The sequence below is a fragment of the Sesamum indicum genome, linkage group LG6 (assembly GCF_026168435.1).
Source record: "Sesamum indicum cultivar Baizhima isolate 11 linkage group LG6, ASM2616843v1, whole genome shotgun sequence".
Taxonomy (NCBI): Eukaryota; Viridiplantae; Streptophyta; class Magnoliopsida; order Lamiales; family Pedaliaceae; genus Sesamum; species Sesamum indicum.
This window is the reverse complement of record NC_142662.1, coordinates 22,069,302-22,130,249: the sequence shown is the minus strand read 5'-3', so window position 1 is coordinate 22,130,249 and position 60,948 is coordinate 22,069,302. Positions and strand designations below refer to the sequence as shown.

The following is a 60,948-nucleotide window of genomic DNA, read 5'->3' as shown; positions in this document are numbered from 1 at the left end:
TTATTTTTTATTAGAATCAACAAATTTGATAGTCATAGCACATTTTCGCATTAATTATAAAAGTCAATCATTCACTAGTAGTTGAAGCACATTCAACGCTTGTTCGTAATTTAAATTTTTATTGTATTTATTTAATTGAATGAAAGGGAATAAAGATAAAATTAACAAATGATCAAAATCAATAATTAAATGTGTATGAATAAAATATAACTAAGACCATTTTAGATACTTTATTTTTTCTAATTTTAATAATTATTATAAAATTCCCCATTAATACATAGTATGTATTGATATGGGAAAGTTCAATCTGATTATTCCAAGGAAATTTCTCTTCAGAAAAACAAACTAACTACGGAAAAGTAGGGAAGAATTAATAATCGGACAGCGGGGCTGCGGTGATTGTTTGTTTCCCGCCAAAAAGAAAAGTTGGTTCTAACTTCTACTTAGCCGCAGAGTGTAAGGCCCACACTCTTTTTTCCCTCTCTTTTCTTGGAGACACCCAGCACGCCCTGACCCCCCACCTCGCTCTCGCTACGTATATGTATACGCACGCTGCACGCATACTTCTTTTTCCTTACACTGAAACAAAACATACGGAGAGTAATATACGTATTCGTGTACGTATACCTATATCTTGATACCTTCCTATATTGCCCACAAACAAGTCAACAAAGTCTTTTGCTTTAATGCTTCTCAGTCACTGTTTCACCCATTCAAGAACCCTCCTGCTCTTCTGTATGCCACTCCCCCACTCCTTTTTAAATCTCCATCGCTCTTTCTCACACATCACACACACACACTACTTCACCTTCTAATTCTCTCTACTTCCTCTCCATCATTCACCTTCTACTGCGTGTTTTTCAGTATCTGGGCTGGATTGAAATCAAGAAGACTACGTCCTCTTCAGTTTGATTTCTGCAAATTAACCCTAAATTCCAGAATTTATAGATACCCCACTGCTTATTACAGAGTGATTTTTTTTTTTCTCTGGTGAGCTTCAGTAAAGTAGTAGCTCTCTACTCTTTACTGATTCTCACTCACTTCTCACTTCCATGGAAGAACTGCAACCCATGGTGAAGTTCACGGAACGCGTGGTCACAACTAATAAGCCCATCAGCCACCGGAGAACCGCCGCTGCCCCTGGACTCAGATGGAAAGTTGTCAGACTAGTTCTGACCGACGCCGACGCCACCGACTCCTCCGACGATGAATCGGACTGCGCGGGTCTTTTCGTTCACAGAGTCAGGAGACATGTGGAGGAGATCAAGTTCAAGGATTGTTCGGGGGAGCTGCCGAGACGAGACGGCCATGATGACAAGAAGAGGAGATGGAATTCGCCGTCGAACGACGTGTCCCGTCGGAAGAAGTTCCGGGGCGTTAGACAGCGGCCGTGGGGGAGATGGGCCGCCGAGATCCGAGACCCGACCCGGGGAAAACGGGTCTGGCTCGGGACGTACGACACCCCAGAAGAAGCTGCCGCAGTATACGATAGAGCCGCCGTTAAACTGAAAGGCCCCTCGGCCGTTATCAACTTCCCAGAAGTGGCCGCCGTGACGGAATCCACGACTGAGAGTGATGCTGTTTCTTCCGGAAACGACGCCGCCTTGTCCCCCACTTCAGTGCTCCGTTACGAGGAGTTTACGCCGTTCGATGCGCTGGGCTGCGACTTCGGTTTCGACGTTGACTGGCCGTTAAGTTTCCCGGATATCGGAGTGTCGGGTAACAACTATGGCGACGAATTCGGCGAGTTTGACTTTGATGACTTCATCAATGATCTCAGATGACGTGCGGCTGTCGGGAATGGACGCTTGTGATTGGTCCACATATGGAAATGACGTGGCAAGTTGGCGGAAATGCGCGCGGACTTGTTAATAGTGTTGCGAGTGTGCTACTGTATACAGCGATTTTGTGGGAGAACAGTTTTGTTTTAGTTTATTATAAGTAGATTTTATTGTTGATTGAGAAGCGTCAAAGTATAATGTAATCTGTTGTAACTAAAATTGTTATTAAAATCTGATGAAAGAACTAAAGTCGTTATTTATAAATAATGGAAAACTCAATAAAAATCAGAAAAAAAAAGAATTCTTATTTATATTTATCTTAAAATAGAAATTAAAATTTTTACCTCCATTAAATATTTAAACTCTTCAGTGAGATTGTCAACTTATGTGATTGTAACGTGGCTGATTTATAATATTTGATTTAACGTATATTTATTTTATATTCTAATGTTTTAATGTTTAAAAAATATTATTTTTCCTTAATTGGAATTAATATAATTAAGTTAACCAGTACTTTAAATCCAAATTATACGCATACCACGTTAAAATTATGTTATATCTTTTATTAAATTTAATATATACACTATATACATAACTTAGTTTTATATATTGAATCTAGGTTAAATACACGCTATTATTTTTTTTATACATAACGTATATATATTAAATTTAAATTAAATCTAAATTGCTCTTGTGAAAATTAAAATAAACACAAAACTCTCTAAACTATTATATATATATATCTATATATATATTAAGAAGATAATTATCTTAACATTTCGAAAAAGAAAGATTTAACTCCCCCAGCTTTATGATGTTCTTCAACTGTATAGTTATACAATCGATTTTCATATTTTAGCTCCGATAATATCCATTTTGCACTCATTTACGGTTCAAATATTCAATTAACACTTAATTTATTTACTCTTTAGACCAAACACGTCAAAGAATGAGGACTATATTCAGAGACTGGGGAAGAAACAAAACTAAATATTAGTTTTGTTCCTATTTCAAGTTTCATGACATGAAAAAATATGGAGTTTAATGCAATTTACTCTCTCTAATATTGTAAATGAGCAAATTATCCTTTATAAAAAAAAATAACAATTTACCCTTTGTGTTTTTTAAAATAAAATAATTTATCTCTCTGAAATAAAACAATTTACACAAGAGGTAAATTATTATTATTTTTTTTATAAAAAATAATATTACAGGAAATTGCTTGTATTTTTTACAATGTAAAAGAGAGGTGAGGAGAGATGGGGACGTGTGGGTGGGGAGATTTGTTTGGATGCGGAGGCCAATATGCATATGAAGAAAAGTTGGTGATATTTTAATTATAAAATAGAAGTAGTGATGTAGAAAGAAAATGAGTAAGTCCATTTGATATATATGAATGTGTGTAAGGTAGTTGCTTGTGAGCTTCGGTTGAGGGTGGGACGAATCTTGGTCCCCATGAATATATATTTGTATCTATATAATGGGGCTGCTCCACGATTTCATTGACTTTTACACCACCCATGGTGAACACGTGTTTGGAAAACTGCAATTCCAATCATGCCATAAAATAATTTATTTAATTTGCACTTCCACCCCCCTTAAGATATGGAAATTGCACTTTGCACCCTTGACGTCTTGTTTATGCAATATAATTTTAGTAATGAGTTTGGGATAGGAAAAATTTTAGTTGAGATTGAGATATGTGCGAGGGGTTTAATGATTGAAATTGTTGTCTGATTTAGTGTGAAGTTGGACAAGTTAATTGAATAGACGAAAATGATCATTATCGTTGAAGTATTTATATGTATATATTGAAGTTGTGATAGAAGCAAAATATGTATCATAAGGAACGCGATAGAAAAATCATAAATATATCTTGTGCTATGAAAGTTCAATAAGCATGCGTGAGATGTTGTTTTACTACACAGTAAGTGTAGTCTAGTATAACAATAGGTATTATTTAGATTCTGTTTATCTCATATTATTGATTAGGGTATGATTGTTGTAATTGTCTTTATTGGGTATTGATATTTGAGAACAATGATTTATAATCATGTTATTTCAATTAATAAAAAAAAAAGGAAAAGATGGCAAGAAAATAATTTTGAATTCTTGATTTTGGGGGGGGGGGGGGGAGGGTGGCTCGATTATGTTCTTAATAATGAAAACTCCGACCAGACTAAATTTTGTTTCTCTACGCTTTCCCATACAAAAATGCCCCATCTTTACATTCAATGATAGTTGACTATATGTAGAAAATTGTCATGTAGAGATAAATTGTGGTTATAATTTATGTCATGGGCACTTATAGTGAAAGACAAAAACATAAATGATTAAATCCCACTCAATACCTATGGGTCTCAAGATTCGATCAGACTCAGTGCTTGGGTCCTATCAATCTTAGATTTGATTTACGTTAAGTATTGTTATGATGTTTTTAAGTTTTATAAATTTGTTCACTTGAAATTAGATAAATTGATAAATAATAATTCTATTGAACAACGAATAAAAAATAAATATATTTTTTGGGTACATAGACCCATTGGTAGAGATCCAACCCAAACCCAATCTATACTTTTTTAATAAGTCTGGTTCTGCATCTAATAATATTTATTAGATTCGGGTAGGGTCTTATCCTATCCATCGACATCCCTACTTCGATACAATTTCTAATTGTACTTCGATATCTATTTGGCAGGTTGAATATATATAATGGTTTCAATCAATTTTATAGATTAATTTTTGCAAGTTTTGCAAGTCATGTTCATCCTCAAATTTTTAATAATAACGGATTGAAAGACTCGATCATTATACATATTTTGGGATTCGAGAAGGTCAAGGTCTCATGAACAAGTTTAAAAATTATAAATTTGAGTCTCACCGAGCATGTAAATATTTGTTGCATTTTATGTATGTTAAATTAAATCCGACCATCATGATTAATATGACCCACATTCCCAAGATATTTATCCGTAACTAATATAATATATATATATATATATGTTGTTTTTCTCCATGATGCCTTACCCAATAATAATAAATTGAGATAGCCCACATCGATTGCTGTTGGGACTATTTTCACGTGCGATGATGATTCATAATATGATAATCTTGAAAAACTTGAAAATTCATTATTGAATAAATTCTTATCGCGTAATAATTTTTAGTTATCCTGTTTTCGTCCATCTTTTTTCCGATTTGATGCTGAATCTTTAGTCGGAGGTGTGAAATAAAAGTATTATGTCTATTTATAACATTATCGTGTAATGATTTAAAATTAGTCGAGTCGTGTTACTATTTTACATTGAAATATAAAAAAAATGATAATATATATATAAATTTTTGCATATTGCACCAACCTTTTCTTTTCCTTTCTTTTTTTAGTAATAATTGGACAAACATTTTCACCAAAGATCCTTTGTATCTACTACTTTTTCCTTTCTTTTATTTTTTTTTTGTTTTTGTTTTTATGGGTCCCTTTATATATATATATATATGTATATAGATATGCTCTCTCTTCTTTTCCTTTTGGCTGAATGGGCCCTACGTGTATACTCAATTCTGTATAAATACTAATGATTTTAAATTGAGAAAATTGCATGGATAGTCCTTCAATATAGACTATTAATAAGAACCTCCCTTTTATCGTTTCTTTCATTATCAAAAGAAGACCTCAAATCTATCTCATTCTTAAACATTCCATCAACTATTAGTTTAAAGATCCTTAATACCCCTTACGAATGGCTGAAATTAGGAACCACGATCGGAAAAAAGTTCTCTTTTTTACACTCACGTATTCAGTACACCCACACATTTTAAATTCGAACATGAAACCTTCAATAAAGAAGTCTTATGCCCGAACTATTGGACTGTCCCTTAAAAAAAATGGAGCGTGGTAAGTTTGCTGAACTCGATATCCATTTCCATTGGACCCATAACACGTCCGACATCATTTTGGACCTGCCTCATCCGGACTAGAACTCAAGATATGTTATAAGTTAATATGTTATTTTTTTTTGTTAAAAAATAATTTATTTTGCAAATACATGTACTAACAAAAGTTAAAATTTTTAATGAATTAAGTATATTTATAAATACTATTGGGGGCCTATTCGAGCCGAGGCTGCTCTACTCACTCTATATGTCGTACCGTATTAAAATACAAAATACCTAATTAACTCTGCATGTAATTTATTTTTTTGAAAAATATTATTGCGAGACGAAATTAGAAAAAATCACGTAATCATTAACGATACATAATAATATTTAAAATGATAACAAAATGTAAAACTATAAAATCTTTAGTTATTCTTAATCTAATAATAGACATTTGTAACATAAAACCCATTTTATTGAATTGTTTAATTAAGACATGCAAATTAAATGGGAACAGGCTTAAGGGCCAAGACTAGATAAAATAACACATACTTCAAAGTTTGAGCCATTTCTAACCCTTTTCTCTTGATAAATTTATAGAATATCTCAAACCCCCCAAAATCTTAATAAATTTTATTAATATCTAAATTTTACCCACCATATAGTATGACAATTTAAATAATTCAATAAAATCAGTACCACATATCTATTTTGCTAAATACAAATTATAATTTGAAATAAAAGTATATTGTTTCTAACTAATTTAAAAAAAAAAAGCTTTTAACTCGGATAAAATAAGATTACAAAACTTATAAGATGTTAATAATAACAACATTGTATAAATATAATCTAAATTAAAAAATTTGTTAAATCTTAAAAATTAAATTAGAAACTCAATTTTTTTAATTTTAAATTGAAAGTGTATAACCTCCTAACATCTTATTTATGGTCTTATAAGCCCATTTTTTGAAAGTTTTAACAATACTTTTCAATATGCTATAACCTTTCAAATATTTTTACAGGGTAAATTGCAACAACCTCCCATGAGGTTTGGCATAATTACGAATACCCTCTTGTTGTTTGAAAAATTGTCAATATCCCCCTGATTTAATGGCCGTTTAAAAATGAGCTCAATCCATTAGGCTTTCATTCAATTTTCATGGTGAACTAACAAAAATGCTCTTGTGGATTAAAAATTATAATTTTATTTATTTATTTAAATTTTTTTTTGGACTAAGTGGATAATTTTTTTATAATTTTTAAAATTTTTTCATTCACCCAGTAAGGTTTTTTTATAAGTTTTATTTTTTTTTTTTGAAAAAAAAAGTTATATAAGGGCAAAATTAAGAATTTCATACATCCATCCAAAGATAGATTACATAATTTTATCAAATATCAGGGAATATTTAAAATTTCTCAAACAATAAGGGATATTCATAATTATGCTAAATCTCAGGGGAGGTCGTTGTAATTTATCTTATTTTATAAGATATGAAATAATTGAGCTGGAGGGACCTGTTGATATTTGTTTGAGATGTCACACCAATTCCAATAGATCTTTAGTTTTGAAACTCTTTTGGTTTGTCAGAACTTCCAACATAACTACATCTAAACCCTTTCAAATTCACTGTCAACTAATTCATTTGAAAACCAATGACAGGGACTCTTTTGATAATTTTTCAAACATTAGGGGCAGCCAGCTAATAACTAATAATACAGGGGACATTGATGACATTGTTGGCGCTGCAAAACAAAGAAGTAAATCACATCATGAAGAGTATTATTTGCAGTATGATCACATCAAGGGGAGTGGGGGACTGCAGTCCAAAATTATTGGGTGAGAAGACACCACAGAGGATTCCTTGTGTTGTTCGTGATCACGAAAGAAAAATGGAATTGCATGGAGTTGGATAAGCACAAGGGTTTTGATTTGATGGGTCCTATGGTTGGTGAACCAGGAAATCTGAAAGCAACCACACCCTGGATATCATCATCATTAAAATATTCACCATAGCCGCCTCCCACTAATCCCACAAATTGCTCCTACATAAACTTTTATTGCTTGCCAAGAAAAAGTCAGTTTGAATATTTCAATGTATAGTATAATTGTATATGGTGTTGATCCGAGTGGGAGTTTGATGTGATCTCAAGGGTAGTTGGATTCAGAAATGTTTGGGATTTGAGCAAAAAAAAAAAAAAAAATAGATTGTTGGGATCGTTCGGATATTTACAATCAAGATGACTTGATAAGTTAGTCGGACGTGGGATCCAGGGGAAAGTTGAATGATATCCTCACAACTGAAAATGACGTACATTGACCTAAAATAGTTGTGGGGTGTTTATAGAATTATTTGTATACAGATTCACGTAGCGTGATTTTAATTTTTTTTGGGTGCATGATTGGACGGCTACGGATCCAGGGTTAATAGGTTTGATCCGTCTGACTGCGCCCTGCTAAAAAATGCACGGATCCTTACCATGTAAGAAAATTATGTTAAAATTTATATATTAAAAAAGTATTTTGTATATGTAATATATATATATATATAGATACACACGAATATGTAATATGAGATGCAACGGAATTTATAATAAAAGATAAAACCATATATATTTTAACTAATTAGAATAAATATGACGTTTTGTTATGAATAATTATCATAGTTAAAAGTAACAAATCTTAATAAATACTAATTATTTACAATTATTTAACGGTTATTGCCTCATGTTTCAGTAGGTGAAGCCAAAATATTAATATAAATAGTTTATACTTTGAGCACAGTTTAAAGAAGTAATGAATATCGCCATATCTAAAATCAAGACACATTTGATTAATTGTGATAAAAATTTAAAATTTTGAATTAATTTGTTTAATCGTAGTTGATAGTATTACTTTATTAGAATTTTTAAAAATCGTACTCATCTGTGGTGTTGGAAATTATTGTTTTTTATGGTCCCTCCCAATATTAAAAGTCACATCTGATAACATACGAACTTAATTTTAGATAAAATTTAAAAGAAAATAGAAACTTTGTATAAAATATTATAATTAATAAATAAGAATGAAAGCTATTGATATCAAATTATTATTCAAAACTGAAAATGACAAAAACTTCATTCTACAATGAAATGAATTTTATTGACGACTTTAGAAGGGTCATCAAATTTAATAATTTGCAGGTGCAAATGTGCATTAGAAAACGGGCCAACCTCATAAGCACGTTTTTAGCTTTAAGATGAAGATGGTCCGTTTTTTTATTGTTTTGGTTTAAAGTAATAATATATACACAAAGTGTCCCAACTTATGATTAATAAGGATTATGCACCTCAATATACTTTGGCCTACAAAATCAATTTTTGCAAAAAAAAAAAAAAAAAAAGCAAATCTCAATTATTTTATCTAAAGTTAGCAATAATTCATGTTTCTAATGTCCCGTCAACAGTTATACACGACTAATATATCACAGCAAAAAAATTAATTTTTGCTATATTATAAATGACCATGTTTTAAAAACTATAGTAAAAAATATTATTAATCGTCGTCAAATAAAATCAATATGAAAATTTAAGTTTTTATCACGATTAATCAATACTTACTATGAAAATATTTGTCATGGTTTTAACTATGGCTAATGTTTTGACCCCACTTACTGAAACAATAATTAATGACGGTCGCGGAACTGTGATTAATTTTATTCACCATAATTTTTTTTATTATAAATAATTTAATATAATAAAAGATCATATTTGTTGCAGTGTATGTGGCACATACAAATATATGTGAACAATTAATTAGATAATTGAACGAAGAGAAAGAGACGTGTTAGTTGGAGAGAGTAGATTAGAAGTGGGCGTGGTGTAGGAAAATAAACAAAAAGGAAAAACAAAAGAGAAATTAGAGCAAAAACGCCACATTTGGTGTTCTTATATTATATAAAAGTACACGCTTGTATTTATCAAATAGTTATTAATATTTTAATTTTTAAATAATTTAAGATTGTAACTTTTATTCCCAAAATTTTAAATTTTTTTTGGTATTTTTTGGTCCTACCATAAACTTCTTCGTTATACTCGAGAAATTTCATTTAAAGTGGAAAAAAATTGCTATTTTTTTCATATTTTGTAGTGTTTTTCAAGTTATAATCCAATGCACCCATTTTTTTTATTTTTTTTCAAACTTCAAAAGAGAATAAATAGAAAAAAGATAAATTTAAGCAATAATTTTTTTAAATAATCTAAACAAAAAATTATCAAAAATAGAAAAATTATCAATAAATTTTTAAAAAAATTGCTTTTTTTTTTTGTTTATTCTCTTGTAAAGTTTAAAGAGAAATCGAAAAAAATGGGTGCATTGGGTACAACTTGAAAAACACTACAAAATGAAAAAAAATAGCAATTTTTTCCACTTTAAATGAAATTTTCGTTAAGTTTAACGAAAAAGTTAATGGAAGGACCAAAAATGCCAAAAAATTTAAATATGAGAACCAAAATCGCATTAATAACTATATTTAAGAACCAAACATAAATTTATTCCCGAAAAATTTCTTCAAATCGACATAGATGAAGAAAATCAGATTATTCAGAAACATGAAAAGCATATGGATTTAGTTGGTTCAATGCGTAAAAATGTGGTAGATTAAAATTTGCTCTAGTAATTTGTGATCATTAGCAATCTTTCCTGATTGAGAGTTTAAAAAAAAAAAAATGTAACTAGTTATGATCAAAGAAAAGAAGAGCACTTTAGCTAATATTTGACTAATTTGAGGCCATGATATTGTGTTAGGCAGCCCAAATAGAAGTTGATGATAACAAAGTTTCTTTGATTAGAGACATAATAATACTGAATTATCATCATTTACATGAACAAAGAAAGAAAGACAAGTGTCCATTTTATAGAGAGGATATTAAGCAATGAGAATTTAAGCTCAAATGATAAAGAAAACTTCATTATAAGTTCAACTTCAAGAGATGAAGACATAATCCAAACTAGGAGTCAAGATTGGCCTAAAGCATTGTGACTTAAATCCAAGGGAAAATTAAAAGTTGTGTGTACGAAGCTTCATATAATTATGAATATCTATTGTTGTTTGAGAAATTACAAATACCCCTTACATAGAAAATAATTATGTAGTCTCTGAACGGTGATGTGAAAATTACTACTTTATCCTTATTAATGTTTTTTCTATTTTTTAATATATATTTAAAAAATATTAAAAAAATCTGAAGGTGGATAAAATAAATACCATAGGTTATATTAGTCAATAAAAGTATTTTAAGATATTTTAAAAAGTATATAAAATTATAATTCATAATCCAAAAAGACATTTTGGTTAGTTTACAAAAAATTGGATGGAAACCTAACCAAGGCTAATGGAATGGGTTCATTGCTAGACGGACGTTAAAATTAAGGGGTATTTATAATTTTTCAAACAATGAGGAGTTATTTGTAATTACGCCAAATCTGAAGAGAGATGGTTGTAACTTATCTTAAATCTAATTATTGTTTGAGTTCTTCTACAAAGCCTCATTTACTTTTTATCATTAGATTGTAATTAAGCAGCTTAATACAGTCGAGTAAGGTATTAATTTTGCATTATGAAAGCTCGTTTCTAATCCAAGAGTCAGTATTAATCACTGTTTGGATTGAATGACTCTAAACAACTTAAAGTAAAAGTAGGATAACTATACATGGTCTTTTGCTTATCCTCTCTTCCAAATAACTTATATCGCAAAATAAATGGACCTAAAGTGATTTTTGTTACAGGGGCTTTCATAGCAGAGAATTGCTGTGGGACTGACTTTCACATGCTAACAAGCCTTTCCATCCCTGTGACAGTAGTCCAGTTAGGGCTCGTTTGCTTTGAGTATTATATTGATAAGATAACTCTGTATTATATGTGTAATAAAAAATTTGGGATTAATTATTGGGTGTTTACTTGGGTGTAATATTAATGTTGGCAATAAAAGTATTCATCGTTTATTTTAGTTAATTAACAATTTTTGTGGTGATACGACGAGTCTGCCCTTGGTAGACTTTTAGTCAATTTTTTCTCCCAATTTTATCGTTTAACAACATACCAATTCCCCCAAATCGTTGGAGCCCTAAAATTGAAAGTCATACTTCACGCTGAGTCTGCATAGAGGAAACCTTTACAAGATGATCTAAGGTTTGTAAACTTATTCCCCCCATTACTGAGTTTAATATTTTTCAATCCATTATTGTGTAGTTGTGTGTTTATCAAATTCAGCGATTAAGTTAAGAACGCTTGTCGCTGTTCAATCTATATGGTTAAGAATCTATTTGGAAATTACAAGTATCTGTTGCTTTTGTAGCTTAGAAATTGTATGCAAATAACAATGGTTTTGTATTTAGTTAGCCTGATTAATGGGTCAAAATTGCCTAGGCCCAAACCTAAAATTTTAAATTAGGGCTAGACCCATTATGTTAAAAAAAAAAAATAGATCTGGATCACATAATATACTCGACCTTACCCTGCCGTAAGCGTACCCAACACCTCACAATTATTCTCTCCCTTTTAATTAGATGTCAAATGTAAGATTTGAGAGCCACCATCGCTTCTTTCAAAAATAAACAATTGCTTCGTCTCCTTCCCGGAATTCATTGCTACAGCACAGTCATACATGTTTTCCTTTTCGCCTTCGATGATTTTGTCATGGACAAAGACAACTTCGACAAGACCAATGCTGCCGGGTTCGAATCCAAATTTTGTTTCCCCATCGAGTCCCCATACAATTTTGAAACTTAGAGTGATGAAGGTCTTGAAATATCCACTATTTCACTTTACATTTTGCTTTTTTATTTTTTTTTATTTTTCCTACTATTCCTAATAATTTTTGTTTTTGTGTTTTCTTGTAGAAGCACTAGGTGACGACGACTTCGCCTTAGTCGATATTTGCCATGTCTTAGGTTAGCTTACAACAATGTTCCTTAATTTGCTCAATCGAATCATATTCTAGGTAATCTCAAGTTGTACCGAGGTAAATCTTTGGTTAGTTTTTTATAACTATTTGTATTTTTCTAGCAATGGGATAGTATTTCAAGCATCTATACTTTATTGAATAATCTTGGTCTAAGAAAAGTATGTGGAAGACGACTTTTCCACAATGTTTGATGTGGCTTGTAATAAGTAATGATAGTGAATCTTTAGCTAATACACTACAAAAAAAATGTCATAGCAACAGACTTTTGCCACGAAGATTTGCAACAAGAACATTTGCGTCGCTATAGGTAGTGATGCTATAGTTACTTCGGCTTTTTTGTTGCAAATTACGTTGCCAAAACGTGACTTTCAACAAATTTTGCAATGAACTTTGCAATGGACGTTATGATATTTTTGCAACAACTTTGTGATAATATGCCCATGGAAAAATTGCAATGCATTGTTTGTAACTAAAAATTCGTGGCAAAATTGCAATAAATTGTTTACATCAACAATCCTTTGCAAATTTTGCAACGAAATTATTTTCCAAATATGTTGCAAATTTTTATTATAAAATTTTGCAAGAAAATTTTATAATTTTTGTTTTACAATAATTTTTATTTTAAATTTATTTTTATTTTAAAATTTGATATTTAATTTTTAAAATTAAAATTATATTTACTTTGCCACTAAAATTCAAATAAAACATAACAAAATATTTAATTAAAAATAAAATGTAGAAAAGAAGATTCAATGCATGTTCACTAAATACAAATATAAAGTTTCAAATATTCAAATTTAATAAGGGGATCATGCGGAAAAATTATTAAAAAATGCAAGAAAAAAAATTACAAAAGATGAGTGATTTTGAAACTTTTGAAAAATTAAACAAAACTGATATCTTAGATACCAATTTTGACATATTAAGAAAAAATTTAAAACAAACCAACCGCCTATGAATTGCAGACGGTTGACGTGTACTATGGGTCTGACCCTTTTGTAATCATGCATGCATCCATGACTAGGTGCGTGCACATATGCAACTCTTAGACATCATTTGCTCCAAAATGCCCAAGTACCCTGTTTGGAATCTATTGTCACATTCCAACCCATACAGATAGTTTTTCCTCAGATACTCTAGTAGTGCATCTTTTTTCACAATAAACCAAATATACCGTGACACTCTATCATCATTTTTTCCACCTCAGCGATGAAGTTCTTTGCATCCATCTTTGTCCATTCTGAACTAACAAACACATTACATGACGGACATAACGTAGGTGTCTCAAAAATTATTCGAACATAACTCAATATTAAACCAAACAAATATCATTCAAGTATACATCAAATCCTCAAATGATGTTTAGAAAGTAATAGATATTCAAAGTATTAATTGGTCTCAATGATGCAAATAGAACTAAAGTTGGAACACCAAGATTCTTCACGCCACTCTTTGTACATCGTGTTTGCAATATCATCTCTCCATATGTTTTGGACTAGATTTTAATCTACAGTTCCCAAGTAATCGGTGTTTTTATCTTCTCCGTTTATGATTGACTCATGCACCATTGTTTCAAGTGCATCAACAAATATTTCTTGTTGAATATAACTATTCAAAAGACAACAAACGAGGTATTATTTGATTATGGTATTTAATTGAATAGAATGCAAGATTTCTCAAGGCCGTCCAACAACTTTTGAGTAAACAAAACGTGCATTTGATCACATTACAAGTGAAGCATGCTTCATATAAAAAAACTTTGTGGTTCTGTGGAGTATTCCTTCCTGTTTCTCATTCTTTCAAATGAAATGAATACCCCATGTAAGGTGTTAAAAACCTTTCATCGTTGTTGTAACAATTGTCATTCAAATAGTAATTGTCTACAAAAGCACACGATTAACATCAGCGAAAAAAAAATATAGCATACTATAAAATAAAGTTAAATAACTACTAAGATATATCAATATCGCAAGCTATTTTGATACCAGTCGGTCGATTAATTGCATCCCTCAAAACTCTGCTATCAGCAACATTACCTTCCCATCTAGCTAAAATGTAAATGAACTGCATCTCTATCACAAACATCAAGTAAATTCACGATAATTGATCATTTACATGTTCTGTATTTAGCTTTATTTTCAGTTGGTGCATGTACATCAATATACGTTCCATCCAAAGTTCTCAAACCCCCTAACAAACTAACAAATACGATGCAATATAAGTGTTTAATCTATAATATTTTTGCACAAATAACAAATTTTAATTCAAAATTACCTCAAACCATTTTTATCTGGAGCAGTTACTCTTAGAAGGTATATAGTTTGGTGAGCAATAAGGTACAGAGTCTCAAAACAACGTTCAGATCATGATGAAAGTGCAGTTCGACCCGATAGTATGAAGTCGTATTTAACTAAATGCATTTTCCTCTGATGGGCTAAAATACTAAGAAATATAGCAACTTGTGAATAGATGAAAACATGTTTAGAGTCTCATAATCCTCCTTTGTTTTGCCATATTACATACAATCTCCCAAATGCATTTCTATTCATTCTTAAATTATCAATGCATGCTGGTGTCACTAAATTAAACTTGCCTCCTCATAACTTGGACTTCAAGACGGTAACCTGTTTTGTAGGCTATACGTTAATATTCGTCTTGGACGATGACTTTTTAATTGCGACCTCCAAAACCGATATAATCAATAGAACAACATTAACATCCTCATTGCATCAGCCATAAAGTCTTGAAAACATAAACCTCTAATATCTCTTTAAACTGCATCCTAACATACAATGTATTCAAAAATTATGAAAATCTAAATTTCAACAAAATCTGCAAACAAAGAGCGGCATTAAAATTGATATATAAATACATAATGCAACATGTAAAAGAAAAATAAACTAATGGAATTAATTCAGACCAAATAAAAAATCTCGAACCCAACATAAATAATCTAAACAAAAACAAAAAATATAATCAATTAGACAAATCAACTTAGTTATAAAAAAAAAATATTTTCCAGGCAGTATTAGTTTCATAACTACACACATTCTTCAACATTAATTGAAAAAATAACATACAAAATTGAAAAAACTAAAACAATCTTGACGTAACTCTGATTGGCCTCTCATTTTCAGATTTCTTTACAACAAAAATAAAAACAAAAATTTAAACATCTTAATCTAGCTCAACAAAGTAGGCGAATGATTATGATAAATACCAATTTTGCTCCACAAGTGGATTCTTTTTTAGCATTAAAAAAATAATAATAACTCAGTAATTTTTTACCTTCGCAGCAACCAGGTGGAATGATGATCTTACACTGGACAAATATCTGAAGCTCGAGCATTAAGATTTTTTTTTTGGGGGGGGTGGGGGGTGAATCAGGATAAGTGGTGTGAGGGGGTAGTTGAGATTAATACCATAATTTCTATTGCCAAAACAAAGACAATTATGACTTTTCCCATATCTAGGGTTTTTTCACTAGAGTGGATTGAATTATGGAAGTGCAACAGTGAAATTGCCGAACTTGGGGTGTAACCACGAGCTCCCATCTACCAAAGTAAACAGGTCACTAGATTTCATAACAAAATTATTTCAAATGTTTCCATATCAACAACCACTGGAATCAATTAGTATTCTAGTTCAGAACAAAAGTTGAAAATTCTGAAATTTTTATATTATGAAATCATCTAAATATATCTAAAGAATCTGTTATTGAAAATTTGATATTCCTAATCAATAAAGAGACTAAACTCTTTCATATTTAAGATATTTGTAGAAATTTTTAATAAATATTAAAAAAGCGTAATTAATAAAATTCAAGTTATAAAAGATAAATTAAATTTGTAGTCCCAATATAAATCCACTTATTCACTTCGGTTCCTTGTAATCACGTGCCACAATTTTGATCCTAATATTTAAATACTTTTACATGTTTGATCCTATCATAAAAAAAAAAATGTATTAAAAAAAATGAAGTTGGAGCAGATTACCACTTTCATGGATAACACGATCATTTCTCTTACATGGCCTAGTCATGTATACTATGTTTCTTTTCACATACAGTGCTAGGCCACATAATCGTAGTTTCTAGTTCCGTTAATTTTAATACTTATTTTTTTTAATACTTATTTTGATAGTAGGGCCAAATATATAAATAGTTATAAATACTAGGGATCAAAATTATGGCATGTGAATATTAGAGACCAATAACGAATAAATGACTATACATAGGGAACAAAAATAAAATTTTACCCAAGTTTAAAACATTGAAGAATTTAGACCATATGACATGAAAGCTCAATTTGGCAAATTTGCTGGACTACTTCTAATTTCAGATATTTAGGTTTGGGCTTTTGTAGCTGAGCCCATCATCTCTTGAAGCCCAATTCAAAGGTCGTCTTGTTACTTATGAGGAGTATCTGTTATAAACCCTTTCTCCCCAAAGCTTCAGCCGCAAATCAGCATTTCTAGTCAGAGAGAAGTCACCTCGCTCTGTTGCAGCATCCAGGTCTCGTCTCTTCTCTTCATTTTCTTCAGGAAATCTATGGTTGGGGATTACCGCGTGTGTTTTCTATATGAATCTGAGCTGATATTTGGATTTATTCAAACAATTATGCTTCTTAGGGTTTTGAGTTGCTTCTTAAAGTTTATTATTTTGTCTTGGATTTAAAAGTTTTAGTACTCTCGTAACAATGGTTGATAGTCTTTATGTGTATATAGGGTTGTTATTTTTGAGAAAATTTTTGGGTTATAATTTCTATTATAACTTGATAATTCTTAGTCTTGCACCAAGACGTGTATTATTCAATGAAAGGAATAGCTTTCAACTATGGAAGTGATTTCTATGGCGTTTATTGGGGTATAGGGTTTGGATTTGCTCCTTAGAGTTTATATTTTAACGGGGATTTGGAACTTAAAGTACACTGGAAAACCATGTCTTTTAGTTTTATCTTTGTTTGAAGGGTATTATTTTGTTCTTAATGTCAACTTGCATTTTGGATTTGTGCTGCAGATCTGAATACAATCATGGCAGAGGAAGAAAATCAGAATGAGATGAAAGAGGAAGTTAAGGATGATGTTGGAGATGTAAGTCTTTAAGAGAAGAGGAAGAAAGAAAATGATATTTTTTGTTAGTGATTTGAATAGGAGGCTGAACTGTTAGTTGCTTGTGTGGATTTTGGTTTTGTGGCAGTGGCGGTTTAGATTTTCTGGTGCTTTTAGGTTTATTTCTGTGGCTTTGCTTGTTCATAAATGTCTATCTGAGATTTATTGCAAGTAAGTGTGAAGGGTTTCATTTTAATAGTCGAAACACGGAGATCTAGTCGTTTTAGTTAAAAGCTTGTTCAATTGAACATCCTGGAAAGAAACTGATCCTGTTAAAACTTTGGAAGAGGACAATTGGAAGACATGAGTCTGTTTGGTGCTTTTGGAGCAAAAATTTGATTCTTTGGTCAGTTCTAAATGTATGAAACAGAAGTGATGAGATTTTGAATGGCTGTGATGATGTATTCCATTTTAATGTAACTGGTTTGCTGTACTCTTGCTGAAATGTACCATTTTGGAAATGTATGTTTTTTATGTGTTATTGCCAGAAGAATCAATGTTCCTTTTACTCCCATGATTCGGTACACTGTCTTGAAGTAAATATATAATTTAACCAACTATAGTATTGCTTATGCGAATGTCATCTATATAATCATTGTATATTTGTTTGTTCAATGATATGGCATTCCATTGCAGATAGCTCCTTTTGACCCAACAAAAAAGAAGAAAAAGAAGAAGCCAGTGGCTCAAGATCTAATTGAAGAGGAGTCTGTTGATTCTCTAGCTGAGAAAACTGAGAGCTTATCTGGTGTATATCTAAGCCAGTTCTCCTATGTGCATTTTTATTTTTCATACTTTTCATGACTTGATTCTGGAGTTAGTTTTATGTTATCAATCTCATATACATATGACTTTTATATGCAGTTTCTGATGGTCTGGAAACTTCATTTACTGGTCTCAAAAAGAAAAAGAAGAAACCGGTTAGTGATATTTTCTTTCTTTTGTTATTTATGCTGTGGACATTTTCTGTGTGGTTCTGGTACTAACATTATGCACAACCGTTGCAGGCACATGCAGATCTCCTGACTGAAGAAAAAGAAAATATTGGGGAGGACTTGGATGGTGAGGAGTGTTCTTGTTAGGGACTGCATCGAGTTTTTGCTCTTTCTTAACATTTCTCTTTATTTTCAATAATTTGTCGAGTAATATGCTTTTTCCAAAATTTTAGATATCATTGGTGAGGATGAGGAAGGAGAAGGAATTGTGTTGCAACAATTTCCATGGGAAGGGAGTGATCGGGATTATGAATATGAGGAGGTAAGATCGAAGGTCTGTTCTTGATTATTGTGATTTATCTGGTTGCTTTTAAACCTGTCAATGGTGGGGCATCAATGATGGTTTTTCTTCAAGCGTCAATGTTATTAAGTTACAGCTTTAATGTGGTACCATGTGGATACAAAGGAGTTATCATGGCTCCTCCAAGAATACAGATAAGTTGGGGATTAAACAATATAGGAGGAAAAAGGAGGGTTTACAGTACTAAAGTCATGTAACTGTCTCTTATACTTACAGAAGTAACCTTGCAAGGCATTTCAATGGGACAGGGGAGTTGGAAATGTAGGGTGTACAATTGTACATTACCAAAGTCATGCACAAATGTATTACCTTTCCGTATATGTGTGCCCTTCTGTCTCTATACTCATGAGGCATTTGAGTGGGTTCCACTAATTGAGTGATTATGTGGTTTGAGTAGGTCTTTGTTTTTGCATTGGTTACCGTTCTATTCTAAAAGAACCTTGTAGCTGAAAGTGGTTGAACCTATACATCATGGTGTGTTGGGCAGCACATTGTTCTTGCAGCTTTGTTGGTGTCAGTACACACTGTTTCCTTGCTTTTGAGATGATGAGAACCTTCTAAAATATGTGAGAAATCATACGCAGTTTGAAGAAGATTGGAGAGGGGTAACTTCTACTTGTTTGCTCAGTGATTGTTTGAGTTGGATAACGTTTCTGTTTATTTTTCTTTGCAGATATCAGTGTTGGTATAGTTAGTACTTTCTATTAGTGCAACCCTTTTGGGGTCTGGTAATATTAGACAAGAGTACAAAAAGTGAAAACAGCTGGGGAAATAACCATCATGGTATATATCCACCCTCTAATGACATCATATGTAGCTCTGTCCTGCTTGGTGTTAGCAAGTCGATCCAAATGCTATACGTCTAGAACACTGTGGTTAAAAGCATGCTGTTGTTCCTCTTCAGCATGCAGATCTGTTCTGTAGGAGATGGAAAGTGTACTCTTGAGTCTTGGCAGGTCGCTTTCTAATCCTATGGATGACTTCAAGACATTCCTTGTATTGTTAGTGCTAGAAAAGACCAGGCTTGCCCTGTGTGACAAAAATTTAAAAGAAAATACAGTGGCAGGAGTGTGATCATCCCTTACCATGTTTTCAATTGATGCTTGCCCCCATTAATTCTCTACTTGTCGTAAACATCAAGCTCTTGCAGTGACTTCCCTCCTTTTATGTTAATTTTATTCTAGTCATGTTGACCTTTAGTCTGCAATTTACAGCTTCTTGGGCGTGTCTTTAACATTCTCCGTGAGAATAATCCCGAGCTTGCTGGAGATCGGCGCAGGACAGTTATGAGGCCACCTCAAGTTCTTCGTGAAGGCACCAAGAAAACTGTATTTGTCAATTTCATGGATCTTTGCAAGACGTATGGTGTTCCTTCTTTCAGTTAAAATGTCTTTCATAGAAATTGAATAGTTGTGGATTTCAAAGATTTCAGCTTTGTGGTTGATCCTTGAAATTACATCTTGAATCTTCTGGTGCCAGCAAAAAGAACACCTGGCTACCCTTTTTACAGGATATTGATATGTGTTTGTGTTCAGCTGTTTACTACTTTACTGTTTGTGATTCAGATATACATTGATATATTAACTTGTCACTGGGTACCCATTTTACAGGATGCATAGACAACCTGAGCATGTCATGACCTTCTTGCTGGCGGAAATGGGAACAAGTGGGTCTCTGGATGGACAACAAAGATTAGTAGTCAAAGGAAGGTTTGCTCCCAAGAATTTTGAGGGAATTCTGCGACGCTATATTAGTAAGTATTATTTTAGGTTACCTTTCACTGGTCTTTTATAAATGAAATAATCGCATTTGCTCTGTATATCTATGTCTCCTTTGTTCTACTGTATTAGTCTCTCTGACCTTTTATTACCTGATTACTCAAAATGTGAAAACTATCATTGAAGCAATGGTGCTTGTAGATTATATTTTATTTTGTATGTTGTGTCAATTCTTATGTATCGACAATAATCTTTAACCCTTATATTTGCCTGTGTCTTATACTTTTTTGTTTCTGAATGTTGTGTGCAGATGAATATGTTATATGCAATGGCTGCAAAAGTCCGGATACCATCCTCTCAAAGGAGAATCGTCTCTTCTTTCTCAGATGTGAAAAGGTAGTCTTCTTTCTGTTCATGATTTTCTGTGTGTAAAAGTCATGTTAAATTAAACTCAAGTAACTTAAAAACTCGTGTTTTTAAAGATATCATTCCTCCTTTTGATAAATTATCAACTGATTCTAAAGCAAAACATTACTTGGTTTTACTTGGGCCTGTGATGATCGAACAATTTGCCTACATTGTCTGACTGCTTCTTGAAGGAGATTTTTCAGTAATTCTGAGGCCTTAGACGTAATCAAGTACGGAGTCATATTTTAGCTCTCTTTTGTTCCCTCTTCTCCACGTTCCCCGCCTCCTTCCTCCATGCTGTCTGGAAATTTTTATTCCCTAGCCCTATATCCGTCTGCCTTATGCTTGGGTGTATGTTAATGATATTTATGCATGTTAATTGGTACTCATCCATACTAATCCGGAAAGCTCTTATCATCCTTTTCTCTTTGGGCCTGTGATGATCAAACATTTTGCCTACATTGTCTGATAGCTAGTTGAAGAATGTATCTGAAGTAAGTCTGAGGCCTTTGGAGAAGATGATAATTCTGGAACGCAATAGCAATTTTACAGTTTTCCCTTGATGTTTATGTTCATACTTGATATTTATCCTATTTAGTCCGAAGTTGGAAAGAAGTTTCCCTTCCCAAAAGTAGAAAGTGTGACTTTAATAAATTGTCGCTACTTGGAGTCTTGAAACTGCTCCAGGTCCTTGTGTTTGTTGATTTTCTGAATCCTCAACGTTGGAATTTTCTGTTTGCGGTCATGCATTGTCGAACTCTTTTGTTTGGAAGACACATGAATATTGCTTCATGAATGTGGAGCCTTGGATTTTTGCTTCCTAACTGGGAATATATATGTATTTTATGCTTTGACAACTGAGGCTGCTTGGTCTGGTATGAAGATGGACGCAGGCTACCTGCTTCTCTTCCTCTCAGTCATTAATTCAATAGAATGTAGTAACAACATTTGATAAATATTCTTGTTTTTCCTTTTAGAATACATTAGGACTCTGGCTGCTCTTCAGGACATTATCATGCATATGAGAAATAAAATTAGCAACAGTTTGAAAATAAGCATTCGTCCTACATTTGTTGCTAAAACATTTTTGTGCTAAATTTCTTGTAGTGTGGTTCTGGAAGATCAGTTGCTCCTATCAAGGCTGGATTTGTTGCTCGTGTTGGTCGCCGGAAAGCTGGAACGTAATGAAAGCTGTTCTTCGGGAACAATGTGTTCTATACTGTGAATTGATCTAGATCTCTGTTGTTAGTAAACAAACCAACAGCACTGCCTGTCTTTATTTTGCTCTTGATAATAAGGACATATTGAAATTTTCTGTGAAGAGGTACCAAAGGTTTGGTGGAATTTTGAGTGCGGTATATCTGTTTCCTTGCAGCATTTTATTTCACCTCAATTTCCCTGCCTTTCTCTGCGCAGCGATCCTTCATGGAATAGGTGTTGGTTTTAGCTTACAGTGGCAAGGGTCCTCTTTTCCACTTTGATTTCGAAGATTGAGTTTGTTCTGTGTCTTTATATGCAAATTCAAGTCATTGTAGCATATGAATTTGGCCTTTGGTTCAATCATAACTTAGAAATTATGATGGGTGATGTGTAAGTAATGTCCAAGTAAAGTATTAAGCAAAAAGTGGTCTTGTATTTTTTTGTAGTTACTTATCTAGAGCTGATTGCTTGATACCCTTTGCAATACGCCTTGAGGAGTATCATCGTCCGGAGAAATTAATAAAATTGTACACTTGAAATAATGGGTGTAAAATCGGTAAATTAACACTTTGTGCAAATGATGTTAGTGTGGTAAATGGTAATTACCATATTTCTGTCGCTTGATGTGTATCTTTTTGTACTCATTACTATATATTTCGTAAGTGTTAGTTTTTGTTGTAGTGCTACCATGGGATTGTAAGACTGGAGACCTACTAGTGTAGGTTTTACGTTTAAGGTCTATGTTTAGGTTGTGGGATGAGATTAATGAGATAAGTAAATGTGTTGATAAATGTTGGGGGTAGTTGGTGATACCATAAATTTAAGTTTCGCGTACTTATGATGGCAAAACTTAATTGATTTGTTTATGGGTTACTTTAATGGGTAAATTAAGATGATTTTTTTAAAATTTAACATAATTACGAATACATCCTCATTATTTGGAAAATTATTAATACTCTACTGATATTAACGATATGAAGTTAATTCGTAAGGTTTTCATCTATTTTTTTGTGGTCAACTGATCAAAATGCATTTGTGGATTGAGAATATAATTTTATTTATTTTTTAGATTTTTTTAATATTATTTTATGGATTAAGATAATTTTTTTTTAATTTTTAAAATTTTTCCATCCATCTCATTCATTTTTTTTTTTATAGTGTCAGTCACATGGAAGCAAACTTGCACTACAAAGTTGAGGTCTTATCTGCATTAGGCAATGAGATTTTTGGGTTTGCCCAAGGCTTTATTGGAGTTAATTTGAAAAAGTTTGACTGCATATTGTGTATTGAGTATTATGTGGATATAGAAAGTTAGTGGTTTATCCTTATTAAATGTATTTTTTTCCCTCTATTTATACAGGTAAAATGTGAATCCAGTAGGAAGCAAATATAATTATAAATTGGATTGATTTGAAAATAAAGATTTAATTTTTGAAAAAAAATTATTTTAGTTCAGTAGAACTATATCGTCTTTAATACCAGATGGATTTTTTTATGAGACCAACTATTTAATTGAAATTGTTTTTTTTTTTCTTTAAGTTGTTGTCGATGTGTATTGAATTTATGATTAATTTAAAAAAATATGAATAATTCTCACATCAAATTAAATAAAATTATGTGTACGGGAACAACATATCATCATTTCTAGTATATATATATACCAATAAGGGAAAAAATATAATTTAATCTCATGTGATATTGTAAATGTGCAAATTATTCCATATAGAAAAAAATAGCAATTTACTCCCTTATTTTTTAAAATGCAATAATTTATCCTCTGTGTTTTTTAAAATAAAATAATTATTTTTTTATTTTAAACGATATAGAAGATAAATTACTATTTTTTTTTATAGAGAGATAATTTACTCGTTTACAATATTAGAGGATAAATTATATTCAATCCTTACAATAAGTGTACACAACAAATAAATAAAAGTATAAAAGCATGTTACTCGGAGATTGGAGAAATAAATGGAAAGTCAAAAATTGTTGAACAAGAACGTGGAAGATGGCGTTGTCTATTTAGCCCACACGTAAACATGTGTTGGTCTCATGACATATATGAATATTATACAGTTAGAAAAATATATTTTAAAAGAATTGCACGTATCTTCATCTTCCCATTTATTTATTCTTCTCCATAAATATTTTATTGAATTTGATCTACTTATAATCTGATTTTGTGATTGATTGATGAACAATTCAATATTTTCAAAATTCAACGACGAAATCAATTCGATAAATGACTCAAATTATATAATGGGATCCGGCTAATATTCAAAATCGGAAACATGAGTAATTTCTCTATATTTATATGATTAATGGCATGCATGAATTATGATGAGATATGGATTGTGCAAATTTATTGATAGATTTTTCAAGCAGCTACTTTACGTTAATAGAAAGGATGATAATTGGTGGATCATAAAAATTATGATATGATCGGGTTGGGTGCATTTCTCCCCGTTTCAACCAACTCCAATGTTCGTATCTAGGAAGACCTATGGATCCCATCTATTTAGAATTTCACCCCCACCCTAGGGAGGTAACCGCATGCCCTCGGCCAACCTATATTCGGGAACTCATTGTGCAGTTTTAAACTGTGGAACTTTGAAATCCTTCACCAACTCTTTCCAAATGATGTTGTCTGTGAGATCAGAAAAATTCAAATTCCAACTACATTGGAACCCTTCCCCCCCCAAGCCGTTTTAGGCGCCCTCCACGTTAGGAAATTTCACTACCAAAGCGGCCTTCCATGCAATCTAGAGATCATCCAACCACCTCACACGTCGATGATGAAATTGTTGGGAAGAGAATTTGCAGCCTTGACTTGCACAACAGACTCAAACTCTTAATCTGGAGAACACTTTTTGATGTGTTTCCAACCCGAGGTAAGATTGCAATTTATTTCAAATCTAATGCTCTGATTGGCTCGCTGTGACTTTTAGGTCGAAGATGCTCATCATTTGTTTCTGAAATGCCTATTTACAGAGAGGATTTGGCTACTCTCTAAGTGGCAAGTGAGACTCCACCCCTTGTCACACTTGCAACTCAAGAGTGGTTCCTTTTCATCTCGGACCCAAAATAAAATTTCTTCCCCCCGGGCTATGACCAACACGAATTCTTGACCACATGGACTATCACATTGGAGCTCATATAGAAGGCACAAAATGATCAAGTGCACACGGGAAGGAACCACCACCTGCTGAGGCTCTTGCACAGATCATCCTCAACTTCTCGACTAACCATTCTTGTGCCCGAGCAACCAGAAAACAAGACCACTCGAGAATTGCAAATGGACTGCGCCTCCCTCGGAATGGCTCAAAGTGAACACGGAAATTGCACTCATAAAAGCTAAGTGTTTTGCGGCATTCGTTGTTCGAAATCATGACAGCTTTGTTGTCAGCTCACAAACGACAGAAGTTTTCACATATAATGCATCTCTTGTGGAGCTCCGAGCAATTCAACTTGTGGCCGAAAAGATGAATAATCTTGCTCTTGAGAAAGTTATTTTTGAAATAGATTCGGCAGATTATGTTACGTGGATTAAAGGATCACCCGAAGACATCGATCGTGCAGCTCACTTAAATGTGTTAGAAATTTAAAGACTTTAGGAAATTAGACTGAAGTGGAATTTTCGAAAAATTCTTAGATAGTGTAATGGCTTGGCCCATGGCTTGTCTAAATGGACACGTGAAGCCAATTGGGATGGTCCTATCCTCCTCCCCCCCCCCCCCCATCATTTTCCCAATTGATGTTTCTTGGTATAAGGGACCTAAATCCCTTGAACTCTTGAACTCTTGATTAATGAAAGTCACTAGATAAAAAATAAAAGAAGAAGAAGGAAGATAAAGAAGTTATTAATATGTAATTGATATAAATTGTTTGGGTTTGAAAACTATTATGAGTTATGATTTGTTTGAATTGCTTTGAACAATTTTATTTGTACTTGAAAATATATTTTTTCGAACTTGAATATTTGAGTTAGATGATGAAATAATTTTATTGCTAATTGATATATTGAATTTTTTTATATATATTTGTGGAAAAATTCAATTTTTGGAAAAAAAATCCTGACGGATTTTGTAGTGGAGCATAAAATTTATCAGGATGGAGTAGGTCTCGAGTCCTTCTCATAATTGATAGGTTGGGTCTTGGGTCCACCCTAACCTACCCGATTGCCACCTCTAATAAAAAGTCAAGATAAAAGGTATTTCGTGTGAAATATTAAGATTATATCTAAATTTTTATCTTAGGAATTAGTAAACTAAATGAATAAATTTAATTTCATTCCATTAGTATGGTATGTGATGGCATAACCAATTTTAAAATTTCCAAAAAATTAAAAAAGAAAGATAATAATAATTTAAATTGAAATGATCAAAGACGTGTACAATCATGGTAGTAAGTCTAACATTGCAACGATAGATATGCTCAAATAAATTCAAAGCCCCCATACGTGTGCCCCAAATGGTATATCATTTTGCATTAACATAAAAAATAATTTTGCAAAATTCACATTTTAATTTTGAAGATTAATCACACTTAGATCCCCTCTAAAAATATAAAATTATACTTGCTTTTAAAAAAAATTAAAATTACATTTATATTTCCTCTGAGAATTCTTCGATTATACCCAACCCTTAGGATTTGAATAAAAAATGCAGCGCTTTAGCAAAAAAATGTAATATAAAATTTTAATTTTATCCCTTATTTAATACTATTATGTAATAATTTTGTACTTATAAGGAGAAAAATATAATGATATTAATCTTAATATATATATATTATATTTATTTCTTTATAAGTACAAAAATACACATGAGAATGTTAAATGAGGGGCAAAACTGCTAGGTAATATTTTTTGCTAAAGTCAATAATTTTTATCCAAATCCTAGTGGAAAGGGATTAGGTGTAAAAGAAGAATTTTCAGGGGAGGCGTAAGTATAATTTCAAATCCTTTTAGAAAAAAATATAATTTCACATTTTTAAAAGGAATGTAAGTGTAATTAAGTCTTTATCTTGGATGGATCTATCTATTCAAAATTATTATATTTTACTAATTAAAAATAAAAATTTTATTTTGCGTAAAAAATTCATCCATAGCAACATATATTATAAAAAATATGTTTAATTTAAAAAAAGAAATATAATTATGCATAGCACGAAATTTAGGTCAGTTTATATAAATATTGCTAATGTATGAACTGTAGTTTTATCACTTGAGAAGCGGTCCAACAGATTGAACAATTCCTAAATACAAACTGTTTGAATAATTCCCCACCCCATCCCACCTTCTAATGGAGCTAAACCGGTATTTATATTACTACTTAGGTGTATTTATTATAGATAATGTAAAATTAGGGAAAATGACAATTTTCCTTCCATAAATTAGGATTTTTTTACTTTTGATTTCATTGATAACGGAACTTCTCATTTTTTGTCCTATAACTTTAGAAAAACAGCATTTTGGTCCCGTGATACATTTTTGTTAGATATTTAATAGAAAAGACCACGTGGTAGTTAAGTAGATGGGACTAAAAATATTACTTTTTGAAAGTTATGGGATCGAAAGTGAGTATCCTATAAAAAGTGGGATCAAAAGTGTAAAAGCGCACGTTCTGTTAAAATATATAACGAAAATGTGTCATGGGATCAAATATATTACTTTTTAGAACTTACAAGACCAAAAGTGAAAAAGCCCTAAGTTATGTTACAAAAAATGATGTTTTCCTGTAAAATTATAATATTGTTTCTCAATATTACTTGTCAGACTGTGTTTGATATTTAGTGGGCATGGATAACACGATAATTTGCTTGATAAGTTGATAACATATGGTTGTCCTTGGATCTTCTTCACCAATTAAAAAAGCACATTTTGTCCTTGGATCTTCTTTTTATACACACACACACGCTCCCAATGAATTTGCATCCAATATCTTTACAATGAAATATTGAGTCCCAAATCATTGAGATGTCCCTTAAAAATACCCATTTTGTCTTTCGATAGCTTTATTCGTCCATCACATATTATACTATCTTGTAAAAAATTTATATAATATATAAGTTGGGCTTGAATGTAAAAAATATATTCTTTTTCTTGTAAGTTTTGACACAATTTAACATATACATACAAATTTAGGGAAATAAGTTGAAATTGAGATTTAGTAAAATTGGTAGCCCTTATCCAAACAGAAAAAGGGCGAAAAGGGACAAAAATCAACACAAGTCCAAACTCGTACTAATCTACAAAACACCCCGATTTATTTTATCCCAAAGAGAAGAAAATATAATAATAATAAAAAAAAAAAAAAGAAAGAAAATTGAGGTAGGCATGTGAACAAAATAGAGATACTGGTTTCCCACCACCTTCTCTCTTGGTAAGTGCAGTGCTTCCCATCAAAACAGAAGAATCTGCAGTGTACAAAATTGTGGGTCTAGTTTCAGAATGTTTTGTTTGTTTCTTTCACAAACTATCTTCCCTCTCTTTCTACTTTTACATTTCCCACAGTTTGAGAAGCATATACATTGATTCTGCATTTTGGGTGCAACATCATCATAAAAATCCCATCTTTTCTCACCAGGTATGTACATATATGTAAATATACACAGAACCTCTCTCTCTCTCTCTCTCTATATATATATATATATATATATATCTATCTATTGTGTGTATGTGAGAGAGAGAGAGAGAGAGAGAGAGAGAGAGAGAGAGAAATCTTGAAAATTAAAGGGAAGGGTTGAGTTGTTTTTAAGGATGAGCAAAGGTAGAGACCAAACCACATTAATTTGTTCTTGAATTCCATGTTCAATTGATTGATTGATTGATTGTTGTTGTGGTGGTGGTAATTTGGTTGGTGTTACCATCTTTGTTTTCAATGTTTGAGGGTTCATTTCATTAATTTCTTATTCCTCTTTCATTCATTAATTTCTTGCACATCTTAAGTATTGATTTTCGTGGTGCGGTGGAGGTGGAGGTGGAGGTGGTGGCATGGAAAATTTTTGTCCCGACCTATATCAATAAATTAATTATATGATAAGTATAATACATTAATGTACTCTTTAATAGAAAGAGTGATTAATCACATCAAATGTGTTATATTTATTTTGTGATCGAATTAGTTGGTATAAATCAAGTTCAATCAAGAATTTTTCGTGGTGGCAATTTTGAATTCAAGACTTTCCTCTCTCTTTTTCTTCTTGAAGACACCAAAAACAATTCTTTTTTCTTTCTCAGCTTATATGTATCTTTGTATGGTAATTTCTTTTAGAATTTATTTTCATTGTATATTTTTTAATTGGTACGATTTTAATTTTTTTTTTCTTTCGAGATTCAGCAGGCGAGAAGGGCTTTGATAAAAAAGAAAAATCGAAATTATGAAAATTTAAAAGATATAGAATCAAAATAATATTTTATAAAATTTATGGATGAAAATTAAATAATCTGATTTACGGAATAAAAAATATGTGAGCGTTGTTTCTCATTACAGTTTGCGTTTCTAATTAATCACTGAATAATTGTATTTAAATCTGTAGTTTCTTTCTTATGGGAAGGGGAATTTCTCCGCTCCCTTTCTTATAATTCAAATTAATATAAAAGAAAAAAAAATAGAGGGGGGGGGGGTGGGAAGAGTCAAATGTCCTATCTACGTAGTCGCCACCTAAACAAACAATCACCTTCGCCGTGGTTTAATTATAAATATTTTATTATTTAAAAATAATAATTTATCATTATTTTTATGGTGAACTTACTAAAATATCAATTTTTTATTATAAATAATAATTTTATAATTTTTAAAATTATTTTTTATTATAAATAATAATTTTATAATTTTTAAAATTATTTTTAGATGGATTAATATTTCCTATGGATTATTTATTATCAAGTATAATTTTCTTTTAACATATCAATAAGGGTAAAATAGTAATATCCACTTCACTGTCCAGGAACTACATAATTATTTTTAATTTGAACGGAGTATTTATAATTTTTCAAAAAATATGGGGGTATTCGTTATCATATCAAAACTTACGAATAACTTCATTAATTATCTTGGCCGGCACAATATATGGAGAGCATGTGCCTGCGTACCATGAAGCTGACTCCATGCTGCAGATTATTATTCATTTTGATTAGAATATTGTTACGATAAAAAATGATAAGTCATTGGCACTGCGTGTGATGCATAAAAAACCTTCTTCACTACAATATGGCTTGTTTGCAATAACAACACATTCTTGCTTTGCTTGCTTCATTAATCTTGTTATCAGCTTCCTCTCATGCAGTTTGTAAACTCTGGTATTCAAAATTGTTTGTGTCTTTGCAGGTAATCGATTGACTACTTCTCTTGTTTGGAGAAACGTTTTCGGATCAGGTTCCGTCAACTTGTAGTTATGGCGTCAATGGTAAGAAACCGGATCCTCACTACATACATCGTTTTTTGTCAAATAAATTTAAAATTCCATAATGCCATACGTAGTTGGAAATAATCAGGTTAAAATTATTCCTTCCCTCGCTCGTTCGTCTTCTAATGTCATCTTTGTTCTTTGTTTCAGGTGAAGTCGAATAGACTTAAGAGGAGTGAATCCAACAAGTCTCACTCCTGGTTGTGGGATAGCCACATTAGTCCCAAGAACTCCAAGTGGCTACAAGAAAATCTTGAAGGTAGGTAACATTTTCGAAATATGTATACTTTGCCTAAGTAATGGAAATTTGAAAAAAAAGAAAAGAATTATTGCTATTATGTCGAGCAGAGTTCAAATTTATATGAAGAATTATTTTTTTTTCATAATTCGCTAATGTGTCCGACCTCCATATTCGTTATATCTAGATATTTTTGCTGATTAAATCGGATTGTAGTAATGCAACGTCGACCGATTTTTGCGTTGATCTTGTGATGTTTCAAATTTACCTTTTATATTATATGTATGATGTGCGAGCTTGTGAATGAAGAAAAATGTTAATTTATGTTGATGGCCTCAATATTTGGTTGCTTGTGGGGACGAAAATAAGGAGTATTTGGTTACCGTTTGACCGAGCTATTTTTGTCGATTTTTAGCCACTCCTCTTAACAAGGACAATGCGTGGTAGTAACAGTAGTGGCTTGTGATCGGACCGGTGTCGTGAAATTTCGTTTGCAAAACTCTTCATCTGGATATATGTGTTATGTTCATATTGTGACATGCAAATAGTTGGATCTTGTGTGAATTGAATATGCCGAGCAAAAAGGTGACGAGGAGATCTTTGATCTCAGGGATGGATCAACTTGTGAAGCGGATGTTAAAACTCATCGAACAAGATGCGGATTCATTTGCCAAGAAGGCTGAGATGTATTATCAGAAGAGGCCGGAGTTGATCAGCCTCGTCGAGGAATTCTATCGCATGTATCGGTCATTGGCTGAACGGTATGATCATGTGACGGGAGAATTGAGGAAAAACATTCCATCGGATCTCCAATCTCAGTGCTCTGGAATATCCGACATCGGATCCGAGCCGCCTTCCACTATGCCGTCTCCTGATAGGAGACCGAGTTGGCGTAAATCCGGTCCTCGTGCCGCCGGATTTGAGGTTTTTCTTGGAAGTGGTGGAACTGGCTCAGAGTTGTATAATAAGGAAGGAGATGAATCATCTACTCTGGACTCGGGAACGGATTCAGATGATTCGTCTGTTCACAATTACTCAGGCATGCAGAGCAATTATGAGGAACAGGGGTTGCGTCTTAGGATCATAGAGCTCGAGGTCGAGCTCCGTGAGGTGAAAGAGAAACTCCAAGTGCAAGAGGGAGAGATTACTAAAGGTTCTTCCAAAAAATCTGGTGATGGAAACTCTGAGGGTCCTAATAAAATAGCTAAATACGAAGAAGAATTGCGACTTGCGAAAGAAAAGATTCAACAGTCCGAAGAAGAGATCAGCCGTTTGACTGTCGAGCTTAGAAAGTATAAATTTCTTGGAGATACAAATAGTCTTCTGCTTTCGGAAGATGCCGTGAGGCACAACAGTCCCGAAGTTTTGGAACCGGATACAGCGATGGAGGGCTCAGAAGGCGAAGTTCTGGACCCTGTGAACAAAATTCAGATGCTCGAGGAAGAGCTTAGAATCACGCAAGAGAGACTTCATGAGTCCGAGGAGGAAGCAGCGAGCTTAAGGCAAGAACTTACAAGAAAGGGATCCTCTATACAGAATTTGCAAGATCAGTTTACATTGGCTCAAAAAGAGGTTTCTCTATGGAAAAACAAGCTCGAGAAAGAGAAACGAGAGGTTTTAAAGCTGCAGGACCGTGTATCGAGGTACAAAACCAATCTCTCAGAACGTGATCAAGAAATCAGAGGGTTGAAAGAAGCGATGTCGAATGCCAACAAGAGCTTATCTGAGGAAAATGAGAAACTTCAAGCAGATGTAGCTAGAATATTGAAGGAGCGAACTTATTTGGAGGATAATCTAAAAGGACTGGATTTACGTCGCCAGTCGTTAGAAGAGGACGTTAGACGAGTCAAGGCTGGAAAAGCAGAAATGGAAGGTGTACTTGGATCCCAAATCGAGCAGTTGAAAGCTGACATATCTGACAGGAATGAATGTCTGGAAAAGCTGAAGAAAGACCTTGATGCTTTGCAGCTGAAATACGAAAAGCTGATGGCTGAGAAGGACGAGCTAAATACTAATATTGCTGCTCTCGATGCAGAGATGAGTTCTAAAGACGATAGGATAGACCAAATGAGCGAGCACTTCCGTCAATTACACGAGGAGCATGTTGATCTGATTGCTAGAGCCGAGGGGGCACGAAAAGCGGCAGAGGAGCTACAGTCCAGAGTTAAAGAACTAGAATGCGAGGTGGAGAGGAAGGACGAAATCATTCTTGAAGGAGCAGAGGAAAAACGTGAAGCAATAAGGCAGCTTTGCTTTTCGCTCGAGCACTATCGCAACGGGTACTATCGTCTTAGGGAGACTGTTGTTGGGCAAAAGAAAACACCTCTAACAGCATCGTAAGTTTCTTGTAAAAAATGTAGAGTATCGCGTTTCTTCAGTTTTGATTTGGTTATCTTTTGCACTCTCCTTTGTATAGCCATCTTGTTCATGTGTAGATTCGGGTAGGGTAGTCCGGGGGATATCCCCGCGTGTGAAATACAGTTTTGTAGTTTAACAGTGATCTTTCTCTTTTATGGTTCGTTGTGTGAGTGCCGGTTCCTGGTAAGAAAATTACGCTACTTCTAACTTGCTTGTATTTTGAACGGTCATAATTCGTTAAATTGTATGTGAGTAGGGGAAAATGCCCCATTTCGACGTACGCTGCTTCGCCTGCAGAGAACTGGAAATCAACAGGGGATGAATGCAGGATCAAGATCAACTTCTGGCCCTTCAAATGATCAAACTATAGTTCATCATATTTGGTGTTAACCTATTGACATGTGGTGAGGTATGTTCACATACCAATGAATTGTTTGATTGCACAATCAAATGTATTACAGTGCTCAGCCTTCTGTCTTTAAGTAGCCCTTTTGTTACAGTGAGTACCAACTAAAAGCCCCACACATCATAGTCACTCATCTGCAGGTGTGTCACATACGAGTACTTAGAGGAAAACATTGAACAGCTTTCAGACACTACATCTGCCACACATAAACTGATGTTGCACATCCAAACGGCACGTCTTCTACCCGACGGGACCCTGCGATGCCCGTTGCTGCACCACCGTAACACTTAGAAATAGAAATACAGGTTGTTTTTCTTTCGAGTGTGGGCAAATAACACAGAAAGATCAAATTGTGTGCTAAAATTTTATCTTCATAACCTCAACTACTTGCTCAAGAGAAAGACAAGATCCATAGTTTATTTATAAATTGGATCTCCACAGCCTCAGTTTGTAAAACATTAGCTATACAAATGGTGGTCACATCATTGGTGTAAAAGGACTATAGAAGCAGAATGTTGATGCAGTAGAAAAATCTACCTTCAGCACATCTGCAGTGCAAGCCAACAGTTCTCTACTTCTCTACTGCAGAATTTAATAATCCCTTTATCATTCACATCTTCTACGTTTTTCTTCAACTCCTACTTGAAAACTTTTTATTATATTCTGAGGTTTGTGTTTATTTAAATTTCTTCAAAGTATTTGTTGTTTTCTTTCTTCTTCACTGATCTGACACTTCTATGCAATATTAATTGTTCTATTATTATTTATGATTTCAGGTATTTGTAGTTATCATTTAGGGATAATTATACTCTTCTCCCTTAAAATTTGGTGTAATTACATATAAATCCTCTGTGGTGTAGGAAAATTACATCTAACACTCCAAATGTTTGCTTCCGTCTAACAAATAAATTTTTTCATTAGTCAAAATTCGCTGAATTTGTTGTTATTACCAAAAAAGGATAATTACACTTTCCACCCCTGAGATTTAGTGTAATTACACACAGACCCCCTATGATTTGGGAAATTACATCTAGCACCCCTGAAGTTTGCTTCCGTCTAATAAATAAGTCCATCCGTTAGTAAAAAAATCACTGAATTTGTTAATATTAACAAAAAAAAACTGAATGGGAATTGATATTTACTCTTAATTGATTGATTTAACTTATTATAGGTCAAACAATTTTGTTCGACCTAAACTATCCTTATAACAGTGAAAATATACCTCTTCACTTGCATTATCTCATGAAGACGTATTAAGATAATTTTGGACATAAAAAAATTTATTGACCTGCAATAAGTCAGTAAATAAGTCAACTAGGAGTTAAAATAGATTCTTTTCTAATTTTTTTTGATAATATCAGCAAATTCGGAAATTTTGACTAATTGAGGGGCTTATTTGCTAGACAAAAATAAATCTCAGGAGTGTCAGATGTAATTTTTCAAATACAAGGGTTTACCTATGTAATTTCATTAACCTCATGGGAGGAGAGTGTAATTATCCCCAACAAATAAGATTGAAAAAAAAAATCTATATTTACCCTAGATTGACTTGTTACTGGCTTATTGCATGTCAAATAAATCTTTTATAACCAAATTACTCTCATACGTTTTCACATGTTAATGCATGTGAGAAGGTATATTTTCACTATTATAAGAGTAGTTTAGTCAAAAAAAGATTATTTAACTTGCAATAAGTCAATTAAGGGCAAATTCAATTTTCATTCATTTGTTAATATAAACTAATTCAGTAAATTTTCACTAATGGGAAACTTATTTGTTAGACGTAAGCAAATTTCAAGGGTTTCAGATATAATTTATCAAATCAAAAAAGTATACGGGAAATTACTCCAAATATGAGAAGACTGGAGTGTAATTTTCTCTACTATTAATGATTGATATAAGTAAGAGACAGGCTGGTTGTGTCTTTTGCATGATTAATTTGTATGAACAAGAGAACTAGGTTGAGTAATTATTAGAATGTTTTCATATTAAAGTCGTGTGTTTAATCCATATTTGTGATCGTAACCTCAATACTCTAGAAGTAGATAAAAATAAGATATCGAGGAAACCGTTTAAATTAAGCAAGATGTATTGTACTATTATGCTTTTTTTACTTAATGAAATTTACCTTTACTGAAAAAAATAAAAAAGTAGATAAAATCAATATTTATGTTGGTTATTTGATACGCTTATAATAGACCATGAAAATTTGAACATGACGCAGAAAAAGCGATAAGGTCACCATCACCCCTCCTCACAATATTACAACAATTTCTTTTAAAGTTTGACATAAATATGAACATTTTATTATTTTTTAAAATGAAACATAATTATATATGTAGCACCTAAACCGTGAGGTAAAAATTATTATTTTATCCTTGATTTTTAAAAAAGAAGTTTGAAAAAATGTTAAAAAAATTTGAAGATGGGTAAAGTAAATAACGCATAAAGCACATATATATATATATATTAGTCCGTATAAATATTTTAGAAAATTTTTAAAAATATATAAAAAGGTTAAATACATTTTACACCTCTAATACCACCTCATTAGTTACCCCCTAAACTAAAGAAACCTTCAATTACCCCTTATCTCTGCGTTAAGTTTTTAAATTAAATGAAAATGGACAAAAATACCCCTTGGCTATTAATCATATGATATATTCACTTTAGTGCTTTCTGTAGTTAAATAAATCAATTAATTTAATTTAATTTTTATATATTCATTTATGATGTTAATAAATTAATATTGGATTAATCACATATTGATTATAAGATCAATGTTAGTACTTTTAAATTAAAATAAATTTATAAACTTGTGCTTGTACGTTACACTAGATATAATTTTAATAACAAAAATAATGCAAGTGATATTCAAGTCTATTGTTTTGACATCCAAATATCAAGTAGGTAATTTGGGGAGTTAGAGGTAATTCTTTTGTTGTCTTTCCATATAGTAAATCTATTTCACCCATTGACCTGATTTTGGGTCCAACACATTAAGTCTGTCAGTTGGTGTGCAATACCTAAATCTAGACCCAAATCCAAATCCATTTTGATAGTTACGACCCATATCGGTATCTAGTATTTCACATTAAATCCAAACTTAGACACATATCTGTAGTAACAATTTTTTAGGGTTTGAGTAGAGCCTATACCCTAAAATATCAGTAGAAAAAATTTTAATATGCAAAAATGCATCTTTGTTCGCTAACTTAAAACTAGTGAATTTCTAAACTTTTGTTGATTATCAATATGACTATTTATATACCCAAATTTAAATTAATTATTTTATAAACATTGGAGTTGAATAAACTTTTCACATTAATTGATATATTTAACAATAGAGGGCATATAATGTAAATATATCATATTATTAATGGCCAAGGGTATTTTTATCAATTTTTATTTAATTCAAAGGTTTTCCGAAAACAGGGGGGTAAATGAAGGTTTATTTAGCTTAGGGGGTAATTTATAAGCGTAACATACTTTAGGGGTGCAAAATATATTTAATCCTACATAAATTATAATTCACAATCCAAAAGGGTATTTTGAAAAGTTTATCGTAAAAATCTGATGAAAATCTAATAAAGGCTAACAGAATGAACTTGTTATTAGACGAACCTTATAATCATGGAGGTATATAAAATTTCTTAAATAATAAAAATATAATTATAATTATGTCAAACTTCAGAAGAGGTAGAGGTAATATATCCCATCTTTTATTTACTTATAAGTGCAGGAAAAAAACCACAATATTAATTGCAGGTTTGCATATAAAATCATATTTGGTGCGTCATATTTATAAAATGTCATTATCCACATAAACTATGAAAGGTGCAGTAAGTAGGTCGTGAGAAATTAATTGTTGGGGGGTCTCATTTAGTTCCAACCATTCATGTTAAGCTAGCGTGGGTCTCACACCAATCCATGTGCAATTAATTGAAAATATAAATAATATAATTATTATTTTTTAAATATATAAATTAGTTCCATAAATAAATATATTAATACGATAGAGATTAGGAGTAGTTATTCAGAGAAAAGTGAAGAAAAAAAGGATTATGAAAATTGAGAGGGAGAGAGAACTGGAGGTTGACGAAGAAAAAAAAAAGCTCTGAAATAATTTAAAGGGTAAATACATTTTCTCATTCGAACTATGCTCATTTTTACATTTTGCAATGCGTGGGTTTGGACGGACCCAAGACCCGCCCAACCAGGTCCTTTTGAACCCGAGCCCCGCCCTGCCCGCTACAAAATACATCGGGACAGATCAAACCAAATAGGCTCGATTCCTACATATTTTTTTTTAAAAAAAAAAAGAGGGAAGAGAGAGAGAGAGAGCAGGGGGTAGAGAACAACGACGACAAGGGTTACATCTTTCGATTTGACATAATTCTACCTTTTTCATTTTCGAGAAGAATAATCAGATCATGTTATAATTAAAAAGACACTTTCAAAAGAAATTCAATTAAAAATATATTGGGGAATTTTCTTTTTTTTTTCATAATTTAGATTTAATGTATTTTTAATCATGTTGAGTAAATAATCTCATAACTTACAAAAGATATTATTGTTCTCTTGTCAACTTTTGTTAAAAATTGACGGAAAGAATCACGTGGCGCTATCCTTCTAAAATGAAAAAAAAATGACTACATGACTTGTACATTATTTTTTTCTGTCAATTTCTTAACAGAAATTAATTAAAACACTTATCAAAGTTAGAATATTTTAAAGTCATGAAATTATTTTTGAAAATTCCATTAAAAATACACATAATCTTAAATATAGGATGAGAAATAGAATTTTTTTTAAAACATATGTATACACACAAATCTTAAATAAAATTGCTTTTTAGTCGCGTAATGTGTGAATATGCATGCCACACACATTTGATATTTACCCGTAAAAATCACCATCATTTATGATTACGTCTTGTGACTCAATATTAGACTGGGAATTAAATTTTATTATATATTTTTATTTTATTTATACATATTAGGATTAATTATATTTAAACTTTCTTTAAAAATATTAAATTATATTTTCCTAATTTTAATACAACTATATATTAATCCAGTTTATTAACAGTGTAGTTGAATAAAATTCCAAGTCAAATTAACTCATATATTTTATTACAGAGAACATTAACTTTCATATTCTTACACTATAAATGTGTCACAAATTGTTTCTAGTGATAATTTAATGCACAATATATATCACTAATTCTTGCTAATTATAATTTTTATAAAATAATTATCGCTATTAAAATTTTAAAATTCATTATTGTGACAAAATAAAAAATCTTGCAACTATATATATAATTAAGACAATATTAAAATTGTTACTATATTTTTTTTTGTCACTATTATTCAATTTTCTTGTAGTGTTAATAGTCGAGGGTATTCTTATCCATTTATGTTTAATTAAAAAGATTATCTCAAAGATAGGTGGTAAGTGAATTTTCTTTTTTTTTTTTAGTTTAAGGAGTATTTAATGAGGGTGGCATACTTTAAAAGCGTCAAATGTATTTAACCTAATTATAAGTACATCTTTATTGTTCGTAAAATTACAAAAACGCCCGTCTAACAACGAGTCATTCTGTGGTGAATTGACTAAATGCCCTTTTGATTATGAATTATAAATTTATATATCCTTTAGAATTTTTTAAATTTTTTATGGATTAATATGCTCTGTAGGTTATTTACTTTATCCACCCTCATATCTTTTTTTATATTTTTTCAAATATTTTTGTATTTGTAATTGTGTCAAACCTCATAAAATGTAACTGTAATTTACGTTAAAAAAAAAAAAGAAATGGAAACTATACCCTTTAATTATTATTTAACATTTCATATAAATTGAATTTAAAAAAATAAGATTCAAACATAAGTCTCACTTAACAAATAAAATTGTGGCACGTGACTCATAGGTTTGAGTCATAATCTTAACGTGTGGACTCTCACCTATAAATGAATTTATTATAATTATATGTTTATTTAATTAAAACTTTAATAACTATTCATTCATATATTTAATTATTGAATAATGATAATAATAAAAATAATAATCATTTAACTATAATGTATATATATATTAAAAGAAAAGAGTTTTAAATTATTACAAAATCTAATTATGTAGTTAAGTGAGAAACGTATCATTAAAATATTCGAAAATAAATTCCACTAACTAATATAACACAATTCTTACTATTTAATATAAGAAACGTGGTTTTGGATTTGCATGACCCCATTAGGTATTACTTCGGAATGACGACTGGTAGGTAACACAAGAGAACAATCCAATGTATCGATGTGTGCATTTAAAACTGTTGTCGCATACCTAAACTAACGTTTTTAGTGAACTTTTTTTTTTTATTTTTTTCACATTCTTTATTAGGAATATATAAAACAAAATAAGTCAATTCTTTTTTTTAAAATAAGGACAGCAGAGGAAATCAGGCCTACATGAGGGGGGAGTATGCAAAATGATGCAAGTGTGGGGAGCAATGTATACACTCTGCAAATAGTTTATTTCCATAAAGCAAAGTGCGACTTTTGGGATCTGCTTCCTTAATATTTAATCTCATATTTTAGTACATATATACGAGTATAATACGTTAAAAATAAAATAAATTACAACGAGCTCTCTAATATTTGTTATTATTATGAATATTTTTTAATTATTTAAAAAATTATAAATATCTTTCTGCAATTTTAAATACCACAGTAACTACTTTATACAATTAGTTGTCATAAGGGATGTGCGGGTTTTTAATTTCTTGACACAATTTATATTTAATTGATTTTTTAATAGTTTACAGTGTTTTCAAAATTGAATTGGACGTGCGGTCAGTGGGTTAATTGAGAATTAGCTAAGAGGTCAGTCCAATTACCTAATGATGCATCTCTCTACGGTTATGCAGATGCTAAATTCAATTTGAATCTATACTATGAATTATATTCTACAGGGATAATTATACATGCACTCCTCTAAAATTTGATATAATTATACGTGGATTTTTTATGATTTAAAAAATTATAAGGTAAATTACAATGACTTTTCCTAAAATTTGACATAATTACGAATATCCCCTTATTGTTTAAAAAATTAAAAATACCTTCTCGATTTTTTATTGAATTATGTAATGGTTTGATGGAAATATGAAATTGTGAACTTTGTTCTTGTTGTATTTTTTTATTTTTTCAAAAAAATAAAAACTTATAAAAAATTGAACGGAATGGATGAAAAAATTTTAAAAATTATAAAAAAATTATCCACTTAGTCCATAAATAAAATATTTTTTTAAAAAAATAAATAAAATTTTATGATATTTAATCCACAAGGGCATTTTGGTCAGTTCACCATAAAAATGAATGAAAATATAACGTATTGAACTAATTATTATACGACCGTAAAATCAGAGGATCTTAGTAATTTTCCAAACAACGAGGGGTACTTGTATTACCAAACCTCAGGGGTGGTCGTTGTAATTTATCTAACATTATATTTAGTACCCTAATATTTGTTTCTGCCTAATAAATAAACTCATTTGTTAGTTAAAATTCATCGAATTTGCTGATATTAACTAAAAAAATTAAACAAAAATTCATATTTACTTTCGATTGACTTATTACTTATTTATTGAAAGTCAAATATATATTTTCAAATCAAAATACCCTTATAAGGATGAAAGCATACATTTTCACATACGTTAGAGTGTCAAGATGGAAAAAGGTAGTTTGGTCAAAAAAAATTTATTTGACCTATAATAAATCAATAATAAAACAATCGAAGTACAAATACACTCAAAAAATTAATAAATTTTAACTAACAAAAAAGTCTAAATTGAAAAAAAAAAATTATAAATAAACTTTTTCTGTAGTTAAAATTCACAAATTTGGGAAAAAAATTATGAGAAAACCCTAAATTAAATTAAAATTTATGAACTTTTCTACTCCAGCCCGAAAATCTTGAATCGTTGGGAGACTTGCAATTTTTGAAAAGGTGAGAATAGTTGTGGGAAATTAAAAATAAAAGATTGGAGCATGGGATTTCTGGACCAACCAACTCCACGAACTAAGTGGTTCTACTCGTTGTTAAGCCTCACCAACCCCTCCTTACCTAACCCCCCTACCAGAAAACCGCCTTCTCTCCGTTAACTTTGACGCCGTCAGATGCCGCCATTCCCTCCCCCCTGTCCTCTTCTCTTCTTCACCTAATTCCACCGCTGCTTCTATATAAATGCTCCACCATTCGCCAGCTTATCAAAACACCTCCATAATTTCTTGATTTTCTCAACCACCGTACCCTTCGCCTTTCCCGTTTGAGTGGCCCAACTGAACATGGATCTTCTCTTCCTCGAGAAGACCCTTCTCGGTCTCTTCTTGGCCATCGTTGTAGCCACGGTTGTGTCTAAGCTGCGAGGAAAGAAATTCAAGCTCCCTCCCGGGCCCATTCCGGTTCCGATATTCGGGAACTGGCTCCAAGTCGGGGATGACTTGAACCACCGCAATCTCAGTGACTACGCCAAGAAATTCGGCGACATTTTGTTGCTGCGGATGGGGCAGCGCAACCTCGTTGTCGTATCGTCGCCGGACCTCGCGAAGGAAGTGCTCCACACGCAGGGAGTGGAGTTTGGGTCCCGTACCCGGAACGTCGTGTTCGACATTTTCACCGGGAAGGGGCAGGACATGGTGTTCACGGTGTACGGTGAGCACTGGCGGAAGATGCGCCGGATCATGACGGTGCCCTTTTTCACCAACAAGGTAGTGCAGCAGTACCGCCAGGGGTGGGAGGCGGAGGTCGCAGCTGTGGTGGCGGATGTGAAGAAGAATCCAGAGTCGGCGACCAATGGGATTGTGCTGAGGAGGAGGTTGCAGCTGATGATGTACAATAATATGTACAGAATCATGTTTGATAGAAGGTTTGAGAGTGAGGATGATCCCTTGTTTGTTAAGCTCAAGGCCTTGAATGGGGAGAGGAGCAGATTGGCGCAGAGCTTTGAGTACAACTATGGTGATTTCATACCCATTTTGAGGCCTTTCTTGAAAGGGTATCTCAAGATGTGCAAGGAGGTTAAGGATATGAGATTACAGCTGTTCAAGGACTATTTCGTTGATGAGAGAAAGTAAGTTCACTTTTTCCTATCTTAATCTCTTGTAAAGTATACCTAGTTCTTTATTTCGCTTTGCGATAGTTGCTTTTTCGTTTATTCTCTCTATCTATGTCTGCCTCTTGTAACTCAGTGGTTTTCTTGGGACTTTTCTCCTTAAAATAGGACACCATTTGAGGTAGTCACAATGATCAAAGGGATGCTACTCAGATTCAGGGCACTTGAGGAAAATAGATATCCTCTGTAGTAGAACAAACTTGAAAGAAATTCATATTCCTGGTTTGGAATTGAATCATCCCTGTGGATTTGATTGATATCAATGAGATTGGAGTCTGGAGAAAATCACCCTCTGTTACATAGACTCCTTTTTGTAGCTCATTTCAAGCAATCACTTCCTTCTCTACCACAACCCTCCATTTTTCTTTCTTTTGATCTCACCTGATTGTGATATCTTGTTTATGTTGGGATGCTAGCCTCAAACAGTAATATACTAATTAGAAGTCTGTTCTTCTTCATCTTCTTTTGTTAGGATGAACTAAGTAGTTGTTGAGTAATGGACATTCTTACAGTGTTGTTATGAATAACCAGGCACGGACACTCCTCTTTTCTTTTTCTGTTGTTATATCTTGAGATCTGCCCTTTTCCCCCCTTATTGCACACAAGATGGCTCAAATCGGAAATGGGATAGGTGTTGATAAGATTTTCGTGCTGCAGAAAGCTCGCAAGCACAAAAGCATTGGACAATGATGGCCTGAAATGTGCCATTGATCACATTCTTGAAGCCCAGCAGAAGGGAGAGATCAATGAGGACAATGCCCTTTACATTGTCGAGAACATCAACGTTGCTGGTAACTTGCTACTGCTTTTGGTGTACTTGATCTTTCATTTCCTCAAGGAAACCCCAACCTACCCTTCTTTTGCATTGAATCGTTCATATACAGATCACTGCTAGAAAATGAATCTATTCCCAGATTTTAATAAGGCTTAAAAATTATGATTAATCAATCATGGACAACAAACTAATGTAAAAACTTGAGGGATTTTTTTTTACCACATTTAATCAATTTTTACTAACATCTTAGTTATTACCAATGTATTTTTATTCGTGATTCTTAGAAGTGCCCAAAGCATTTGTTATGATTTTTTTAAGATATGAATGATGTTTTGGCCTCTATGTGGAATTGATGGTTAATAGTTGTTGTGGAACTTTTTATTAATAATTGCTTTTCATATTTTATTTTCATTGTAATTAATTATATTAAAAAAATCATATTTTCTTGTAGCGTGTGTGTGCTGTAGACGTGTGCATCGGCATAAGCAGGAAATGGGATGAATTATATATAATATTCTTGGATTGTGGGGTTGGGTGGGAGGAAGGAGGGGTTGTTGAAAAACAAGTTTTTGGATCCACTTAGATAGGTAATCTACTTACAACATGTTAAGGAACAATCTTTTCATTTGTGGGAATCTTAATCAATTGTCCATGAATGGCTCTGCTATGGTGGGTGTTAAATATTGGACACCTTCATTTACTGTGTTCAATAGATGACTTTTCAAGCGGGTAGTTGTCTCGCCATGTGAATTGCAGCCACCTCACCTAAATTTATACTCATAGGATCATGTAATGGTTGTTTGTATCCAGTCAAGTTGATGTAGAAGTGTTTAGTTAAAAACTAAAGAATGTCGTAATATTGAATTTACACGTTCATACTTGTGACCATATGGAGTGGGTCACTCATTCTGGTTCTAAACATGCTTTTTTCATGGCAGCAATTGAAACAACACTTTGGTCAATCGAGTGGGGTATTGCTGAACTAGTGAACCATCCGGAGATCCAGAAGAAGCTTCGAGATGAGATCGACACTGTGCTTGGCCCAGGAGTGCCCGTGACTGAACCCGACACCCATAAGCTCCCATACCTTCAGGCAGTGATCAAGGAGACACTCCGCCTCAGAATGGCGATTCCCCTCCTGGTGCCCCACATGAACCTCCACGACGCCAAGCTAGGGGGCTACGACATTCCAGCAGAGAGCAAGATCTTGGTCAATGCTTGGTGGTTGGCCAACAACCCTGCCCACTGGAAGAACCCCGATGAGTTCAGGCCCGAGAGGTTCTTGGAGGAGGAGTCCAAGGTTGAGGCCAACGGCAACGACTTCCGGTATCTGCCATTCGGTGTTGGCAGGAGGAGCTGCCCCGGAATCATTCTTGCGTTGCCTATTCTTGGAATCACTCTGGGAGGGCTGGTGCAGAACTTTGAGTTGCTGCCTCCTCCAGGGCAGTCGAAGCTCGACACGACCGAGAAGGGCGGGCAGTTCAGTCTGCACATTTTGAAGCACTCCACCATTGTGATGAAGCCCAGATCCTTCTGAAATTCCATATATTAGCCACAAAGTAATGGGTGATTCAAATGTATTTGCGTATGTGATTGGGTCTTAGGATTTTATCTTTCGCTGTATATCTATTGCTCATGAAGAATGTATATCTATTGCTCATGAAGAATGAAAATTGGAGCGGGTTGTTCGAACTATAAAAACAAGAGATTCAGTCCTCCTGTCATTATATAACGTGCAATTGGTGCTAGTTGCATACGTGATGTGGCACCCTTATGGAAATTCTAATCGTATTTGATTTAATCAAATATTAATAATATAGTAAATACAATATATTTATTCTGCAATTGATATATAATTCAAAAAAAGTAACTAATCACACGAAAAGCTACTTATACTTAATTTTGATTTGATTGAACCAAACTTAATTGGGATAAAACTTTTCAGCATTGCTTTTGCAATCTAGTCTATCTCTCCCGTATTTCGGGTTCTATCCACTTCAAACAGCTGCATCTAATTTTATATGTAAATAAAAAATTAGATTTTGAAATCAAATATATTAAAATAAAAAAAATAGGGTTTCACGCAATTTACTCTCATTATGATATTGTAAATGGACAAATTACCCCTTATAAAAAAGAATTAAGAGCAATTTACTTTCCTGTTTAAAGAGGTAAATTGCTTAATTTTAAAATACATATGAAAATAAATTGCTTCATTTTAAAAAAGTAGAAAAATAAATTATTATTTTTTATAAAAAAATAATTTATTCATTTAAATATCACAAAAAAATTACTTATATTGTTTTTCTAAACTGTTTACAAATCCAACAGAAGTGGGCCTAAACTACCAAGCCTTGCCCATACTCGTAAAAAGGGCCTCCACCATGCAACAAAATATGACATATAACGAAACACACAAGACACGTAGCAAATCTAGAAAACTCAAGTCTAACGCAAATCTATCTGCCACGACGAAGTGCTGCAACCATGAAGGTTTCATGTCTTTCATGATATCAAATTCTTGATACTATATTTTGCTCTGTAAAGACAGAGGAGATTACACACCAACATTAAAAAATACGCTTCAAGCCCTAAGATCAATTTTCGAAGCAAAGATCAATAATTACCTTCAATATAAAGAATATAACACTTTTCTATTTAACTTTTATAAATTTCATCTTTTTTTCTTTCTTTTTGGATTTGAAGTGATGAACTATTATTAATTAAAATAACTCGATTATAACCATTCGCACCAAATATCAATATCTAATTACAATAACATACATTGATCAATAATATCAGATAAATAAAATTTAAACAATATCAACTATATTGTAGAATAGCATACCACATATATAGCAGAATTTGCACATTAATTTCCACGCTATTAGTGTTGGATTTGTTTATTGCTACTAGAGGTGATTAAAAAAAAATTAAAACCAATCAAAACTACCCGAATCAAATCGAGTCCAACCGTTTTTTATAATTTATATTTCAAACCACGGTTCCAAATTTAAAGTAAAATCACACCGCACTACTGATTTGGTTTTAATTTAAAATTTAAAAAAAACCGTAAATAATCAAACTGTACTACTAAATATATAATTAATTTTTTGAATTATATATAATAATTTAATAAATTAATTAAAATTTATATTCAAATTATATAATCCCAAAATTATAATATTATCAAATATCCTCATTACAAAGCCCATTTTTATAAAATTTATATTTGGACTTTATAGAAAATAAAATATATGTAATTTTTTAAGTCCATTCAAATTTTAAGTCCATGTGGTTATTGCCTCGATTTTCCGTTCATTTTTTTCCCTCTTTTCCTCTTCTCTCTTTTCTCTCTTACCACCTTCTTTGTTCCGTATTCTTTTATCTCCATTCTCTCTAAAACTGGTCATTAGCCTTTGTTCGATTAAGTATTTTCTTATTGGATTAATATATATATTCTTATATTTTAATCTACTTAAAAGTTATGGAGAGTGTTTATGGCCTATGGTGCATATTATTGGTATATTCTGTTTGCTACATACCAAAATTTATTTTATTTTTCAATTTTTGTTAGGTTCAACGTCTTATTTTTGTTATAAGTATTAAAACTGTGAAACCACACAAAATCATACCTTTGATTTTAGTTTTAAAAATGACGATTTTATAAAACTATTTTAATTTGAAAATAATTTAAAAAAAATAGAAATCGCACCCCTAATAGCTACCTGAGTCGTCTACGCCACGCCACCCAAAACGTGAGCTTTTGTCCGTTTCACATTAACTGACGCACTCACACTCTCAAATTCTGAGACGCATCAACACTTGAAGAGAAACGTAACGAAGACAGAAGAGTCATTTGAAACTATTACTACTTTTCGAAATTTGTGTTTCCAGAAAGATCGTTGGACTTCCAGAAATTCATGCGTGTAAATATGTCCGTCCATCCATCAACGTGTTGCAGTCAAACACTCGCCCCTCTTCTCATTAATTCCTTCCACTTCCACCAAACTTTTTTGCTGGGAGTTAATAGGGAAAGGACAACTTGCATCCACTTTCTTTCTCATTAATGAAATATGTTTAACAACCTTAAATTATTCGAATTCGACTTACATTTAATTTAATTTATATTTTTTTATATTTATTTTGATTGTTAATAAACAAAGCTGATTGTATACTCGATAGTGATTCAAATAAGTTCGTATAATAATGTATTTTACTTTCAACTTATTACAAATTTTGTTGAGATGTTTGATTTTTTACTTTTAGAAAATTTGGAATTCAATTCAATTTTCATCTCTTTAACTATATTAGAGATTGGATTGTTAGTAACATATATATATATATATATTGATATTTTTTTTCTTAATTTTTATATAATTTCTACATTTACACTAATTTAGTAAGGCCAAAAGACGAGTGCAATATAGTAGGATGGCTTAACAAACAACAAAATTTTCATGTTATACATATTCCCAACATCTCAAGACATATCTATACTGAAAAATTGTCAACAAACTTTCTCTAAATAAGCAATGGCTAACCTGTCAACTGCAGGTAAACAAACTTGTTTTTAGGTTGATTGGGCATGCTCATTCAAACGATCATATCGCCATCTAAATAAGTCCAAATCTCATTCAAACGATGTATCACTTGCAACAACTAATCTCCGTATTCTACTCCAAAGAGGCTTATAAATAAAAGGTTATAGTGTAATCAACGACAATATCATTCATTCACATCCACACACTTTTTGCTCTTGGTCAACAACAAAAACACATGTGCACCCTGCTCACTTTTCACAATTTCCAAGCATACTTTATCTTATATTTCAATATTTTATCTTTTCACTACAATTATCATACCATATTTTTAAATTATTTCAAGTTTTTTCAATTATTTATTTAGTTAAATTAGTTAACTTAAATATCGAAATGTTAACTCCTATTTTACAGGTAATTAGACCTCCATTTTAAAATTTTAGTAAAAAATCCTTCGACCTTTATGAAATGATTAAACTCAAGCACACATAATTATCAAAGTTGAAAAAGTATTTTCTCCAAAAAGAAAAAAAAATCCTTTAATTACCATAAAAAATGAAAATTCTAAAAATTGTTAAATCTAGCATATTAATTTGGTCGAGTGTTCCATAGATCGAACGAAGTTAGTTGAATTAGAATATAAAATCATAATAATTTACTTATTTTATAAATATAGGCTGCAGACTCGAGTGGGTACAATGCAGTGCAGAGGACAATATCAAGCATGTGCAAAATCATACTTCAAAGGCATTTTACCAATCATGGACATGTAACATAAAGGAAGTATGGACATGGACACCATACACACACAAAAAAAAAAAAAAAAAAAAAAAACACCATTCCACCAATCATGGACAAATAAATGTGTTTGATGTTCCTATTTTTGATCTATCGGAGTTTGGTTGTGTAATACAAAATGAAAACGACCAACAAATACAATGAATTGATACCGTTTTACTATATAACTTGCTCAACATTTTAAATCGTATATCGTATAGTATTTTTCTCTAATATATATAATATTATAAATATTGTTGTCATTTTTTGGTACGCTAGTAAATTGTGGCACATGCATCTTATGTATGCGAATATTCCCTTAAAATTATTTAAAATAAAATAGTTATATACATTATATTATTAAATTTCGTAGATTGAAAACATATCTAAATATGAATATAAGATAATAAGTTAATATAAGTATTTTATTTATAAAAAATATTGATGCAAGATAATATCCAAAAAGAAAAGAAACCTTACCAGAAGATAACTGTGCAAAACCATGACAATAAAGAGGTAGTATTAAAACATAAGCATAATCAATAAAAATAAAATTTAAATATTATTTCTATTTAGTCAAGAAAAGAAATATGAAATCAAAAAAATAAGCTTTTTTGGGTTGACGAATATGGACCTAGTTTGGATCCATTTCAAATTCAAACTTTATAGGAACCACATGTATCCGGTTGGATCCATTTGATATTCGAACACAATCTAGCGAAAACTATTTGGGTCGGGTTAGATCATAGATTCAAATAATTTTGGCACCGGTAATCATGTATTAAGTTTTCCAACCCCAAACTCAGTAGTATTTGTTTTATTGAAGTCGGTAATAGTCCAACACTGTATTTGGATAAAAAAAAAATTGATTCGAATGGGGGATTTTGAATTATTTTATTTTAAATAGATTTGAAATTTATTTCAATGGTATAAAATATAGTTTAAAATGAAGGTTCAAGAATTTAAAATTTTTTGTGGCATGAATTTATCTACACAAGTGATACCCCTCTACATTATTTGCATTGACCAAGACTTACAATCCAATTCAGTTGGTACCAAACTTGCTAACCTACGAGCAGGTAAAAAAGGCCCACAAATTCCTTTATTTTCATCTGTACTAAATTGACAGGCTCCAAAGCAAGCTCATTATCAACCTCGCCACGTCATCAAACTGCTAGGCGGACACTTCATATAGATTGTCAACACATTGGGACACATCACTCTTAAGTTATATCCAACCAACTCCTAGCCATTTGGTGGCAAATTTGATAACCAATAAGTAACCGAATCCTGAAAGACTATGGCTGACTGCGCAAGACTCGAACAAAAGGGCATAATCTTTTCGAGATAAGTCCAAATTTTGAGATTTTTTTAAAGTTATTTAACTAACTCATGTAGCTATCCAATAACACAAGATTCACCATTACTACTCTTCGGGATTTCTCCATGAAGGCCTATAAATAGAGTGTCCATGCAGTCATTTGATAATATCTATTCTCATACTCATACTCTTATTTTCTGTCTCGATTTTGAAGCTACTTTGAGCATACTTTTGTACTCCATATGTATATATCATCTTAACACAACCTTCAACCTTTATTCTCACTTTGATTCAAATTTTTTATTTATTTTATTCAGTAAATCGTTATTGATTTAAGTATCAAAATGCTAATCTCTATTTTGCATGGTAGTCTCCTCTTAATCTTAAGATTTCCTTAAAAATTCTTGAGTTTGTATTGTGCCAATGAAATTTGGTACACATCATCACAAGTTTGATGGATTTATTATTATAAATTTTAAATTCATTGATCCAAATTCTTTAATCGAAACACAACATAAGTATTCATCAAACACATTATTTGCGGGACGGTTAAAACAAATTACATGTAACTTTAGTATTTATTTAAACTGTTATAAGCAAGAACTCTATTGTGATACAAACTTTTAAATATTCAGAATACCCTTTCTTTCAATCCGTTCCTGTAATAAAATTTGGTTACAATAGTAATATCTTAATTTTTAATAAACCCACATTCGTATTCTTTTTCTTTCTCACTTCACATCATGTTTCTTTCTTCTCATGTTTCTTATTTTTCTCCTCCTCTCTCATCATATTTGTTTTTTAATTCACAAATTTCTTTTTTCTCTTTATCCCACATTGGATTTTTTCTTTTAAATATGATAGGAATATTCCTTACGTATTTAATTTGTTTCCAAATAGAATTTTATTTTATTTTTATATTAGATCAGATCTCCTTCATTGTAAGCCTATAATACGTGACCACGGGTTATCAGACATGCGATAGGCAAAACTTGAAAATCCCTTATCCCTAATTTGAGTGCTGATATTAAACATATTATGGAGCTACTTTATTTTCTCGTAAATATTTTAAGAAGTTTGGTAGGGATAGAATTAGGAAGGAAAGAAAAAGATTTTGATAGTATATCTCCTACCATAACTAGGATATTATTATAAAAGGGGGAAAGAGAGGAAGCTTGAAGACGGGTTGTTTATTTTTATTTTTTTTCACTAGAGAACATTCTAAAAATTCACATAGAAGCACGAAAAAAAGAGGAGGAGTTGATACGATACCGTAGTGACAACCGTTCAAGCCCAATTTTTTATTCCATGAGTTTTTCTAATTTTTCTTCTTTGTGTTAGATCTAGCTTGTATGAACTAATTTACTTTTGCTAAGTCTTTTGGGAAGCCTAGTTGAGACAATATTTTAAGTATTTTTACCGAATTGATCTATAATTTTGTTTTCATGTGTCCACAAATATTGTGCTTATTATCATAATTTGGGAGTTTGATAATCTCTTACATTTAATTAATTATGTTGATGAACTAGAAGGAAATTCGACATAATGGACAAGGTAATTTGTGGTACGGATTGAATGATATGTAGACATACAGACATATCGGCACAGGTTTTTACTGATCTTAATGCGTTATTCTCACGAGTCTTGGACTGGAGCAATCTACTAATTCCTTGATAATAATAGATTTGATATAACTCGGAAGAGTATATTGAATTAATTGGGAAAGAGCCTCAGTGTATGAAAACACTTGCCCGTCATATTAATTTGTTGATTTTACACTCATTGGATTAATTAGGTGGACTGTAGCCTTAGCATCTCTTTCACTCTTGAATTTTATCCGTGTTTGTTTACCTTATCTCTTTAGTAATGTTTTTTTTCGTAGTAGTAATCTATCACCTGATTCACGGTCGTCTAGATAATCGTAGATTAGTTATAGGTTTGGTACTTATTTCATTTAAATCCTCATTGGATCGATACATATTATACTGTTTGGTAGCTAATGCACTTGCTATGACATATATAAACATATTTAGGCAATCTTTTCAACTCCTTCTCGACTTGCATTAAACCTTGGACTTTGACTTCAAGTTATAGACCGATTTTGACTTCTCAACCATTAACCATCAATACCCTTCACCATGGGTGGCCGTCTAGTAATGGTCCATAGTTTTAGAGACTAGGTGAATGTTGGCGTAAACGTTTAGGCTCTCGAGTTCCATATAGGTATAGTCCTTCTGTCAACCATCTCCCAGCCTTACTATAGGGCATGAATTGAGCTTCGATTCCCATCCTGGACCAAGCAACTATACTTAATATTCGAGATGTATTTACTCTATTGGTCAATATAAAAAATCATTCTTTATTCGACCAATCGGTATAACCATAAACTTAAAGAATCTAAACAATTTTAGAGCGCATAGGAGACATATCCGTCATATGTTGACAGGGACAAATTCTATCTTGAAATCCACTGTCCTCACCACATACTCCGATTGCACTAGACAAGACTTAAAACAGCCACATCTAACACATGGTCATCTCTCGCGAGATCCAATATATAACCATCATATATATGTGATTGCCATGATTTCTCAAGTTTGATAACTAATCCTATACCATCGAAGCCGAGAATTTCAGTCATATCAACCTACCTTCCAAGGCTTCAATATAACGATTTTCATGAGTCAATTCAGTCAGCTTATAACCTTGTCGACTAACCAACTAAAATTGCATAGACGTTCCGCATCTATCCCAATGAAACATGGTACGCATCTAATGAATGTAATACTTAGTGAGTTTTTATAGAACTATTGGTTCACTACTGGTCCACCTTTCTCCGTAATTTTGGACTCAACTTTCATTGCTTACCAAATCTCGAGAGTTTCTCCACGAAGACACCTTCATAAAAACTTTCTCATCTACTTTATATTTCTCTCTTTGATGCTTGTTAAAGTAAATCTTTTACTAATCTTGTACTATTTTCAAAATACTTAACTATTTATATCTTAATTATTATTTTTTTGCACCAATTCAAGACTTTTAAGTTTTTGTTACCCCTCAACTTCAAATCATGCGATATATCAACATCTCACTGAAATTCTTAGAATGGGAAGTATTGTAGGTTATCATCCTAATTTCTCTTAATCTCAATTATAAGGGTCTAATCATATTTTTTAATGTTTTTGAATTATTTGTTCGTACTTTCTTTTTTCTCATTTGTTTAAGGTTGATATTGGGTGTAGGCCTTAATTACTATTACAAAGAAATGGGTATTTAACCCTTAAAATTATAGAATAATACAAATTTACAAAGTAAAAATTACAGCAGATATAACGCAGTAGAGAATATTGAATATTCAAAGCTCAAAGAGCCAGATCCGCATCTTAGGCTTTCCCCACAATCACACAGACCGGTAGCCTTAAGAACTCATGGTTTTTCACGATTTTGGCACAAAGCCCTTCGCCACAAAGGCTTTAACACACAATCACACAGATCCTCACTTTTAGTTCACACAGAACCTATGTTTTGTTCCGACAGAAGGAGAAAAAAGGAGTATCAAGCACTTTTTCAGTTATCCACAACCAAGAACCGACCACTATTTATAAGGTCTCCCAAGACTGTAGATTAAAGGAGGAAGGAGGCGGAGGCTAAGTCCCAAGACCATGGAAACCGTAGCAATTAAGGAGAAGGGGGTAAGAAGAGAAGACAGAGAGAGATGACGGCGCATAAGAGAGGAGAGAGAGAGAAGAAATGAGAGAGTGAGAGATTAGGGTTAGGGTTAGATAATAAGTAGTGGTCAAACCAGGTATGGGCGGGTCGGATCTTGGGTTGTGGGTAGGTGGGTCGTGGGCTTGGGATAGAAGTGGGCCAAAGAACCATGAGCCATCCAGGTGAGTTTAAATGGGCCTCCCTTAATTTGGTCATGGGTCATATTTCTAACAGTTGAAATGCTGCATTGAAATCTAACTTTGTACTGAATGCTCTTAGTTCTATAACTATTGGTATATACATACATATATATATAGGCATGTCATGCAATCTTACAATTTTTAAAACATAAAAGTCAGCTAATTTGTCTAAAAAATCACCCTATCTTATAAGTAGGAAATAAGCCGATTTCGTCAGTCAATCCACCGTGATCCAAAAAGCATATATATTTTCTAAACATACGTAGCAACTCAATAACAAAATTCATAGTGATGTTATCCTATTTCTGTTCAAGTATAGATAAAAGTACAAGTTTATCTACTAATGTTTGATGCTCTAGTTATAACCGCCATACCACACCTATCACATAAGTTCATTTCAACATATCAAACACACAATGTCTCTAAAAGCTTTTTATCAGATTGACAATCCCTGCCCCTTCATGAAGTTTTCATTCTAGTCGCGTCCAAAGAGACGAGGGGCAAGACAGTAAAGACTCGATACTTGCCTGATATATTCTTCTAGTATAAAAAGGAAATCCCATTTTAGCATAGGAAAGAAAAAAAGGAAAAGTGAGAAGTGAATCTATTATTCTAGGAAATATTGCATTTTCATAATTGAAAACCTCTAGAGAATCAATTGTAAGGTGTCGTAGCTGTATCCTAAGGCCCCATTTACTTCAAAAAGTCGTATTAAATGAATGATATTAATTATTCTTATTAAATAAATAATAAAAAAAATTTGTATACTTTGTCAGGTGTTTACTTATATGTATTATTGAAACGTGATAAATTCTATCAAGTATTTATTTAGATGTATCCACATGCTTTTGATAGAAAAATTATCTTTGAGTCCTTGTTTACAAAATTTAAGAGACAACAAAATATTATTATTATTATTATTATTATTTTATTACTGTTATTATTACTATTATTATCATCATTACTATTACTATTTTATTACTGTTAATGTTATTATCAATATTATTTTTATTATTATTGTTGTTGTTCTCCTCCTCCTCCTCCTCATCATCATCATTATTATTATTATTATTCATCAAATTACGATGGTACAATAATCATTCACATTTGGTGCAACCTTGAGACTAATTGATACCACCTACCAAGGTGGTATTAGTTATTCAGGTGTAACACTAATTAGTACATAACTTTGATTTTATATCGGGCCCCCGTACAACAAAATAAATACTGTATTATCCTATACTAATTTTTTTTTATACAAACTTATACATTAAAAGTAAATGGGGCCTAAATCTTTGATCAAATAAGTAGTTTTTCTTAATTAATTTTGGTTGATTATTACGTAATTCTTTAATTGTGCGATATCACATTTCTACCTACCTGAACTCAGATATTGCTGCAATGGACGAGAGAAAGGAGGACATGGAAATCGATCAAAATAATGTCGACGCTTTGATGGCAAATTTGAGGTAAAGATGATATTTTGTGGAAAGTTAGGGACAAATGAGACATTAATCTTGGCCTGACTGGGGACAAAGAGGGAAAACAAAAATTAATAATAATACCATTGGGCTGGCCCGCCCATTAATTCGACGATGTTGGGCGAATCCCAATCTATGCACTAATCTGAAGTAAAACTGGGCTGGCCCAGACAAATAAATGTTGAGTTGGGCTGGATTATACCAGATATCCGGCCCAGTAGAAGGTGGTTACTAATTTGTCCAATTTTTGAATGCAAATTACGCTCGTGTCTCTCCCGCTTGCTTGTTTAGTTCTTTGTCCTGAGGACCTGAGTTACATTCATTTTGTTGCCGGCGACTGAGAGAGAACAGAGTAGGAGCAAGGAAGGAGGAGACTAAGGTTAATTCTCTCACCAGTCGCAGACTCTGATAAGCAGATCGCGCGCTCCGCCGCCGTCGCCACCAGCTTCATGCCTTCTGAGTAAATCAGCGCCGGAACTTCTGATTCCGAGGCGTCCGCAGCTGGAGCCGCCGCGCGCAGTGTAGTCTTATAGTGTAGGGACGGCGGCATTGGATGCTGCAGCACAGATTAATGTGCAGAAGAGGAAGACGAGGACTAAGGCCGTATTTACCTTGAATTGTTAGTTTCATTTCACCTGCAATTTTGAGCTGTATTTAAATCGTTAGTTTCACAGTTTTATATTTTCTACGCAAAAAAAGAAAAATTGTGACTCTTCTTTCCAACTAGAGTTAGGATTATGATAATTGAAGTGAAAGCAGGGGGGAAAAAAAAGAAAAGAAAAAACTAATGACTTGTCTAGTTTTGTTGCTCTCTGCTATGTTTTGCTTGGCAACTGCAAGAGAAGAATCATGTTAGTTTGAATTTTCGGGAATTTCCTTGCTTTTGAACTTGTACTTAGTTATCACTTTCTGTTGCTGATGGTTCTTCGCATTCTTTTTCTTTACTTTCCTGTGGCACAGTTGAAACTGAGCAAGATATCGTACCCAACACGATGTTACAATGGATGGGTGGATCAAGGCGGAAAGTGACAACAGTAAGTTATAGTGTAATAAATGCTTTTGTCCTACAGTGTTGCGTTGTAACCGGAGAGCATCCGAAAAGAAAATACTTCACTGACCGTTTATTGTTTGGGAATTTTTTTTCCATATTCTGGGCCTAATATTTCCTGGTTTGAGTTCTCCCATCGATTTGGGTACCCACTAAAGTTGTTAGGTGAGTTAGTGAATGGGAAGCAGATCTTTATGTTTAACGGACACTATCAGGCTTTCTAGGCCTTGCCATAAAATATAAACTACTGTTACTACTCTGTCATGCTTAAATGTACTGTTTTGTTTTCTTGCTCTGGGCTATATAGACAAACCATTATACTGTCTTCATTGGACTTAAATCTATAAACTCATAGGCTTGACCAGGTTGAAGTGCAGCCACCTTGTCGGAGGATCTAGTTTCATGATATAGACTGTTCATTTTTCAAAATTGTAGTATGTAGACTCTGATGATTAATAACACACCAGGGTTAGGCAAACTCATCCTATCACGTTCCTATACAGTAACTTTTCAGCTTTACTTTGCGCATTGAAGTCCCTCCTACTAGTCAGGAAAAAGTCGACTTGGAGAGATGCCTTTGTTACTTTCTTCTTTGATTTTTCGGTTACTTGGTAACATGATGAGAATTGATGTGATCCTAGTTACTTATATTGTTTCAGTTTGTTATTTTGTTTTCATTTTAACATCAGAAGCATTCGTCTTTTATGTGGTGTACATGTGGCATGTAATCATGCTGGGATGGGAAAATTGCAGTCAAGAAAGTCAACTGATAAAAGGTACGAAACATATTCTGACTTTACACATTGGTTTCTTACTCACCCTTTCTTCACCCCTGATCTTGTGACCAGAGTTCTTATCATTTGCCACATGATATGGAGCTGAATTGCCGAGAATTTAAATAAATACAGGCAAAAGCAGTATTTTGAGCAAAGGAAACGACAGCAGCAGCAGCCAGCTGGTTTAGAGAGTTATGCTGATGGAAAGCGCTTGTGCACTCTACATTCTGATAATAATAGATCTCTTGATATTCTTAGTCTGGTAAATGCATCAATTGTATCTCAGGATCACAGGACCAGCTGGATCAATGGTAATTGACCTTGACTTCTGAGATTTAGAAAAGCCAGAAATTTCTCAGAGATTCTCATTCTCTGAGATGCATGAGAATCAATTTGGATTCACATCCATGTTATTTATCGCATAATCATAAACTGAAACCTTGGGATATGATATTATTTTGGATAATTACATACACGTTTTGTTCTCTTTCGTTTATATTGGTCTGCTAGTCCTCTCAGCTGCAATATTTTGATTTTTAATTTAGAATATATTCAGATCCATGCTTCTGTTGTCTTAAGCAAACTGATTCAACTAGTGATATTAACTCTTATTGTTCCCTGCTATGTCTAATATACTGAGTGTAAATCTTTTTGCCAATTTTTAATGGATAGTTTCTTTGAGGTTAGTACTCCCGGATGTTTCCATTGTTTTGCAACTTTGCCAGCTTAAAACATATTCTACAGTGGAACAAAATTTTCAATCTTTGAATTCTAGAATGCATGAATACGTATATGATACTTCACCATTTACTCTTGGTTTACGGCTATGTTTATGCTCTAAGTTCTCACTATGATGATTAGAAGAGGTAGCAGAGCTTAAAGAACCTACATAGGGGTGTTTGTTGTCAGAGTTGGGTGGCTTTTTTCTGTTTTATTTTTAAATGTTACCTTTCGAATTCTAAACTTTTTTATCAGTTAATTTATACTAACGCCAGCCTGAATCTACTCTTATTTCATCTGATATGCATTCAGTATTTACTTAATTGCAAACTAGGTGTACTTGTTCTTTTTATTTCAACATGCCATACAATTAAAAAAATAATCCTTATAAAAATACAATTCAACATTAAATTTCAATATCCATTATGCTATTATTATCTATATCACATCTTGATTGCCTTTTCCTTTTCATCACAAAAGCAATGGATAATTCAGGGGATGCTGATTTTACTTTGAACCATCAATGTGCACACCCGCCTCCAGCTATTCTCGCCAGTGGAGGAATGCCTGTGGATCAATCTGAAATAAATGAAGAAAGTATGCTTCCGATCTTAGTTAATGTTTTTCTTTTTCTCTCATTAGGCTATTCATTTCCTTTTTGAGATGGTAGGTACTGTATGTTGGCAAGAGCCTAGCATCATACTTTATTTGTAGCAGGTACTCCTTGGAATTATGGCACAGAGGCTGAAAATTCAAAGAAGTAAGCTTTGGCTCAATATCAAAGAGATATCCCTCGAAATCCTATAGTTGATTTCTTTCAAGTTTATTGTTCTCTAAATAGATTCAAAAGATTAAAAAGACAACTCTATAAGTAGGGTTACTTTTCTATATAAGTTACAATTATCTTGGAAGTAATTTATGTTCTGTTCCTGCATGCTGCATTCCATTGTCTCTTTCCAAGCTCTACTATTGTTTTTCAAAAGAGATTTCTCTGACTGGAGAGGACATTAAACAGTCACAGCTTTACAGGGTTTCGATCCATTTACCTGACCACAATGAAGTTTTAGTTGGAAATAACAAGAAAGTTGATCCTTTCAAGCTGTCCACCACCAATCGTGAGTATTCTTTTTCTCTTCCCAGAGCATCTAAGTTGTTCTAAGTTTCAGTACCTCGTGGGTTTCCTGATAACTCGTTCTTCGGACAGTTGTTTTTCATTTCCATTTTCAAATGCTACCATGTTTTAAGAAATGTTGATGACTGATGATCAAGATAATGCCAATATAGCTCGCTTGAAACTGTTTTTCTTTCTTATTTTATATCCACAGAGATATCTGTCATTGATTTGCTTGGTGATGGTGGAGGAAACAGTAATGAAGAAGAAGATTCAACACATGCTCGGGAAGCTCATGTTGCATTTTCTATTGAAGGTTATGCTTTATCGGAAATGATCCAGCATTCTTATTTTTCAATCCCATATGTACCAGATCATGATCCCTGAAAAACCTAATAGAGAAATATTTGCCCCATTGTAAGAATTATCTTTACTACTTTTCTTGCCTACTTGACTTATCTAGTAAAAAATATGACAAGGAAATCCCTGCACCATGAGTCACTGAATGATTATTCTTCTGAATATGAAGTAAAATCAAGAAAAGAAAGGGAAAGTGGATTTTACTTCTACTTTCTTTCCATGCATATTAGGGAAGTCAATTGATAAAAGCACAAATTTTCACTTACTATGATCCCTCTCTCAAATTGTATGGAATTCTGGCACTTGTAAGTTTCACAGGAATTTAACCCCTTTTTCCTCGGAGATCTATTAGCTTTAGATTTTAAAATGATGGCTATAATCTTTAGCTAGCATTTATTGAGAGACTGCTTATGCATTTCAGATATAGGGAAAGTGGGAACTGAAACTCCAGTTCACTCCCCGAAGATAGCTGGCAGGTGAGTTCTATAGACATATTTATAGAAGTTTTACCACGTACTGCACGACTTAATAATCAGTCTAGTACAAAACTGCGGTATGCAGGCATGCGTTTCATGGGGCATGTTCTTGAGATTTACAACAAGACGTTTATCAAACAACACAAACAGAAAATATCAAGGCGCATGCTAATAGGATTAGAGACCTAGGTCAAGTTTTGAGCCACTTAGCCTTATTACTTTAGTTTATTTGTTCAGACAAATCCAGAGGGCTAGTAAGAAGCTTAAATGGAAAGCTTTACATATATTTTCCTTGGTTTGTGCTTTTTACGTTTCGGATTGTTTTGACTTTCTCAAATTAGCTTTACAACCTCTTATCCACCTGACAACACTAGCTGTTTGATAATGTCTGGATTCTGGAACTAAACTGTGATTTACAATACTTAATAATTTACCATCCAACACTTCAAATGATGTGTGCTTCGGATACTTTTTCCTTTACAGGTAGGAGCTTAATTGCTTGATAATTTGCATGTTGAAAGCTAGGCAGCTATTGCTACTTGAGTGTAGCCAATACTGTTTTGTTCTACAATTTTCTTAATAGGGTTATTGCACTATTTTTTGAGGTCTCCTCTTCCTCATTGGCTGCTCTCATGCGGAACAATTGTAATTATTTTAAGATATGCTGTAGAAATATCATCTTTAATGCCTAATTTTCACAAGAAATATCAATTCACATGTTACTCTTAATAACGTATACGTGGA

General features: G+C 32.5%; 5 protein-coding genes and 1 non-coding gene across 21 annotated transcripts in view; all 6 read left to right on the top strand.

Annotated features, from left to right (window-relative positions):
• The first annotated feature begins 712 nt into the window (after nucleotides 1-712).
• Nucleotides 713-2,020, top strand: LOC105163850 (pathogenesis-related genes transcriptional activator PTI6). Its single transcript, XM_011082341.3, has one exon. It carries the CDS (start codon nucleotides 1,053-1,055, stop codon nucleotides 1,782-1,784), a length of 732 nt encoding a protein of 243 aa, XP_011080643.2. The 5' UTR covers nucleotides 713-1,052; the 3' UTR covers nucleotides 1,785-2,020.
• A 14,956-nt stretch (nucleotides 2,021-16,976) lies between these two features.
• Nucleotides 16,977-22,474, top strand: LOC105163851 (eukaryotic translation initiation factor 2 beta subunit). Its single transcript, XM_011082342.3, has 10 exons — nucleotides 16,977-17,112; nucleotides 17,617-17,690; nucleotides 18,345-18,456; nucleotides 18,573-18,628; nucleotides 18,716-18,770; nucleotides 18,877-18,965; nucleotides 20,219-20,364; nucleotides 20,615-20,757; nucleotides 21,033-21,118; nucleotides 22,238-22,474. Exons 2-10 carry the CDS (start codon nucleotides 17,631-17,633, stop codon nucleotides 22,313-22,315), a joined length of 825 nt encoding a protein of 274 aa, XP_011080644.1. The 5' UTR covers nucleotides 16,977-17,112; nucleotides 17,617-17,630; the 3' UTR covers nucleotides 22,316-22,474.
• On the top strand, nucleotides 21,268-21,349 carry LOC148787911 (small nucleolar RNA SNORD34). The gene has a single exon (XR_016066263.1). It is a non-coding gene; the product is annotated as a small nucleolar RNA SNORD34 (small nucleolar RNA).
• Nucleotides 22,475-28,618: 6,144 nt separating the features above from the next.
• LOC105163852 (protein NETWORKED 4A) lies at nucleotides 28,619-34,347 on the top strand. Of its 5 annotated transcripts, none has more exons than XR_016065678.1 (6): nucleotides 28,619-28,710; nucleotides 30,658-30,736; nucleotides 30,887-30,995; nucleotides 31,585-33,310; nucleotides 33,589-33,741; nucleotides 33,879-34,347. XR_016065678.1 is itself a non-coding variant. In XM_088880920.1 (4 exons), exons 2-4 carry the CDS (start codon nucleotides 30,725-30,727, stop codon nucleotides 33,312-33,314), a joined length of 1,851 nt encoding a protein of 616 aa, XP_088737046.1. In that variant the 5' UTR covers nucleotides 28,718-28,914; nucleotides 30,658-30,724; the 3' UTR covers nucleotides 33,315-33,532. The 5 variants fall into 5 exon arrangements, 1 of the variants encoding a protein (XP_088737046.1); XR_016065679.1 differs by lacking the exon at nucleotides 28,619-28,710 and adding an exon at nucleotides 28,718-28,914 and having other exon boundaries at nucleotides 33,630-33,741; XR_002287213.2 differs by lacking the exon at nucleotides 28,619-28,710 and adding an exon at nucleotides 28,718-28,914.
• A 7,628-nt stretch (nucleotides 34,348-41,975) lies between these two features.
• LOC105163854 (trans-cinnamate 4-monooxygenase) lies at nucleotides 41,976-45,389 on the top strand. The gene is made up of 3 exons (XM_011082349.3): nucleotides 41,976-42,868; nucleotides 43,568-43,701; nucleotides 44,624-45,389. Exons 1-3 carry the CDS (start codon nucleotides 42,084-42,086, stop codon nucleotides 45,220-45,222), a joined length of 1,518 nt encoding a protein of 505 aa, XP_011080651.1. The 5' UTR covers nucleotides 41,976-42,083; the 3' UTR covers nucleotides 45,223-45,389.
• Nucleotides 45,390-55,991: 10,602 nt separating this feature from the next.
• LOC105163855 (uncharacterized) overlaps nucleotides 55,992-60,948 on the top strand; it is a 9,296-nt gene continuing 4,339 nt past the window's right edge. For 5 of the 12 annotated variants that reach the window (XM_020694451.2, XM_020694447.2, XM_020694446.2 and 2 more), the window contains exons 1-9: nucleotides 55,992-56,332; nucleotides 56,674-56,747; nucleotides 57,515-57,537; nucleotides 57,670-57,848; nucleotides 58,738-58,854; nucleotides 58,972-59,017; nucleotides 59,287-59,372; nucleotides 59,583-59,684; nucleotides 60,150-60,204. In XM_020694451.2, the coding sequence (XP_020550110.1) occupies nucleotides 56,706-56,747; nucleotides 57,515-57,537; nucleotides 57,670-57,848; nucleotides 58,738-58,854; nucleotides 58,972-59,017; nucleotides 59,287-59,372; nucleotides 59,583-59,684; nucleotides 60,150-60,204 (650 nt within the window). In that variant the 5' untranslated portion in view covers nucleotides 55,992-56,332; nucleotides 56,674-56,705. Of the gene's footprint in view, nucleotides 56,333-56,673; nucleotides 56,748-57,420; nucleotides 57,538-57,609; nucleotides 57,849-58,737; nucleotides 58,855-58,971; nucleotides 59,018-59,286; nucleotides 59,373-59,582; nucleotides 59,685-60,149; nucleotides 60,205-60,948 lie in introns of all 12 variants that reach the window. The other 7 variants (XM_020694450.2, XM_020694449.2, XM_011082350.3 and 4 more) reach the window with 7 other exon arrangements.

Bases quoted from the DNA above. Each gene is read 5' to 3' on its own strand.
- LOC105163850 (XM_011082341.3), top strand. From the start codon at position 1,053: ATGGAAGAACTGCAACCCATGGTGAAGTTCACGGAACGCGTGGTCACA.
- LOC105163851 (XM_011082342.3), top strand. From the start codon at position 17,631: ATGGCAGAGGAAGAAAATCAGAATGAGATGAAAGAGGAAGTTAAGGAT. The intron at 18,629-18,715 runs GTTAGTGATATT...CAACCGTTGCAG, and splicing joins AAAAGAAAAAGAAGAAACCG to GCACATGCAGATCTCCTGAC. The intron at 18,771-18,876 runs GTGAGGAGTGTT...CCAAAATTTTAG, and splicing joins TATTGGGGAGGACTTGGATG to ATATCATTGGTGAGGATGAG.
- LOC105163852 (XM_088880920.1), top strand. The intron at 30,996-31,584 runs GTAGGTAACATT...CTTTGATCTCAG, and splicing joins GCTACAAGAAAATCTTGAAG to GGATGGATCAACTTGTGAAG.
- LOC105163854 (XM_011082349.3), top strand. From the start codon at position 42,084: ATGGATCTTCTCTTCCTCGAGAAGACCCTTCTCGGTCTCTTCTTGGCC. The intron at 42,869-43,567 runs GTAAGTTCACTT...TTCGTGCTGCAG, and splicing joins TATTTCGTTGATGAGAGAAA to AAAGCTCGCAAGCACAAAAG. The intron at 43,702-44,623 runs GTAACTTGCTAC...TTTTCATGGCAG, and splicing joins CGAGAACATCAACGTTGCTG to CAATTGAAACAACACTTTGG.